Source organism: Dromaius novaehollandiae, chromosome 4 (genome assembly GCF_036370855.1).
Source record: "Dromaius novaehollandiae isolate bDroNov1 chromosome 4, bDroNov1.hap1, whole genome shotgun sequence".
Lineage (NCBI taxonomy): Eukaryota > Metazoa > Chordata > Aves > Casuariiformes > Dromaiidae > Dromaius > Dromaius novaehollandiae.
This window is the reverse complement of record NC_088101.1, coordinates 68,126,113-68,198,201: the sequence shown is the minus strand read 5'-3', so window position 1 is coordinate 68,198,201 and position 72,089 is coordinate 68,126,113. Positions and strand designations below refer to the sequence as shown.

At 41.6% G+C, this 72,089-nt stretch overlaps 2 protein-coding genes across 5 annotated transcripts; both read right to left on the bottom strand.

The window, feature by feature from the left end:
* Positions 1-2,197: 2,197 nt before the first annotated feature.
* On the bottom strand, positions 2,198-22,127 carry LGI2 (leucine rich repeat LGI family member 2). Of its 2 annotated transcripts, XM_064511347.1 has the most exons (8): positions 21,865-22,127; positions 21,725-21,796; positions 18,978-19,049; positions 15,479-15,550; positions 14,815-14,886; positions 13,512-13,681; positions 8,969-9,133; positions 2,198-6,283 (listed from the first exon to the last, which is right to left on the bottom strand). In XM_064511347.1, exons 1-8 carry the CDS (start codon positions 22,080-22,082, stop codon positions 5,466-5,468), a joined length of 1,659 nt encoding a protein of 552 aa, XP_064367417.1. In that variant the 5' UTR covers positions 22,083-22,127; the 3' UTR covers positions 2,198-5,465. The 2 variants fall into 2 exon arrangements, with proteins under 2 accessions (XP_064367417.1, XP_064367418.1); XM_064511348.1 differs by lacking the exon at positions 8,969-9,133.
* An 8,963-nt stretch (positions 22,128-31,090) lies between these two features.
* Positions 31,091-71,415, bottom strand: SEPSECS (Sep (O-phosphoserine) tRNA:Sec (selenocysteine) tRNA synthase). 3 transcript variants are annotated; one of them, XM_026120499.2, is made up of 11 exons: positions 71,118-71,415; positions 69,621-69,775; positions 67,202-67,320; positions 66,956-67,114; positions 63,942-64,095; positions 60,140-60,242; positions 57,770-57,899; positions 57,544-57,635; positions 50,047-50,140; positions 49,297-49,387; positions 31,091-32,226 (listed from the first exon to the last, which is right to left on the bottom strand). In XM_026120499.2, exons 1-11 carry the CDS (start codon positions 71,229-71,231, stop codon positions 32,163-32,165), a joined length of 1,275 nt encoding a protein of 424 aa, XP_025976284.1. In that variant the 5' UTR covers positions 71,232-71,415; the 3' UTR covers positions 31,091-32,162. The 3 variants fall into 3 exon arrangements, with proteins under 3 accessions (XP_025976284.1, XP_064367416.1, XP_025976285.2); XM_064511346.1 differs by lacking the exon at positions 31,091-32,226 and adding an exon at positions 43,209-47,165 and having other exon boundaries at positions 71,118-71,414; XM_026120500.2 differs by lacking the exons at positions 31,091-32,226; positions 71,118-71,415 and adding exons at positions 43,209-47,165; positions 70,708-70,825.
* Between the last annotated feature and the right edge of the window lie 674 nt (positions 71,416-72,089).

Below are 72,089 nucleotides of genomic sequence, written 5' to 3'. Positions count from 1 at the left end.
TTGCTTTACCCCAAGCCGTAGCGTCAGGTTCAATTTGCCTTTGACTTTTCTGTGCGTGGTTTTGTAGGGAACCATGTCCAACTCCCAATGTATGCAGCTACTGCATGAGTGGTGCATTGGTACCTTGGGACTTGGACATGATTCTGCTCAGAAGAGACCTAAAAGTAACAGGACTTTTCTAGCACTTCATAATGTGGATCTCATCTTCCAGCAACTTTTCTCATGTTTGAGATTTTGCAGAACACCTCTGCAGATCAGCACTTGGCTCTGTGTCCAGGAACAGCAATTGCATATAGGGGAAAGTAGTACCAGAGGTGGATTAAGTTTTTGTAGCTATTTGAAATGCTTTAACAGTACCAGCCTCTTATTTTGTGGAGGATCAAGCACCATGTGGCCAGCCAGCTCTGTTAGAGTTTGATGGTCAAAAAGCCTGGCAAATCATTGACCTTGGAGTTTCTCAAAAAGCAGGCTGTGACTGCACAGGCAAAGCAAGAGGGGCTGAGAAGCTGGTTTCCAGACACTGCAAGAAAAAAAGAAAAAAAAAAGGAGCATTAGCAGCTGTTGCTCCACTTCTCCTGGGTTAGGGTGTGAAAAACAGGATCTGTAATTGCTGGCCGCAGGCACTGCTACCAAGAGAGAGCTGCGGTAGCAGCTCAGTCCGTAGGACAGGAGATGAGTGGGACCATGTACAGCTGTTCCTTGTGCAATTGCCTTGGGCTTGAATTTTCAAAATGACTCTGGCCTGCCTTGCCCTCGAAATCTGCAGAGGACTAGCAGTCCCTGCTTTGCTCTTTGGGAATGCTTTTCTCTTGGTGTCTCGCTGTGACTTTCAAGGAGGAATAGGAACTTTCAGAGGAAGATTTGAAAAAGGTGATAAAGGATGGGGAAAAAATTAACTTGCAAGGGCAAAGAAATGGGGAGAGCAGGTGGGGCAATGGTGCTGATTCGAAGCTGATGTTTGAACTATGATGTAGTTTCAGTGAACCACACCACAAGGCTGCTGACTCATAAAAAGGTGGAATACCCAAAAAGAAAGCAGTGATCCCAGAGCAATTGCATCCCATTACGATATGCCAGAGATGCCTTTGATTGCACAAACCTGTAATTAGTTACAGGCAATTTTGCTATTTTTGAAGAAAGAGGAGGAAACAAAAAGAATTATTTGTCATATTAGTGAATAGCCTGATCACTGAATAATGCTCAAGCCTTGATTTAAATAAAATTTGTCCACTGATGATACATTTATATTTATTCTTGTGATTTCAGAGTAAATGTCAGTGATCCAGTAAAATTTAGAAAATCTTAAGAGACCACAGTTAAAGATCTGAAAGTCAATGGAGTTATGCTAGGGTTTGGTTCCTATCCCCTCTGCATTTAAGAAGCCTGATTAATTACCTTACAGTTTAAGAAGGAAGATCTCTTGGTTTTGTTGTAAGAAAAAAAGAAAGAAAACAAATGCATTTAATACGAACTGAAAAATCATACGGGAGCTGCATTGCATGCTTGGTAACGCTAGAGGGGGTATAAGGAAAGCAAGGGAACAGCAGCACCTCGGAAGTCCGAGTTACCCCAGCAGAGAAACTAGCCCGCGGCAGGGCTGTTTTCAAGCTCAGGTTTCCAAAAACCGCAACAGATCGTAAATGGACAAGATCTTGCTCACCTTGTCCATCCCTCTGGCAGTGTGAAAGGGCTTCCAGCAGTATACTGCCTTCTCTACTCTCATTCGAAGTATTTTAAGTGCTAGTTTTTGCAATTACTTTTGGGAACCGTGCCTCTTCCTAATGAGGAGAACATGCTTTAACAGGGTTTTTTTTTACCCCGGGCCACTTAAGTATGTCTCAGCACCGTACAGGCAAAACAAGAGCTGTAGTTCAGGAACTCTGGCTAGAAGCTGCTACCAGTCTGACAGCAAATCCGTATGAGGTCTTCTGGCATATGGTCAATCCACCACCCTCCAGGTGAGTCACAGATGCGCCCAGGAGCACAGTGCATAGTTTGTCTTCTGATTTTCTCTAGTATACGACAGGAGCAGGAAATAATTTGTCACTTTGTGGCTGGTGTGCAGAGAGCTCACAACCCTGAACCACACACTAGCTCCATTTCCAAGGAACCCGAGAAACCCAGCGTTCCTCTGAATTCATGCGGGAACACACTTACTTCACAGTATGGATATTTTAACACACACAATGCACGACTATTAGTCTCAGTTACTACATTTTATTCATATACTGAAAGAGTACACACATCAGTCAGTAGCATAGATTACATCATCTCCTTTTTACTAAAAAAAGCTAAATGTATATGCAGCCTTTAAATGTTCCCACTGTAGCTACCATACTGTATTAAATGTATTTTTATATAAACTACTGCTCTTTACATAATTGTACGTATTTGAAAATACATTAAAAATTACCAAGGGGCATGTTCTGTTATCCGCTCTCACTGCCCTACACTTTCCTGATGTTCTGACAGCTGCAGTAAATTATGGATATGCATAGTTTATTTACTACTCAAAACAATTTATATTACAGAATACAGGCCAGGGAGACAATACTATTGTTGCATTTGGAAAGGCAGAAAGAAACAGTATTTTAGGCACGTAGTAACTGCTGTTATTTTGGCTGTAATCTGGAGCTCTTCCTTGGGAACAGGGAGAGCAGAACAAGGCTCTTTTTGAGACACTGCCTTACTTAGCTCTGTAAAATGCATGGTGACCCCTTTTCTTCACCAGCTGGTGCTTCTGTGCCCCCCTCCCTGCTGCTTTGATCCCAGGACAGCCCCGTGTGCTAACTCGGCAGAAAGCGGGGCGGGTGCCGAGCCGGCGCTCCGGCCGGGGTTGGTGCTCGGCTCCGGGGCCGGCGGCTGTGCAGCAGAGACGCTGCTGGCCTGCAACATCCACTCTCCGCACTCGCTCCTTCTGGTCCCACGCGAATGAGCTACACTCCCGTTGATCACTTTATCCTCTTTATTAAGCCCGTCTCTGCAGAGACTGTTTTAATTTAATTCAACTTGATAGCCGAGTCTCAAAGCCCCTTGGCTCTCGAATAGTGCAATCGTTTGCTACTGGATACAAAAGCCCTTTTCCACCATCCTCTTGCGTTCCTTCGGATCAAAAATATCAAGATCCAGTTCCTTTAAACTAGCTTTTTACTTTTTGGACTTATGTCCCTTGCTGAGTTAAGCGTACTAGCAGTGAGCCCGAAAAGAAAGTGCTAGCGCACTGAGAAATGCCCCTCCTTTGCAGAAAAAATGACCGTAGCTAAACAGGCACAACGGACAGAAAAGCAACGAAAAACGCCTCTGACAATGCAGTTTAAAGAAACTGCTTGCCAGCCATATCCACTGCATAAGGAGAGGCTTTAAAAAGTAAACCGGGAAAACAGTAAGAAATTTCATTCACTGTCAGACATGCTAATCATATCTTAGTTTTGTGGGACTTGCTGGCTTAATCCTAGGAGAGCTATTGCCAAAACTTTCTGCAGACGGTTGGTTTGCGAGATGAAGACAGAGAGTATCTACTAGCCTGAATCACGGGAACTGACACCGCATTCGGATTCAGAGGCAGAGCTCAATACTTCAGAGAGCTGAACTGTACTTAAAAATAAACCCAGGATGAGCACCTACCTAGGAGAAAAATTAACACGGAATTTAAAAACACAATAAAATGAGTATCTCTGTCAGGCCAGGAATAATTTTATTTCAGAGCAGCTAGACAAAAGTTGGTGAAGACTGGGATACTCCGGGTCACTGGTAGCTTATGACTCCTCATGGGAGTCCTTGAGCATCATCTGCTTCTGCGGCACCGTTCACATCTTGGATGTCGCAAAGCCTGTGAGGAACATCTCTATTTGTGATAATAGATCTTGTTTCTGCATGTTCAAGGCAAAAAAGTGAAGCTCCGGCAGCGCTGCGATAGCCTTTGTTAACGAAGAATAAAGGGCAGCTTCATTTGCTCTGCTTGCTTTACACAAAGCCTTGTTATTCCCCAAGTCAGGAGTGCAGCAGAAACAGGCTCATGATAAAACAGGCTAATATGCTAATTAGTAGGAAAGTTTAAAGAAACATATTGCATAAGTGAAACAAAAGAAGGCTCTGATATGCAGCTTTTATGGATAAGGGTGTAGACAGCCTGGCAGAGGCTCTATGCATGCCATGACTACCCTGCTGAGGATGAGGGAATGTCTTTGTCTGCAGCCACCCAAAATATTTTTAAGAGTACCCAATATAGCATGGTCTGTTCACATCCTGCTGTTCAATCTGACTTTTTGGCTGGCATCCTGACAAAAGCCTGGAACGATCAAGAGGAAAATTCCTATTTTGGAGCCAGGGTTAGGCTTAGCTTGAAACAGCTCTGGCTGCCTTGATTTCAAAAGATTTGGTGATACCAAAGTAGCATTTAGATCTCAGCCAGAAGAACGACTCCCCAAATACATCTTGTGATGACCTACATTTGAATTTACGGCTTGGGAGCTGTGCTGGAGTGAGAACTTTGGAGAATAAATCAGCTCACTGTGTGCAGGAGACCTACGGCTTGGAGAACATGAACACAGATGTATCTTTCAAACTAAATTTAAGCTGTGCTTTCTAGAAGAACGGGAGATCATGACAGATTCCTTGTTAAAATGCCCCAGAAGCTACGGGGATCATCAGGAAGAGTGTGACTGAGGGCCAAATGGGGTGTATTTTTGGAAAAGCTATTAATACATTATAAATTGGACTGAGCTTGCAGTTGATTCACTCATGCCACCAAGCAGCTCTCTGACTTTCTGTCAGTATTAACCTAACACTGTTAAGATCCCACAGTCCAGAAGTGACAGACCCTTCTTTTCCTGGCTACCCAGCCATTTTGGGCTGGGTATTTGTAATGCACAATTTGTTACTGAAATACCGATTAAGGGAAGAAAAATAGCAGTGGATTATGACTTTCCCTTTGATCTGCAATGAATTAAAGTGATGCCTTAGGCTTATTATAAACAACAAAGATTCTGAAGACGGACCTCAAGAACCCAACAGATAGTGCATTTTGGAAAGTTTCTGTTCACTTTTACAGTCTATCAGCAACTATGCACAACTGCTTCCCATCTTAAATATCACTACTGAGATGTTAGTTTAGGAATCAAGGCCATTTCTATGCTTTGTATGGTTTCCTCTTTGCTTTTTTAATGAGATATTCAATTTAAGGCAGTTTTCTAGGTAAAATTCAGATCAGTCCTTGATGTCAGAATTAATCCTAATGCACTGCACTCCCCTCTGAATGACTGCAGATTGTAAAGTGTCTTTGAAAAACGCTAAAATGGACATGTCATGCAGTAACCAAGTAGATGCAATCCCTGATTAATAGGCAAGTTTTAGAAGTCCAGAAAATGCTGTCGCACTCCACAGGTGCACCCTATTTTTGGATGGGTCTCTCTTTGTTTTGCTTGTGTATAAATGCCATTCTAAATGAATTTCACTTCAGCAGCTTTTCATAAACTCAGGTCAATGATTATATGTTCAAATATTTGTGTGTTCCCTTTAAAACTAGAAGCAAAGAAAAAATCTCTTCGATCCGTTGACACAGCTGTGAAAGAACGCGGTGCTTGCACATAGATTTCTTTAAACAACCTGAAGAGCTTCTTCTCACCATCCCACTGGTATATCTGGGAGAAGGTATAGTCACTTCCCAAGGCTAGGTAGTAATTATTCTTAAAGGAGAAAGGCTGCAGCGTCATGGCTCCTCGGGATGGAAGAGCCTGTATCTCCACAAACTGTTTGCTATTCCATTTCATGACTCTGGAGTCACCAATGAATCTTGTGAGTGTGATGAACAGGCTATTTTCCATCCTAAAACTCTTCACGGCCAAGACATCCTCCATGTTAGGGATTTCACTGTGTGGGACAAACTTTTTTGAAACTTTGTTCCACTGGAGTATGATGGGAACCTGTGAGCGGCTAGAGAGGATTAAATGTGATTTCCCATCTATATCCAGAAACTCGGCATCGGTGTCCCTGAACCACTCGTGAAGTGACTGGTAGGAGTAGAAACCTTTGTTATTCCACTTGTACACTGTTGACAAACCTGCTTTAGAGCTATCTGCTATAACAAAAAACATCTCACTGTCTATCTCAAAAAGCTCTATATCATTTGGCTTGGAAATGCGAGATACTTCAATATCTTGGAATTTAACAAACTTTGTCCAGCTTTCGTCATACTTGTAAATGTGTGAGCCACCAAAGAGCTGTGCCACCACCACAAAGACTTGGTCACCAACAAGAATGGCTTTACATCCCACTATGGACTGACCTATTGCCCAAAGAAAAAAAGCACATATATTAGCACAGTACTGTTTACAACACAAACAGAGATTTGCAAAATCACCCCATTCCTTTTTTTTTTTTTTTTTTTTAAATCTTCACCATGCCATCACTGTTTTTGTCTTTTACTGCATGCCACCAGAGCTTCTTTTCATGCTGTATCACACGTCATTTTTATTTTCCACCCAACAACCGGAAAGATGACTTCAGATGTTGGAACTATCACAGCTGCTGAGGTGTGCAAATTTGATGCACCCTAAAACACTCACCCCTTTTTATCCAGAATACTTTTTCTTTCTCTGTTCAAGCACCTGTCCCCTAATATCCAAAACAATTATTTGAGCCAAGTTTTACTACTCCAAAATAATAAGACTTGTTATTTCATGACTCAGCAGGAATTTGGAATTCTCTTACTCTTGGATTGTCTGCCTTTCCAGTTTTTTCTTGCTCCAAGAAGGCAGACCCTCATTTTCATTACTGTAAATGGAAATATTGATGTATCCTATGGATACATCACCTGACAACAAGATGAAAAGATAAACCTAACTTTGTTGTTTGTTAAAGTTTTCCAAGCATTCTTGAAATTCCAGATGTATGTTCAACTCAAAATATTTAGGAATAATGCAGTTGCCAGACTAGATCAGATCAGGTTAAGGTCCATTTTGATAAATGTCAAGTCACTATAGAAGATCCGCATCTAAAAGGGTAACAACCAGACTATGAAAGCACCTATTGCAAGAAAAGAGGAATTCCTCTTGTAAACATACAGTTGAAATAGAGGTGTATCTGCACAGACTCTTCTATGCTTGCTCTGTCAAAGTCATTTCAGGAGACTTGCACTGGCATCTTAGGTGGCCTGCTATCCATGGTTGTTTCAGATCTGACCTGTGATAACTTATCATCCTTCCAGGGCTAGTATTGGAGGAGGGGTGAGACTTATCCGGAATACCACTAGGTATCTGCAGTGTAGACATCCATACTTGAGCTGATCATCCAAGCTCCTTCCGGCCTAATCTAGTCAAAAAAAATGCTTCTAGAAAAGAATTCATCTGGCCTATTGCAGATATCTCCTTTTGGAGAGGGCAACAATGCCTATTTCTCTGCGTATCGACTATAAAGGCAATCCTGACAACTAGTTCAGGTCCATTTGCCCATGTCGTAAAGAGCAAAATTTGGACATCTGAATGCCAAACATACAGTTAGTAATGAAACTCTCCATGGAGTGTGCAGCTGGATCCTGAGCCCTACAAAATGCTCTTTAGGCTCTGCAAAAGGCTCTTACCTTTGTGTACTCTGACAGAAGTCTCTAGCTCACTTATATCTGGAGTCCAGAGCTTAAGCTCCGGCCTTCCAAAAACCCAGGTGTGTCATTTCAGAAATGAGTCTTGGCACACATGCTGGGTGTGCAAAGGAGCCAGACACAAGTCCTGAGTGGAAGTGTCTCCTAATCATGCCATTCAGATGAAGGTGAAATACGTCTGGAAGACAAACTCACACAAATGAACTATTTCACCAGTTGTTTTGTCCAGCCTTGCAAGTGACCTAAGCTCCCAACTTCATTTCCAGAGCTTCTCTAGAGCTCTGCTAGTTCTCTTTGTTCCATCTGTTTCTAATTTTACATCCACTGACATATATTTTTCCCTCATCTACCAACACATAACAGAACCTAAAATGCAAAATTCTCCATTAGCATCTTGTAAACTTTTGGTAGTGACGCAAAGCTGAGCTGAGGAGGTAGGTCTTTGCTCTCTTTGTAAACTTCCCAGAACACCTGCTGAAGACACAACATGCTCTTTGTTACCAAGACTGCAAGGTAAGAAGTAATCTATCGCATGTCACAAGGAACAGGAGGAAAGGATGCTTCATGGATAAATTTAGCTCCAAAGTCTTCAGTACTAATAGCTTGAAGTGGCTGGGAAACCTGACAGTGTATAACAGCTCTGAAGACTCCCTCCCTGCTGTCAGCAGACACAGTGCTGATTGACTGAGCTTTGTATAGCACCACAAATGTCAGCTCGGGACCGAACGGTTCCTAGCATTAGAAAATCACCTGATATGCACATGGGCTATTATTTGGTAAGGAATCTGGCCAGGATGCAAATTTAGCACTTTTGTAAATGGAAAGTAAACATGGAGGCTTTATAGGACACCTATTTAGGTAACAGCCATGGCTTAAATATTTTAACATTATCTTCAGCTGTGGGACAAGCTTTCCTGACCTGCCCACCCTAGACGCACCATCTGTATCTATTTCTTTCTACACGCAGGAGATTATTTTTATATTTAGTTTTGCAGGCACTTGGGCAACAGTAAGTGCTTCTTTAACATGTACTTTAACCTATAGCATAACATAGGCAGTGTCGAAGCTGGGCCACAGTGTGACATGCACAGCGAGCATAGGTGCCTTCAGACCTGTCTACAAGACCAGAACTCTCATACAGACAAGAAAAAGCCTAACTTGTCTGCTACAGCGAGGTTAAAAGTGCATGTATTAAAAAGATGCGCTACTCCATAAAATCATTCTTGTCCAAACCTTACACACTTCGAACTGCTGATTTCAGAGACTCAGGACAAAAAGCATCAACTGGTTCCCATCTATGAATCTCCTCTTCACAATTTCTCCTTGTGAAATGCCAGTAGTCCATCAACAGCTGGAATCCCAGTGTTCATATACCTGTGATATTGTCATAACTCCTGAAATTCATTTCAATGTGATCCCACTCCAGGACCATGCAGTTCTCCATGCTAGGCTGTGCAATGGCTACGAACACATCGTTCTTAGAGTTGAATGTATCCACTGAAACTGACTGGTAGGGCAAAATCTGGTGAACAACAAAATCTAGAAACATACATTGATAACAATTAGGATACATCCTAGGATACAAAATAAGTGGTTGCTGATTACAATCGTTAAGACTGGAAAATGCTTTCAAGTGAAATACTCTGGATTTTGTATAACATGGAATTGTCAGTGCTCACGTGTCAGGCATGCAGCAATCAGGAAAGAGAGTCTCCTGCTTTAGGCATCATAAACTGTCCTCTAGAAAAACTTTTTCCAAGGAGACAAAGATAGGTAAATAGCACCAGAATTCTGATTTTGCACCTAGTTTGGCTGACACCAGTGAAATCAAGATATGTTCACATGGTCGCATGCCATCGAGAGAGAAGTCTCTTTCCCCTCAGCTGGAAGTTGCTTTCCCGTCAAGTGAAATGGCCTTGCTAAAATCGCTTTCAAGCTGAGAGGCAGCAACTTCTAGCTCAAGTCCAATAACTTGTTAAAGACATGCAAATTTAATCACTTGCAATTTGTGTTATGCTAAACCAGGCAGAAAGTGAAATTATATCTGAAGTTTGCCTGGGGACAACCCCATTTTGGCTAGACCATAGACAAAGCGGTGTAATCAAAAACTCAGTTAACATAATGCTTTATGGGACATTGTAAAGTACTTTAGGCATAAAATATGACCAACCTGCAAATTACTATCTAGTGGAAAATGTGTTCTACATTCTAAGACTGAGGATTTGAAGCAACCCATTAAGATTAGGAACTTAACTCCCAAGTGCAAGATTTCTTCTCAAAAACCAAGCATTTTTTTAGACTTAATTCTAAAATTCACCTTGCGCCAAGTCAGTAGTCAGCTTACAGCCCATTTGGGGCAAAATGAGGAAACTTGGGTCTGAATTTGATACTTGGACTGACACCTGGGCTAGGTCATTAATTTTCAGAAAAAGAAATCAATATAGCAGAGTTGATACAGGAAAAACAACATTTATAACATGCTTCATTGTAGAATGTAGCAGAAGACCTGGACTGAAGTTATATACAGCTATAGTTATACAGAAAAGGAAATGAAACTTCCAGTAAGATCAAGTTTCTTTGCAGAATCAGACATGCCTCTGTATTAAGCTCCATTTGCTTCATGCTTCACTATTCATTCCTGCTCCGGAAGGGCCTGAGCATCCAGGAATTTTGGTGAAACGTTAATTAAGTCCTCACTCTGATCCTTCATTTTGGTCTGTTATAAAATAATTGCTTTCAAGTGAAGAACTTTACGCCTACGCATGCTTGAAAGCCCTACCCTTGAGGAGTTATACTTCTGGAAAATAAAGATAGACAACTACAACTGAACAAATACTCCAGACTCCACAGCTGCAAAAGAAATGACAGTCTCCATTCTTTGGGCTACTACTATAAATAGACCATGGGCTTGATTCATAAATGCCAGTGTGAAAACAAGGAATTTATCTTCATTCTCACTGGGAAAATAGCAGGACTGGAGAGAGCTGACAGCAAGGTAGGCAGAGAGTAAAAAAGTAAGTGATAATCATAAAATGCAACTAAGGATGCAACAATAACTGATACAGTCACAGAAAATCAAAATATACTTAAAATCTTGGGAAAAGCAAAAAAAGCACCAACCCAAACCCAGATCCAACACCAAAAGAGACATCTTTTTTAACATCTGAACAGTTCTGAAACACTTTGAGGGCAGGTGTATGGCATCTGCGAATTAAAGCAAGCCAGTTTGTATGTTTAAACCCACCTTGTTCCAAAATGATACAATATTAAGAAAGCTGTTTCTACTTGTACCTGTCATTGGGCTCATTACATCACTGGATGCATACGAGTGGCTAACTAAAGTAGTAATCAGTAAAAAACAGTACACGCCACTTTTAGGAACAGTTGGAAATCCCAGACTCTAACACAGCCCAGAGTTACACGGTAAAGAGCCGCTGCCACCGCAGGCTTGACATGAAATTCGGGCTGTGGGGCTTGAACTGCTTTTACCCGCAGGTCCACCCACCCTGCTTTAATGCTAGGAAGAGACCATAGAGTAAATATTGGGTAAGGGCGGCAGGATGTTTTTCAAGATCTTTGTCTTTTGGCCTGGATGAGCCTGGGTGGGAGAGGAAGGAGGACGCTGCTCTCCGCTCTTCCCTCCCTTCGCCGGCCTCGGTCGGCACCGCCTCCCTCGTGCCGCGGCTGCCCTTCTGTGCGGGTTCCCGCTGCCCCTCTGGCCCCTCTTCCTCGGGCGCTCCCTTTGGTGGAGATGGTTACTCTATACCGGAGATGCGCGCCGTCCTTCCCCGCGGCACGAGGGAGGCCGTCCCACCACGGTGGTGCTGGGGACCTCTGGCTTGCTCTTTGCAAAGGGTGAACGTGCAGGGAGAGAATATGGAGTAGCGGGCTCTTAATTCACAATCTGCCTTATTTCCAGCAACTTCCCCTGTGCAAAAAGCCTTAAATAATGCACTTTGCCTAATATACCTAGTACTCTAGATATCTAGTCCAGATAACCTTAGGTATCTAGTCTAGTCCCCTGTGGCTGGTGGGGAGAGAGCAGCCCCTCCAGAAGACATCCCAGCTGGGTGAATACAGAAGGAGCCAAACTTTTAAAACACTACCGCTCAGGGAGACGGTCCCTCCCTGCCCGGCAGCCCGTGTGAAGCAGGTCCAACGTAAGCATGAGGCCTGTTTCCAGCGACTATGGAAGCGCAAAGCCTGTTTTCGAGCCTCCTGAAAGCAAGTATACATTCCCCTGCAGTGCTGATAAGCACCACGCAGCAGCCTCCCCCGCTCTTGCGTCCAGCCTGCCCCCTCAACCACTTTGTGAGGATGCCAGAGCTCCTCCCTTCCACCCCACCGCCTCTCACCACCGCTCCGAAGCCCCCAGGCACTTGCTCTTTGCTCAGAGCACTTAGCAAACGACTGGTCTGAAAACACCCTATACTACCTGAAGTAGTATCTATACATCTATATACATCACATCTATGCAGCGTGCAGCCAGATGGCTTCTCTGATAGCATTTGAACAAATACTCAGCTGGGCAATCCTTGCACCACATAATACCTGAGTTTCCAAGCAAACGCTATAGCATGTGCAATTAGATTTACACTTGGTAAAACTTCACTTACAGCAGGGCAAGGGAGTGACATTAAGGATGATTTTTGCCTGCAGCAACTTTATAGTTACATATGCAGATATAAAGATGTGACAGAGGGCCAGTAGGTCAGCAGAGCTCTGAGGATCAGGCAGATAAGGTTTATTTTTGCACATGGTTAGTACAGTGTAATTTTTTAAATCAGACTGAAGTAAAATAAAGTTCACTTTTACTTGGTACTTTTGCATCTCTGTGGATTGGCAGACACAGTAATGTAACCTCAGTATAGTCATAGCATAGTTCCAAGTTACATCACTCCTGGGTTTTTGACATCGTTTCAGAGAGCTGATTATCACCCTTTACCTCTGCTGCTTTTCTAAAATATTTTGAACTGAGTTGACTGACTCTCTTTCCCTCTCACATATTGCCCTTGGATTGACTTTCGTACCTTGTCCTGAAACTTTACCTTACGATACTAATAATCAACTTTTCTGTTGTTTCTTTAAAAAAAAAAAAAAAAAAGATTACAGGTGCTCTATCTCATTCTTGATGACTGACTTGATGACAGATGAGAACTTGAATGCCTCTGATATTACTGTACAGAAAATAAAGGCAACGTGTTCTCATCAGATACATGAAAAGCAATACTATTGCAGGTAATATTCTCAATTGTATGATGTAGCTACATTTAAACATAGGTAACTGCAGTTATATTTGTTCATAAAATAAAAGCATAAACACATGCAAGTTTCTCTCCATTCCCCTCAGCATGCTTTACATCACCTAAAATAGAAATCAAGATCCTAAACAAGACAGTACTTGGAATATTATTGGAAATCTCTCTCCAGTGTAATGGAGTTCCATAAAGGAGTGCTGGCAGTATTGCTGCCACATTTGATGCTATTAAATTGTGGCCTATTGAATAAAGATGACTGATATAGCCACATTATCTAACTTCTTTTCATTGCTCTCTGTGAAATACAGAGATTTTGGGAAGCTCATCTGACATAACTATAGGGCTTTATTCCAGACAATAGAAAACATTCTGTGATGAAAATTAAGACACAAAGTGAGTCATAATCAAGCGTTTTGGAATAGGAACAGTCACAGCTCTTCTCCCATTATCACTTAATCCAAATAGAAACTCTACTTACTTTGGCTTTAAAATGTAATTTTCGCATTTGATGCCTGTTCTAGTACTCTAAAGTGCTTTGTATATAACCCTTTCTTCCCTTCCCTCCCCCCAGATCATGCTTGTAGAAGCAAAACGGGCACAGACTAAACTTCTGATATTTAACCACATTTAGTGTGCTTAGAAATACACATTCTTAATACCTGTAGTGGTGCATTCATAATCAAAACTTGTCACATCATTTAACTTCTTATCCTGATATTCTGCTGGACCAATACACAGGACATCAGAAACAGTGGAATTTGTCATCTTTAACCACAAAAACAGCCACTTAGCTTTGCAGTCACATTCAAATTTATTTCCCCTTAAATCTCTAAAAAACACACAGAAATAAACATATTTGAAAAGGTTGACAGCAATATGAATACTACATAACATATACCTTGACATACTGAATTTAAAGATACCTGAGTAGTTTTGAACTGAGAACAGGAAAGACTTCTTGTTTGATTCTGACTCTCTTAGTATATACACACCTCCATTCAAGGGTTGTCCTTGGAAAACAGTTTCAACTCAGGAAATATGCCCATGTATAATCTTAAGCATGAAGAATTGTGATTCATGTGTAAAGTCACTTTTATCTGTAAGTTTTCAAAGGATTAGGACTGTAATATAATAAATGCTCACAGTGTGGATGTCTGCTGCAAGCCTGCCTCCCATCATCTGCTGATGACATAGATAAATCCCATTGCTTAAATAAACCACTCCAGTACCACTGGTTGACAGAGTAGTCTTGTCAGTACAATTTCTGTGTTACAGAATTATTTCAAATAGCTCTGTATTTGAAATAATTCTGTGAGGGACTTATATTTTTAATGAGTCTCTGCTGATGTGAAGTCTAGTCAGTGTAATATCCTCGCACCTGTGCATGTGAGATTTCACACACTGTACCTGCTCTTCAATCCCTTGGCAATCCTTGTGGCTTACAATCATACTTTCCTATTTGGGAGAGCCAGGCCAAAAACAGGAGAAGCTGACTAGCTGCTTAGTTATACAAGAAAACACTGACATTAAGTCAGCAACGTGCTACCCATTGCACAAAAACAAAAGGAAAAAGGTAATTTTTTAAATTAATGCCTTTTGCTAAAATAATATCAGGAAATACTGGCAGAAATAACAGGAGAAAATGTTCAGAGAAATTGTAATCTTAAAATTTAACCTCCCTTTCACTAAACAAAACTGATGTGCAAGATCAGAAAAAGTACAATAATGCAAACTATGTGCAGTATCATGAAAAATAACAGTGATTTAAGAAACAGCAGTTATTTAGGAGAGTCTACTAAGTAAATAACTTTTAAATGAAAAAAGACAGAACAACAAAATGCACATTTATTTTTGGTGTGGATATCAGATACAGCACCACACAAAAAACAGAACTTAAAACTCAGACTAGTAGTAATAGAGTCACAAAAACAGGCAGTCAATAGAATGATTTTCATTACTTACAGTTCGATTAATGAATCTAAATCACTGAACACATCCCTTGGCAGAGCTTTAAGATGGTTATTGGCCAAAGAACTAGAGAAGAAAGTTGGAACTTAATATCATTGTTATCTTGACTCTTACTAAGTCTAACTTTACCTACATAATGTTAATTATCTGATAGTAGTAGATACAACTACTAGCACTGGTAATACCTACTAGGAACATGCACTTATTAATTATTCTCATTTGGGAATGGTGATTGCTTTGAGAGAGAAAAATGAAGCTGACGTTAAAAAAAAAGAAAAGAAAAGAAAAAAGAGTAAAATACACATTCCACCCAGAAAAAGCTTTGTAACACACACAGTAATCACTGAACATGCTGAAAAGAAGCAGGAATGTTAATCACAAGCATACGACATCAAGGTGGTATCAGTGGCAGCATCCACTGGTAAGGGCTGCACCCCAACGTAAGTGTGCACTGGCACCTGAACATGCTGTAGTGCTGCCAGAGCAGGAGTTTTTTAAAGGATGCTTTTTAAATTTGTGGAAAGCACATTATTAACAGTCTGAGGTAGCTAATACACAGAGATAAAGGGAAATGTTCTATGTGGCATGAAAACCAGTTATCTGCACCAAAGAGTTTTGTTCAAGTACAAATTATTCTACTAAGTGTTAAATAACTTACAGGTGAGTCAGGTCTCGAAGGCCACGAAACGCATTTCTTGAAATGGTTTGAATTTTGTTTCCTTCAATGAATCTAGGCAAAAAAATAAGTATTTTTTAAAAAGATTTTAATTAGTACTATTATTAGCATCAATGGTATTTTAACCTATGGCCTTCAAGCTCAGCAGGTTCCTGGGTAGCCCCTTCAGAGTTAAAACTGAGGAAGTCTTGGTGGAGTCACTCACATTCCCTTTTCCCCTTTCCTCTGGTAAAATGATGGAGGTACCAGGCAGGGCAAGAAAGAGCACATGACAGAAAGATCTACCAGAATATGAACAAAATGAGCAAACAAAAAAAATATTATTCCTCTATTACTTAATCCTCCTCTACAGTTTGGTGTGTGAGGAAAGAGACCTGGGGAGGAGAAGCTTCTGAGACGAACTTTAGATGGACCTAACATCCTACCTTCCTTTCACAAATTGCCCAAATTTTAAAATCACAGGGCAGCAGAGAGGTACAAGTGCTTCACAGGCTGCGGACGCCAGATAACTCTGCTCAGGGGAGCTCGTGCTTAAGGGCAGCGCCGAGGGCGCCCGGGCTGCTGCACGCAGAGTGCTGTCTCCATACCCATAAAGCCAGCGGGCTCTCAGGCCACTGTCACTGCAGTGATGTGGACTGCAGGTACGCACTAGTATCCCATCTATACAGAAGCGTGGATAGATGGCAGGACTGCCGCCAAAAGCTTTGCTTTTTTCCCATGTTGCCACATGTCACGTCTCTCCAGCAGGGACATCACCTTTGCAGGACACGCACAAGTCACGGCCCCAGCCTCCGTGGAGATAACAAGTCACCTATAGATTGCAGGAGGGTGCTGCTAGTTCTGACTGCACGTCTGCATTTAAAGAAAGAGCTGACATTTAAGCATCTTGTCCCCAGAGCAGCTGAGGACACATCTGTAAATACATCATCAGCCCAGCCAAGCAGGTTGGCACGGCAGCCTGCTGACCATCAAGACATTGCATGGTACAGGTGTACCTGGATGCAGAAAACCACACACTGACTTCAAAAAGTTTCAGGGGATGAAAGTGTCTCCCTTCTTCCTATGCACCCTTGTTTGCCTTCCAGGGAAATAGAGATAAAATAGAGGTCTCTTCTTGAGAGAGCCAAGTGGGGGCTGCAGCCCTCACAGGGATGCAGGAGATGAAGTGCCCTGGGTTCAGGTGGAGCCAAACCCTTCGTGAAGTGTCGCGGCCCCTCCCTGCACACAATGGGTGCAGATGACATGTGTCCACCTGGAGGATGCCTGGAAAGGGTCAGCCGTCCTCTGTTACAAGGCCACCTCGGGACACAAATTCAATCGGCACAGCAGACAGCCAGATCGCTTCCCGACACGGCACCCAGGCAGCGGCCATCGGCCGCTCCTCCTCGTCCAGCCCAGCGTCCTGGCACACCACCAGCTTGCCAGCCATGCAAATAAACACGGCTCTGCTGGACACGCTGCAGACAAACGACAGACATCGGCACTGGGACTCAACAATTTGGTGGATTTGTGTCACTGAAGCTGACCTCGAAGGGAGGCTGCCCTGGGCACGCACCTGCCAGCACGCTGCTGCAATCTCTAGCAAAGGTCTGAACTTTATCAGAGCTCCGTTACCCCAGCTCCGTAAATGTAACCAGATGGTCTTAAGGGTATCCCGAATGCTGCTATTACCACCCTAACTGCGGCGTGATGCCGCACCAGCGGCTGCCGCTACGGGTGTGCTGTATGGGTATATGCTGTGGACGCTGCCCAGCTGCTCTTCGCCTGGAGTCTGTGCTTTGTGCACAAAGAAACTTCTTGTTCTTGTTTGTCAGCAGGGTTTCCTTTTTCTCTGTAACAGCTAATCACTGATAACTGCGAGGCATGAGTTACTGAAGCTCTAATGGTGTTACCCTCCCTATGGGGAGGGGGAAAAAAGAAGGAAAGAAAGAAAAAAGGCTGCTCGCTCTGAGTTCCCAAAAGGCAGAGGTTGGATTTGCTGGCAGGAGGAAGTACCTGAGGCATTGGCAGGGAGAATGACAACAACCATGGACTGAGAGCACTTGTTCAGCTGTTACCAAAGGAGATTGAAACTGTAAGGTTTTAATCAGCCTTAACTCTGTTCCCCAGTTTGCAATTAGCTACCAGGGGCAGAAATTTTCCCTGTGATCAGTTGAGAAGGGGCAGGATGTTTTTCTTGCAGATATGGGTCTGGCTACCGTCACCAGTGCATCTGTCAGTAGAGCACACACTACTGTAACAAGCTCCATTTTAGGCTCATGAGCACCTGAAAGCTTAAGCAAGTCAATATTGAAACAATGTAAGAATATTTGCAGGGTGTTTTCCTTTTTCAAACATTTGGCAAATTACTGTTTTTACAGGTAGACACATGGAAAAAAGAATGATCAGATAACTCTGGCTAGCACTGAAAAATCCAGATACAGCTGAATCCTGTATTTCAGCATATACCATTTACCCTAAGCCACTTCTTCTTGGTCTGTTAATCCTATCGTTGGCTACTCCTCACAGAGCATTAGTCTTGAATATACCCCATCTTAATACCCACTTTCCTGTAAGTCTTTAGCAAGAGTCAGTTTTATGAACATTACTCTTCCAAGAGAAGACAGAATTTTCCACAGTTACCTTTCAGCACAGAAAGATGGGTGGAAAGATTAATCTCTTGTAGATCACATTCAGAGTTTAAAAACATACCAGCTCATTTCCGGTAACACAGAGAAATGGCAGTCCTTTGGAGTATGAAGTGAGGACAACCTGGTACCAGGGCTAATACTTTTTTTAAAAGAAAAAAGGGTGACCTAAAAAAAAAAAAATTGGGAAATGAAAGTAATGTAAAAAACAATGAAGAAGCGAACTAAGTTAAGAAGAGGAAAGTTAAATAAATTTAAATAAGAATATAAATAATAATATAAATAATTACAATATTTTACATTATATGAAATATATGTTTATATATTCATATATTCATAATTATTTATACTATAAAGATAAATGCCATGGGCATTAAATGGGATATTAGAACAAAGGGGAAGCTGGAGGGGAAAGGTGGGGAAAGAGAACCAGTCTGGCGACCAGGGTCGTTCTAGGCAGTACAGACACTCTGCAACTCCTCTTCAGGGTGACGACAGGCAGAAGAGGTTTCAACAACTCTTTCCTGAGACTCAAAACTCCTTGACCATGATGGCACTGTTCTGTAAATCGAGGACAAGTTCTTGCTCAGCAGGACTTTTTCAGTGTACTGTAATTACACAGAGCCACCTTGCATTCATGGCATATTTAAAAAAAATCCTCTGCAACCTCTAAAAAAAGAAAAAATGGTAGGCAACCATAAAGGACATTTGCACAGAACTGGAATATAAATCCTCTCTTGCTGCTGCTCCTGGTAATCCCAGTAAGGACTATTTCTCCAAGGCAGGAGTCTAGGCAACTTATCAAAACATCTTGATTTATAAAGGACAGGGGAATCATAAAATACCAAACTTACAGGTATTCCAGATGGAAGAGACCAGCGAAGGCATCATCTCGGATAACAGTGAAGGAGTTAGAGTTCAGCAAGCTGAAAATGGAGAGCAGGGGTTAGGAAAGTATATTAAAACTTGACACCCTGGATTACGCCAGTTGTGTTTATTGACCATGACCAGACTAATCTTATTGACTCAAGCCCATATCGTCCCATCGATGCAGCGCACATAAAATACTATGGGACTACTGGTGTCTGCTCCAGGTGCTGCTTTGCCCCCCTCTACATCTTCAGGGACAAAATGCAGCTGCACGGGAGCAGCTGTCATCGGAGCCTCGACAACGAGGTCCAGGAGAAAGAAGCTACAGAGAAGCTCTGCCAGCAGAGCTCCTTCTCTGCTCCCTCAAAGCACAAAGGTAAGCGATCTCCAATATTTATATTCAAAGGCAAAAACTGCTACCTTGTTTTAAGAAAATTGCAAAGCTTCTTATTCAGCCTGAAAACCAAACCTTATTCAACAGAAATCACTTCTGTGCAATCTCACCAGAATTTTCAGCTGCAAGTGAACATGTCGCATTAATCGCTCCACTGTAGCCACTTATTAATCTTCTTTTTGTATGGCTTTAGGCATTTTACTGAAATTAATTTAGAAGACTAATGAACATGAAATGCAAACTTTCTCTGTGATCCTAGTTATTATGCTAATACTAGACAAATGCTCCCTAAATTATCCCAAAGAAATCTGAGAAAGATTCAGACTACAATCAAAAACAAATCCTTGCGTTACTACTTCACCATGGCTGCTGCCACAGCAGATAGATGCATGAAAGTGCTCAGCTCAGCATTCATTTCTTTTGTAATTTAATCATTCCTTGTCTCATGCAAACTTACAAATTATGCTAACAAACAAAACCTGTCAGGGCCCAAGCTGGTGGTGGCGGTTACAACCCCACCTCACTCCCACATCTGATCTAGCACATAAAATGAAATGGGCAGCGTCTGCCTTTCTCAACAACTGCCTTTCCCCACTCCCTCCCCAAACAACCCAACATTTCTTCCTGGAAATCCAGTACATCCAATGAAAATGAATAACCTTCTGCAACTCTTCCTACTACCACTATCCAAAAGAATTCCCTAATTTCCAATTTTCCACCCACGCTTTCCCTCGGACCACTCTGGGATTCGTCGAGATGGCATAGGTCTGCTGTTCCCCTCACTCCTGCGTGGGAAAAGTCCTCCTTTCCTCTGCCCAGGGCACTGCGCTGGCCTGAGCTCCAGCAAAAACTTTGGTTTGGGACTTAATTTACGCTCAAACACTCTGGGGAAATCCTCTATTTCCCCGAGGAGACCAGAGCAGGCATCCTAGGAACATGCTCTGATCTCAGTCTTGACCCATACTTCCAACGAAAGGGGGCTGCAGACCACCAGTCTCTCCTTCCCCAGGTAAGCTCTTTACCTACGAAAGGTTAGAGAACGCATCTCACATCAGAAAACGCATTAACACAGTGGTAAAGATAATTTTCCCACTTGCTACATCAGCACAGCGTATTTAGAAATGAGGTGCTCAATGATTTGGTTATCTCGCCTAACACATCTTCTCATCCTAAAAACAGCCGTAGTTCATCAACCTTCTCTGCCCAGACTGCGTTGCCTGGCGCTCCATGAAAGCGGGTGAAAGCCTCCAGCCTGGCTTTGCTCACTTTTCCCCATGTTTCCCAGGGGATGCTGCCCCCCACCCCCAAAAGCGAGAAACACGGGCCTCTGAGAACGAAGCAGGGGTGCGGGCCCTGCAGGGAGGCTGCCCGTCACACCACCACGTGCCTTCAGCACGCTTGTCTGAGGCTCGGTTTAATTCACAGATCTGTGGAACTTGGCCTGGATTTCTGGTGGCCTCAGATGTTTTTGACATAGTTTCCTCACCGCCCGCCTTTAAGCTGCCGGTAAGCCAGGCGGGCTGCTCGGGGCAGCTGGGGCCGAGCGCACAGCGGCACGGTCTCTCTGCAGAGCAGCGCGCAGGGAAGCGGCCGAGATCCCCAGCGGCTTGGCGTGGCCTGTGCCGAGCCCCACATCTCCGTGCCGCCCTCCCTCCCCCAGGGCAGCCAAATTAAAGCTTGGGTACACTGCTCGAGCTGCGGGCACACACCCGACGGCAACATGCACGCAACTGAGTGACCGGCCCAAGGTCGCGATGGGCTGCAGCGGGCGGTCCTGCGCTCCATCTCTCGGCTGCCCTCCTAGGCCCACCCTGCGCGTGGATGGACCTGCCGCTCGGCCATCCCGAAACACCCCGTGGGCTGCCCTCGGGTCGGGTCCCGCACACACGGCACGCGGCCCCCAGCGCAGGTGCTTCCCTTGGACCTCCACGGACGTCCGTCCTTCCCACCGCCCGGTCTCGCCCGCGAGCCGAGCCTCCCCTAATGCCACCAAAGCCACAAGGCGAACGCGAGATGCGCTAGCACAAGAGGAGCGTGAGCGAGGACGGCGCGCGGCTCGAGGGGGAGAAGTCCGCCGGGAACTTTGGAAACCTGAGCCTCAAAACAGAACTTGCAAAATCGGAAAACAGCCCGTCCTGCTTTAGTAAATAAACACACGTTTTGCCAGCTGTTTGATGCTACTATAGGAACGCAGAAAATCCATCCCTCAGCCATGAAAGGCAGCTGCAGCGGTGGAGTTGCCGGAGCTGCGGCTATGGGTAGGGGGCCGCCCGTAACCGCGCCGGGGGAAGGGGCAGAGCGCCGGGGGAGCCGCGCTGCGCCGGGCGCGGTACTCACAGCAGCTGCAGGGAGGGCAGGTGGGAGAACATCCTGTCCTTCACCTCGGAGAAGGTCCCGTTCACCAGGCTCCTGCGGAAGGAGAGGTAAGGGCGCGCCCCGGCAGAGGCGCCCCCGCCGCCGCCCCCGCCCGCACTCACAGGGAGCCGAGGTCGGCGGGCAGGCTGCGCGGCGGCCCCGCCGCCCCCACGCACAGCGCCGACTCCCGCCAGCAGCTGCAGGGCGGCGCGCAGCGCGGCGGCGGCCTCCGCGCGGCGGCGGGCGGCAGCAGCGCGGCGGCGGCCGCCAGCGCCAGCAGCCGCAGCGGCCCCGCCGCCGCCATGCGGCCCGCGGGCGGCGCGCTCCCGGCCGCTGCCATCCGCGCCGACTGTGCGGGGCCGCCGCCCGCGGGGCTCCGCCCGGCGCGGCCGGGGGCGGGAGCACTGCCCGCGCCCGCGGCGGGGCGGCGCTCGGCGCCGGCTGCCGCGCGGCCTCCGCGCCCGCGGGGGGAGCGGCGCCGCGGCCGGCGGGGGTCGCGGCCCGGCCGCAGGTCCCCGCGGCGGGTCCCCGCTTCCGCGCCCCTGCCCGCGCCCGGCGCACTGCGGCAGCGCCGAGGGGCGGCTGCGGCTCCCGGCCCTCGCCGGCGGCACCGGGCCGCCTGCAACCCCCCGGCCCGGCCCGCGCCCCCCATCCTGCCCCACGGGCCTCATCCTGCCCCCTCCCATCCTGCCCCACGGGCCTCAGCCCGGCCCGGCCTGCCCCACACGCCCCGGCCTGCCCCAGGGGCCTCGTCGCGGCCCAGCCCGGCCCATGCACCCCGTCCTGCCTGCCCCATCCTGCCCCACAGGCCTCAGCCCACCCTGCCTGCCCCATCCCATCCTGCCCCACACACCTCATCACGGCCCATCCTGCCCCACGCACCCCACCCTGCCCCACCCCATCCTGCCCCATGCTCCCCATGCCAACCCAGCCCAGCCCAGCCCACCCCACACACCACATCCGAAACCATCCTAGCCCATCCCGCCTCGTGCACCCCATCCCAATCCAAGCACCCCATCATGCCTCATCCCAGCACATCCAACCCCACATGCCCGATCCCCTCATACTCCATCCCAATCCATTCTAGCCCATCCCACCCCATAGACCATATCCCAACCCATGCACCCCCTCTTGCCTTGTCCCATCCCAGCTCATCCTGCCCCACGCACCCTATCCCACCCAATGCACTCCATTCCCTCCCAAGCACCCCATCCCGCCTCATCCCATCCCAGCCCATCCTGCCCAATGTGCTCCATCCCAACCCATGCACCTCATCCTGCCTCATCCAATCCCAACCCATTCCACCCAACACACCCCGTCTCAGCCCATCCCAGCCCCCGTGCCTCATCCCACCCCACGCACCCCATCCCAACACAGTCCAGCCCATCTTACCTCATGCACCCCATCCCAGCCCATCTCAGTCCATCCCATCCCACCCCAAGTGTCCCATCCCACCCCAGACACCCCATCCCGATGCATCTCAAAGCATCCCAGCCCATCCTCCCCATGCACCCCATCCAACCCCACGTGTCCCAACACTCATTGTGGGGGTGTCTCATTCTCTGACAGCACTTTTTTGTCAGGAGGAAAGAACGAAATTATAGACTTGAAACTTAACCAAGCTCTTAATTGCAGAATTAAGACTGGATCCTTATCTGAACTGGAATCTTGCAGTTTTTTTAATCTAGTTATTCTCCAACTTGGGAAGAGGTGGTTTTTCCTCATGATGGTGAGACTTGTGTAAACATAGGCTTCTGTTCACCAGAACTGAGAAAGAAAAAAAAAAGTGTGAAGAATTCATTTATTGCTGACCTAGAAGTTGTTTGTTTTCTTGAACTTTTTACAGAATCAAAAAATCATTTGGGTGCAGAAGACTAGTTTGATACACATTTATACTTTAGTTTAGGATCTGAGTATTTGTCAGGGGGTTTCCCTGAATAACAGCAAAGTTGTGATGCTTCCATGAACCAGAAGAAATGTCTCCATGAAACAAAGCTGCTGCAGCCACCCAAGGTGGCCAGTTTAGACAGCTACTTGTCAGGTTCACCCTGTGCAAGCATCCCGGTGGCACTAGACATGGCGTCCAGGATTTGGTGGTGCGACAAAGTTTTAAATGTCTGCCTATTCCATATTGGTATGTAAAGCACCTTCTGTAAAAGATGTGCACCTTTTCCCTGCCAAAGACTTTATGATCCAAAAGCTCAATTCTGCGACTTTTACTCACGCTGAGCTGTTTCGTGCAGACCTTTAAAAATCCCAGGATGCTTTTCAGAAGGGAACGCTGTTTGTCTGGTGTCACTGACCACAGCTAATTTTGCAGACAAGGTGTTTTCTGCTTTAACTACAATTTATCTGGTGATCCTCTCCCCTTCCATGGGCAAGAGGAAGAAGGGTTTTCAGTCGTTTTTTGCCCCGGAGGAGTTTCACGCAGCTTCACCAGTACCATTTCTGCACCACTGAGCGAGGGGGTGCGGGCCACCCTCTCCACGGAGGCACAGGCACAGCAGGAGCCTCTGCCTGGGAACGGGAGGAAGGTGATGTGGAAGGAGAGGCAGGCGCTGTGTGGCAGGGAGCCTGTACGCGGCCTGGGGGGTCCTGGGGCTGAGGAGGAAGCCTGGAGTGCCAGCAGGACACAGCAGACAGCCCTGGCTTGCTGGAATTAAAAATGAATAATTGCTTCTGAAAGCTGAAAGCACAGAAAGCAGGTGTGTGTAGGTTTAGAAATACAAATATGCATATACACATGCACATATATATATATATATAAAATTGCTTAATGGAACATTCGAAAGCTACTCGTTTTAAAAAGTTATGCCTGTTGCATTCATACAGTAGCCTTGCATAAAAATGAATTTCTCTCTCTTCTTTGGAAAGGAAAAAGGCATTGAATAGCACTCTAAAGAGCTAGAAATAACACTATAATGTGCATTCCGTCGCTTTCCTTCAAATTTCAGTTCATAGGTGATTTTTTACATAGACTTGCAGGTGCATCCATTTAAGTCATGACACAAATAAATGCAGTCAAGTGCATATGAATGATCGTGCTATCAAATACCCATAGACATGTGCATTTAAAATGGGTGACACAATCAAAGAAGCACTCAGATAGCATGACAATGAGCGCGATACAAAAATCTGAACAGATACCTGAGGTGGAAAGGATATACCATGTTTCTAGTCACCATAATCAAGTGTCCAAGTGCAGACAAATACAACTGTACACATGATCCTCCAAGTGGACGTTAAATGGAAAATGTTCTGATTCCTGGTTGATTGGGGCTCAGACATCTTGTCATTTTGATGTATTAGGTTATCATCACCGTTCCTGCTAACAGGATGACTCTTTCTCTTTTCCAAAATCTCTGATATTTGTCTTGACCTGTGGGGAGAAATGGAATCGCACAAACATTCAGGAGCACATAAATATTAAAATTGGTATCTTGATGCAAAAGTTGTGAACTCTGTTTTTTCAGGACGAGGAAGGTGTTTCTAGCACAATCTAATTTCTGCTGTCAACCTCCTTTTCATAAAACCTCTGCTTTGTTTAGGGTAATATTAATATGAATGATTTCACAGTATTTTTCCAGTAGCTTGACAGTGGACAGAAAGCTGCTGATCGGCTCATCCCATACAAGATGTAAAATATAGGAGGGAAGAACACCTCAACCTTTTTTGTGAGAAAATTTCTCGGTTATTTTGCAAATAAAGTGAGTTTTGTTGGATCACAAGCGGTCACCTGTCAAAATTAAGAAATCTGAAAAAATGTGGGTGAGAGGAAAGTATGTTGATAAAAGCGTTCCCACAATGAGGACTCTTAATTGTTTGTGACCCTGCTGTGGAAGAAGGTAGGGGAAAACCAATGCTCTGAGCAATATTCATCTTGCTGAGTGTTTTCCTTCCTTCACTCGTGGTTGATATGACCCTTTTGGACTCCAACTGCTAGAGGAGCTGTACAGCAACGTGCAGAGTGCGTTATTACTATCTTGAATATTCTCCAGCTTTTGTACCAAATGTTTAATCTGCTTGGTCAGGATTAAATGTCCTTTGCTTTTGACTTCTGAACATTTCTATTCCAGATCATGCACCTGGTATGTTACTGCAGTTTTCTTTTAACGAAGAACAAAAGCAATTTTCTTTGCTGAAATGCAGCACTATGTGATATGCATTTGTGGGCTATTTTTAATTTTTTTCTCAGAAATCAAACAAAATAACAGCTCGCAAAATCCTACCGTGGGCAAGCTGGCTAAGAGCGCGAGCCTTCTGCGCTCACAGCCTGCTCGGCAGCCCCCACCGCTCGCGCCGGACACAGTGTGCCGCAGTGGCGGAGCTGCCGGGCCACGCTACGCACTGCCGGAGGAAGAACAGCCACTTACACACATCGTCAGCCTGCTTCCACCTTTTCTGTCCCTGTGTCAAAACTGGTCGAAACCAAAGGGTTCAAAAGTTAGCACAGGGTTTTGGCAAATAGACCCAAATGCAAACAGACTGCACAGTAGCAAAAGCCTCATTTCTTCGGGAAACCAGGCAAAAAAAATCTAATAAAAAGCGTAACACTTCTAGAAGAAAAAGAGATTTCCATACTGGCAGGATGACTGTATTTCACGTGCTGTGTGAAATTTGGTATACCATTTGACCACCCACTGCCCACCCCCCAAATGAATGAGGAATTTTTATTTTTCTCTATCTACCTTAAAGTTGATGAAATATTTCTAAATTATACTTGCAAATGAAAGTAAAATTAATCCCTTATATTCATAAGGAGAGAATATCTATAGCATTGGTTACAGAAAAAGTGAAGCACTTGTAGAGAGATTAAGTCCTTTGAAATCAGTGAAAAAAAATTACTGTATTTTTTCATGTGTGGCCAAAGCTCAGATAACCTGCACTGTGTCAAAAGTATAGGCCCTTGAAAATAAAGCCTTAGATAACTTGTAATTTCAGATAACCCACATGAAAACCAGAGGCAGAGACAGGGAGGCTGTGGGAGAAAGAAAGCAGGCTTCATGGGAATCAGGGCAGGGGACTATTAAGATAAAGAAGGCTAAATTTTGCCTTGTATATACCTGCTTACTGACAAATTGTACAATCACGTAATAAATTTTAATGCCATGTGATTAACTGCAGTTCTCTTGACCGTTTCACCCAACTCCACCTATTGATTTCACCTGCACTGAACTACTCCAAGCTTTGCCATTCAAACCAGGACTGCCAGGAACATCGCCCTTACAGGAAAAAATAGTCAGTACGTTTTAGAAGAGGGCGAATTCTCTGCATTCTCAGTTTCCTTGAAAATAATCCCAAACTGTTCAAATTGCTTTGGCTTTTGCACATTTGAGATGAGGACAGAGATAGATATGTTTGTCATGCAGCCTACTGGGGGGGGGGTGTCACTTAGCTTGTAAGTTGTAAAATATTCTCACAATATTAAGACAATACAGAAAAAACAAGTTTACAAGAGAGGTTTGAAACTGTAAGTATTAAATAGGTAGAAATCCTGATATGGAGACCATTAGCTAACAATAATCACAACATCACTTTGCTTAACTTGGCAAGCTAAAACACAGACGAAAGTGTAATTAACTATAACACAGACTAGAGTTTAATTTAAGCAGTGCCTAAAGTTGTTAAGTCCATCTATATTATGTATGTTAACCAACTGAACTAGATTCATTTAAATTGATTTGACTCAGTACAAAGGCTATAATATAACAAGATCACGCATATCCATATATATACTTAGGCAACTAAAGCGTCACATTTATCAAAAACACCAAAGACCTCAGTGATTACATTGCCATCCCTCTCTGAGGGCAATGCAAAGTCCTTGGTTAGGCTTGGGCCTTGGGTGAGCAAAAGCTAAAACTGACTCAGGTGTGTAACTCCAAGTGCATTTTTTTTCCTCTGTTGTCCACAGCTAATTGCCCAACTCATGAAAGTTTCCTCCTGTTGTTTAGAAAGCTGCCCTATTTTTTCATCCAAAATATTCTTGTCAAAATTTGAATTTTTCCTTTTGACTCTACTAGCTTGTTCACTTGTCGGCAACACGAGCCTGTCCTGTCTTTTCGCCCCACAATCAAAATGGGCCCAGAGTTACCTCAATGTGGCCACTCCTCCATGTGCCCCCACAAACCCCAGTCAAACTAGCCCTGACACTTGCCAGCTGGGCTACTCCCACTGTGCCCTCAGCCCCATGCTTAGAGGCTCGCGGAGGAGGAGAGCGACCAGCCGTGGACGAGGGTCAAGTCAGGCATCACGAGAGAACTGAGCCCGTGCGTCTCCATGGGACTGGGCAGGCTGCCTCCGAGGGTGCCGAGAGAGCTGATGGGTGGCCTCTGAGGGCCACCCTCTGTCACCTTCGAAAGGCTGTGGAGATCAGGGGAGGTCCCCAACAAACGGAGCAAGGCAAATCTTGCACCCATCTTCAAAAATGGCCAAAAGGCTGATCCGGGGAACTACAAGCCAGTCAGCCTCACTTTGGTCCCTGGAAAAGCCATGGAGCGAGTCCTCCTGGAACACATTTCTTCAATGGATGACACTCACCCCAACTTTAGCAAGACTTTTGACACTGTCTCCTACAATATTCTTGTGTCCAAGTCAGGACATTATGGTCTGGATGCATGGACAACTAGCCAGCAAAAAGCTGCTCGGGTGGCTGGGCTCAGAGTAGTGGTTAATGGGCCTCCTCTGCCTGGAGGCCGGCAACAAGCGGAGTACTGCAGGCCTCTGTCCTGGGAGCTGCCCTGCTTCACATCTTTGTCAGTGACCCAGAGGAGGCAACGGACTGCACTTGCATCAGGTTTGAGGATGACACCAAACTGGGAGGAACAGTCGATATGCCTGAGGGCAGGGCTGCTATCCAGAGGGACCCAGACAGGCTGGAGGAATGGGCCGGCAGGAACCTCCTGAAAGGAAAAAAAGCCAAGTCTTGAGCCTGGGAAGAAGAGTCCCCTGCAACAACGCAGGTGGGGGCCTGGCTGGCTGGGGAGCAGCTCTGCTGAGGAAGCCCTGGGGGTGTTGGTGGACAGCAAGCTGGGCACGAGCCAGCAGTGTGCCCTGGCAGCAAGGAAGGCCAAGGGTCTCCTGGGCTGTGCTAACAGGAGCAGGGCCAGGAGGTCGAGGAGGCTGATTACCCCCTTGTCCTCTGTGTTTGCTCTGTTTTTCCCATGGAAGAAAGAGGCTGATCAAATTGAGTGGGTTCAGTGGACGGCCCCCAAGGTGGTTGGAGTGGGAGCACTTGCCCTGTGAGGAAAGGCTGAGGGAGCCGGGCTTGTTCAGCCTGGAGAAGAGATGGCTTTCGAGCATCTAACAGCAGCCCCCCAGTACAGGGACATTATCAAGAAGACAGAGCCAGGCTCTTCCCAGTGGTACATGGCGGGTGGATGAGAGACAACGAAAACTGAAACGAGAGAAGTTCGGACTGGATGGTTTTCCTCATGAGGACAGCCAGGCACTGAGAGCCAGAGAGGCTGGGCAGTCTCCACCCTTGGAGGTTTTCAAGATTGGACTTGATCAAGCCCTGAGCAGCCAGGTCTGACCTCACAGCTGGCCCTGCTTTGGACTGGAGACCTCCTGAGGACCCTTCCAACCTGAACTACCCTATGATCCTATGAATCTCTTCTAATGAAGCCTTGTTTATACACTCCAAAACAAGGAGCCTGGTTGTAGGTGGTGTCACTGAGAATAAGAAATGCAACTTTGAATTTCTTGCCTTCCCTCTATTTTAACTCTAATTAAAAAGATGATTTTTTTCAGAGCTTTTTTTAACAGCACCCAGATATTTTCATATACACTCACATGCATATATATAGAAACAGAGAGTGCCTGTGCATTTTCCTCTGTGTATTTATCCACCTAATGTATATTCTATAAACCTCAGTGTTTTGCAAGGCTACAGTATAATCTGCTTCATTCAGTAGTTGCTCTCAGGAAATGCACGGCAGTCACAAATGCTCTGCAGATTGGTTGCTGGATAAACGGGGGCTCATTTGTATTCAGCACCCTGTGTAAAAGTGATAAGAAGCCAAATACTCCTAGGAAACAGCACAAATGAAATACAGCACGCAGGAGGCGAGTTATTTATAGAAACAAAATATCAGCATTTTGCACGCATTTACACAAAGCAATTTCAGTCTTTTCATAGGAAAAAAAAGAACATCTCTTGCATTCATTTACTTATTTCCCTGCAGTCATATATTTTGGCCAAAAAGCACTGACTATATGGAAAACCTTCAGGTCACAGCAAATTAAAGATCAATGACAACTTAAAATAGATGCTGTCATATTTTCACTCCTAACATGTCTTTGCAATAAGAACATTGTTTCAGTAAGTAAATAACATGACATTTCTGCTTGAATGGGATCTTCCCGTTGTGGCCGAGCTCTGCCCGCAGATCCCCAGCCTGCTCTGACAGACTGAATTATATCTGCATTTGAGTCATTGGGATCTCTGGGACGACTAGCTAAAGCCTGTAAGCACAATACAGAGGCTTGTTTATCGGAAAGCCACCTTACATGCACACGGAGGAAGGTCGGCGCTCAGCCTTGGCGCTGTGCGGGCTGTAAAAGCGTGCTCTGTTCAGCGCCGATGCCTTCGAGCACCCTTGAAGACAAGCTCTGCTCCCAGAGCACTCGCCAGACGTGTCCCGCTAAACACCCTCCACGCAACTTGGCCAAACCACTGCTGCTTTGGTCAAGGAAAGCAGGGAAAGGAGGGTGGCATCTTTTAAAGGACTAAATATTTGCATCCCCAGTATGTCGAACCGGCTACACAGGCAAAGGGAGAAGCAGGTCAGGCCACAAGCCCACTGCCTGCCGGTGTCGGGGTTTGCTGCCCACAGCCCCGACGCGTGCCGGTCCCAGGGCACGGCACACACTGCTGCTTCCACCACCTGCCTCGGAGCCGCCTCTCCCACTTCTCTAGCCAACTGATAGAGAGAGAGAACTGTTTTTAAAATGCAGGTGGTTCTTAAGTCTAACGGTGACATTTTAAGACTCCAATTTTGTTACATCTTCTTGGCCCTCCTTGTGTGTGTGGCTCACACAGGTGTCATATGAGTAACATTAAGCCTGTGCAGTAACACTTACAGACTGGAGCAAAAATACTTTTATTTAGTCATGCCACAGCTAAGTAAAACAATTTATGAGGGGAGATTACAAAATAAACACCTGTTCAGCTAATTCCAAGTATCGTTCCCGCTTGGCTAATGATGTGAGTAAGGGCTGAGAGATACTGTCAGCCGTATCTTCTGCTATGATCCCTTGACTTAAATAACGAGTTGCTCTTCAACAGCTTTTTGGGGGGCAAGGGGAGTGGAAGAATGCATGGAAAACAAGTGATAAAATCCCAGATGAACTGTGAACTTATCTTTTATTGCTCTTTTATTGCTGGACATGACAACATGACAATAGGTTGCAGTTGATCCATAACCTTCTAATACAAAGCAAATACCAGTGAACGAAGAAAAGCATCTAAACTGGGAAACAGAGGAAAGACATGAACAAAGTCTCTTCTTTTGCTGCCATAGCCTACAACTGAGTCAAAAATGCTTTAGACAGAAAATTCTTATCTGTAGTAGAAAAGAGGTTAGATTTAATGGTACTAAATAATCTTGTGCAAATCTCTATTTTGACCCTAATTCCCTTCGATCTCTACCAAGGTTAAATAAGAGAATAAACAAGTAGTAGTCCGTACATGTAAATGATTTACAAATGGCAGAAGGAAGGCTCAGACACCACTAGGGACTGCATGGAGGAACCAGGTGGTGCCAGTAGTTACACACGGTTTGACAAGATACTTTCTTGAATCTGTTTTCTGTCTGTATGTACGTATACCATGTGTGTAAGGAAAAAAAATTTTTTTTTAATTTAATTCTACAGCACAGAGTTCTTGATCAACAGGATACCAATGTGCAAAGCTTCAGACTTCTTCCTGCTTGGCAGAGGAGTGGCAATATGTACAAGTCTTAGACAAGCCTAATTAAATGGAACAAACCTGGGGAAAAAAAAGATGCAGTTATAAAAGCTTTAAAAACCTGATCCTAAAGCAGCTGCAGAAGATCAAATTCAAGATTTTTTTCCGGTCAAAAATATAGGGGCACTACAAGCAAGTTACTCTGCTTAGGAGAAATTGATGCCAGTCTGTTATTTACAAAATTTCTGAGCCCTGTTCCTCTGGGCATTGCAGGGATTGAGTAAGCGAAGACAGTTTCTCTGCTTTTAGCAAGTCTCTTCCAGATAGCTTATTTCAGAAACTGCCTCTGTAGGCTTTTTCTCAGCATCATGCTTATTTAGGCTACGTCCGACTTTCTGCTCACTTCTGTATTTTTCTCTTCCCTTGCATCCTTAGTCAGGCAGCAGCAGAGTTCCTCTTTGCAGATCATTCAGTCCTTTCAGTGAATTTACATATGCCTTATACTGTGCCTTATGGTGGTGTTAAGTGAAGGATGGTTGCTTCATTCACCTCCACGACACAGATTAGTATAAACCTGTGGGAGACAAAAAGTGAATTTTCAAGCTCAGGACATCTGTCTCACCCTTCAAAACAGCTACTGATTTACTAAGGTCATTAAAATTCATGCAAACACTCCATTATGCTTTGGATCAGGTTGTTAACTTGATCTGGTTTCTGTCTGTAACACGGAAGCCAATGTTTCCAATTTGTGTACCCAAACAGCACCTCTTTTCCTCATATCAGGTTTCTATTTCCTTTGCTGGGATTCTTGTCAACATTTCAATACACATAAATCATACCAATGCAGCAAATTAATTTATTGTGAGGCCTTTAGAGGGTCAGCAAGATCTTAGCCATAGCAGTACACACGTGTGAGAAGCTGCAGGTTAGGCATTATTATTGCCGCACCTTTCCGTTAAGGTAAAAAAGACAGGCGAGGAAAGTAAGCTAATAGCTCTCTGCCCAAGGACTCGGTGCAGAACACTGAAACCTCAGCAAAGTATCAGAAGGACCTTGAAGGCCGTGCTAGAGAGGGCACAAGACTCTTCCCTCCCACAGCCAGGAGGGAGGATTGGTAACAACAGCTAACTCAGGGTAGGAAGCGGGGGGGAAAGAGAGAAAACCTGATGCGGAAGCCCTTCCCACACTGTGAGCTTTCAGAGCGGACAGGTTATGTCTGAAGCGAAGCAGGTTGCATAGCTGGTGAATTCGGGCATCACCCAGAGAGTGGGGTTTCCAGCAGAGAGGTGGCCACCTCTCAGACCACTTGGCCTGACTCTGGTGGTTCTCGCCCATGCCCAGAACTGCCCTGGACTTAAGCCCCCAGACCAGATGTACTTAAATTCAAAGGAAATTCAGAAACTGGACATTTCTTTGTCTGTGTCCCAATAAGATTCTTGATCCACTAAGTTTTCTGAGAGCACCTTAACATACCACACGATCAAGGCCTTCATGAAATGCAGTTCCAGCCATTGCTTCTTTTAAAATGTCATTGTAAGTGCCAATTTCCCTATTCCCCAACAGCTTTCTGATCATCATTCACCAGGAAAATACTGAGTCTATTCCCAGCTTTGCCCCTGAGGACTCTAGTTCTGGAGGGAAGTGTCTTAGCCAGGGGGTTAGAGTCTAGTCTGGAGGAAGGATGGGGAGGGAGGTGCTTCATCCCTCTAGGTGTGCTACGGGGGGGGGGGGGGGGGGGGGATACCACACAGCCCTCAATGTTCATTAAATTAAGCAGGAAGAACAAATGACTATGACTAGGGAAGCAATTAGAAGTGTTCAGTCCATGCTCCAAAAATGCCACAGCTGTTTACCAGAGCGGTGCAGGTGTCCCGGCAGAGATCCTCTCTGGACATTCCCGCAGTCCTGAGTAAGGCTCTCTGGTCCTTTTGACATGCCATATGGCTCAGAGTTTCTATACTTTATAGGTCAAAAGGACTTTTGGCATCTTTTACATAAAGATTTGAATGTTTTGGATGCCATTTGAAGTGGTTTAGGAAGTGCAGCATCCCTCTTTGAGGTACCCACTTTTTTTTTTTTTTTTTTTCCCACCTGATCTTTAAGAAATAAGACTCCAGAGAGGCAGCATTTTATCAGAAGTATTGTAGCCTAGGCATACATCCTAGCAGAAATCTAGAGGGAGCTGAGGACCATGCACTGGCCATATTGTACCACGGGGGTGCCCGAGATGGCAGCTTTCCTCCTCGTCCAGGTTATATCCCACTCCAGACCTGGCTCTTAGAAACAGTACAGGTGAAATACAACAATTAGCATATGCTCAGTGTGAAGTCTAATGCTTTTTATAGACAGCAGTGGAAAAAGAGGCTTAGTAAAGCTCTTACAAATGCAAATACGCGCCCCGAGTATTACAGCTGCACAAGGTTTGCTGGTCTCTGGGGTGGGGACTTGGCTCCTGCAGTCCCTCTCTGATTCAGCAGTCGCTGGCGCTTCTTGGCTACTGCCCAGGACCCAGGACAACCTGATCTGCAGTGCTGACAGCTCAGTAGGGACAAGCCTAGTTCTCCCCAGCTATGCAAATCTAATGCCATGACTTTCATTAAGAAGATATAGCACTGCAGTATCTGCTAGCTGCAGTAATAGGATATTGCTCTGAACTAGAGAGACACTGAAAACATAGAAAATACCTGATAGTTTGAATTCTGAATGAAAGAACTTTAAGGAAATTCTTGCATAAGACAAAAGATTGAAGTCAGAGTTATTCTGTACCTTGAGACTGACATTGCTTTATATTTATATGACCTTTTGCTTTCTTTACATTTTCCCTTTTGCTTTCAGAAGCAGTATTTTTAAAAAGTTGTATTGGAGATGAGTTTGAGTGAAAATGATTTGTTCTGCAGTAATGTTAAGACCCATTTCCAGAAAGGATCGAAAAATACAGTCAGGATTACTGGACTTTGAATAAAGATGAAGGTAGGATCTTTGGGAGCGCAGCCAAAGCTACGGACACAGGAATCACATTCCCGGAAGCTATGGCCCGACAGTTGGCCACAACCAGCTGGAGCACGGGGAAAGCCCAAAGACCAGCATGCAAGAACAACTAAAGGTCGCAGGAGCAAATGAGGAATAAGAAAAGAATAGCCTGTTATCAAGAACAGGCTTTGAGGAAGATCTGCCAGAAAGGTGAGGTGGGCAGGAGAATTCGCTGCAGGAACAAAGGGGAAGAACCTCGCATTGAATTTGGAAATTGTTAGCACCACCTATTGGTGACAATTTTAAATGGAAAAAGCTGGCCTTTTCCCAAGTATATTTACACAGACAGAAGAGAAAAGCCATTGCTACTACGATGTTTGTTTTAACAAACAATAGGCAGTCAAAGTATTTATAAAGATGGGATACTTAGTTGCCCTTTTTGTGACGTAGTTTAGGTTGATTCTCAATAACACACTAAATGCTTGGAAAATACATATGTTTGAGCTTAATAAGATATAATTAGGTCAGCATTAGATCTGACCTTACCTCAATTAAAATAAGAGAAAATCCACTGAAAAGCCCTTTCTATGTCTTTCACACTCATTAGTATTTAAAAATACATGCAAAAAACTCCATGCACTCTAACAAGCAGCACAGTGGAAAAGACTAAAATATAAATGTCTATAATAAAAAACTTGCGCATTCTCTCCAAAGTTGGTCTAATCAATCAAAATGTATTTTGCTCTGCATATTTGCTTATTGCACTACATTTGCTGACCTGTGTGAGTAAAGCTTACAAATATTGTTGATCTTGTGCTTTTGGGGAAAGGAAATTTCAAGTAAGGCTCCTCCCATCATACAATTATTGCTCTTAAGAGTCACTTAGCAATAAGGTAGGACTTCTTGGATTTAGAGTTATGGATGCTTTCAGTTTACAATTGCCGTTGTTATAAGGGTGATTATTGGCCAAGAAAAAAATGGTGTTTTACAATGGTAAACATGACTTGGACGTGGAGCAATACAGTTGCTGCCCTAGTAAACCTACAGTCTGAATACATCAATTTGTCTACTCCCTGCCCACATCTTTTTATTTAGATTGCTAGCCTGTTTGCTAGCAAAACTCCACTCAGAGGAAAGGGACCGATTTGCAGTTCAGACAGGTTAAACATCAGGGGGAAAAGCCTTTGTGGAGAGGCTTGGTTAACATCCATTAGCAATGGCAGTCCTTGTGCAGGATGGTGCTGAGCACCCACGAGAGCCTTAGCTTCCCCTGAAGTTAATTTGCCAGTTTTCAACAACGTGTAGGATCAGGCCCCATTTCTGCAAGATCTATTAATAAATAATTGAATTTGTTCAAAGGTGTTCCTGAAGAGCCGTGTTTTATCTCATGCATTTGTTATCTTTCTTTCATTTAAGAGTCAGTTAATAAAGTTAATAAAGGCAACAGTGAACAATTCTGCTGGGATCTGGTTGTTCTTGGCCCGGCCAAGTGGTAGCAATCAATATCCTGCTAATGTGCCAGGGCATTGCAAACCAAAGTCTGCCCCAGAGGCAGAGTGCACAGTTTGTGCCTCTGTCTATAGTACATGTGTATATTACTTAGAAGTGACTTAATTTTTTAATGTTTGGCCTCTGTTGTGCATTTTTGTTGTTATTTCTATAAACAATTAAAAATATCAGGAATCCACAAAAATCTTGTAAAGGTATTTGTGTGCTGAAAGGGTTCATTTAAAAAAGTGAAATACTGAAAATTTTGTGTAGGTATGGAATAAGTGTGGCTTGGATATTCTGGGTTTATGTCACAAATTTTACTAAGGGAAAAATTCAAATTAAACAAATTATTAGGATTTTTAAGTATAGCTCAGAAATTTCTTTTTTTTGCCTTTTATTTTAGGAATTCTTGTAGTGCCTCTATTTATTTTATCATTAAGACTATGCAGAAAAATTGGAAGTGGAGCTCAGCAATGCCCTAAGTTTGGAAAGAAATTATAACCACTGTGTTTGAAAACAGATTAAATCTCTAACTGAGTAAAGCATGTTGCTGCTTTGCACTGTCTACCTGTTAAACTTTCAAGAGAAAGATCTGCTTTGAGATAGAACCAGAAAGAAAATGAACGGTTTTTGACTAACGGATAGTGCTGAAGTTTTCACTGTTAAAACGATATTTTAGATAGGTTGTTTTCTGGGAAGCTACATTTAGAACCTAAAAAATGTTTTGTAATATGACCACACTCCATTACATTTGGATAAGTTATTCGCTTAACTTCAACCACGCTGTATTTAGCTTTCCTAAAACCATACACTTCAAAAGTGGCACTGCCAGTGGGCAAGGGGCTATTTAAATAACATTCCTGAGGCACTTCAGATACTTAAGAAAAATATCTGTTGACAGGCCTGAAAACTGGCATCTTCTGGCAGTTCCTATTCCGTGAACTGGGAACTACAGAAATGTTGATCATTAAGCATTACTTCCCCGCTCCTCCACTGTGCCTCTGGAAGCAGATCAGTCTTTATATTTGCTAAAGCTCCTTTTATCTTAGGCCCTTTGAAATTATCAAAGGAGTTAGTTAGGCAAAAACACCAGCCTGGAAAACGAGAGCTGATTTTACTGCTATAGCTGCCATAATGTTCTATTTAGTCTTGTGAATCCTCTGGCAAAACTTACTCAGGCAGAGGTGTATTTATTGTTTGTTTGTTTGTTTGTTTTTAATAGAAAACAGCTAAGAAAGCAAGAGTTTAAGTAATCTGTGCCTTAAAGCCACGAATGCAAGTGCAGGGATACCAGGTGCCCAGTGCATCAGACCGCGGCACTGCTTCGGGTTCTCAAAGGCAGAGCCCTAAATCAGCACAGCTGCACTAAAGCCAATCGACACTGGCAGATGATCCTTTTGTCTTTACTCTCTTATCTGTATGTTTGGAAATATACTTATTTAGTTCTCTCTCAAAGAATGATGAAGAAATTCATGCTTTTAATTTCAGGTTTTATAGACCTCAAGGAAAACCAAAAAATACAGGCAAGTGTTGTACAACCAAGATTATAAAATAAAATAATGAAATGAAATCCTTAAGTGAAGTGATTTACATTTTTCTGAGTGTGTAAAACCATTTCCGAGATCAGCTTTCCCCTTTTTATGCCAGCTAGTAGTTTCTACTGGTCTTTTTGGAAGACCTCTAAACAAATCCCTAAGGACCTGCTAGTCCTTAGGACCCCCTAGTCTGGGCCAATGACAAAATCAACCTTCTGAGACACTGTGGTCCCCTGCACATGACACAACCATTACATTGTTATATTTTCTCATGAGGAAGCTGGGTCACCGAAGACTCTCACACTCCTAAACGCAAATACCTGCTATTGTAGAGTAAGGCAGAACAACAGGAGCAACCTCAACCCCAACACAACGGGACAGCAAAGAAGCCTGAACACCGCTGTCCCCACCGGATATACGGATATATCCCCCAGGGAATCACATGGCCAGGGCAAGCCCGTAGCATGGGACGTCAGCCCAAGAGAGCAGTTCCTGTACATAGAGTAGAGAAGGGAGGAAGAGAGGGAAGAGCTGCAGGAGTGCATCAAGCATGCAAATAACATCAGCATCGCTGTAGCAGAACAACAGAAATAGAGGAAACAGCAGGGAGGGGGAACATTAAAGCCACCTCATCACTCACTCGATCCATAACCAATCAATAAACATGAAAAATCAAACATAAAAACCCTGGAGCCTTGCCTGCACAAGACTGGAGCGAAGCTTGAATTAGTGTTAACACCTCCAGAGAGCCCTCACGGAACATCTCAACCAGTTTGCACCTAGAAACCTCCTGCTTAAACCTTTTCTGAGAAGCTCCAACCAACTCGGTACTGACAGCAGCTGCAGCCCTGGGGCTCCTGCTTTCTGAAGGCTGCTGGCACTGCTCAGGGTGGCCACGCTGCCTGGGAGACAGCAGGGCACAGGTCCCCTCCCGTCACCCACCGTGACGGAGCACGGGCCCGCGGCCACTCCAGTGCGGCCCCAGCAGCCTGCAGAAAAAGAAAATCATGAGGTAAAAGGCAGAAGGAGAGCACACAGCCACCGAGGGGGAGAAGAAGAAGAGAGGGGAATAACAGCAACCAGGTAAGCTGACAGAGAAGGAGGAAAGAGGAACTGTTAGCGGGATGAGAACATTTATCATTAAAAAATACACTGTTCTTCCCAATGTGTTTGGATGGGGAACACGTTTATTGTGCAGGTGCAGCTTATCTCCGTAGCTCAGAGAACAGTATAGATCAGGTCTCCGCTGTCATCTTGACTGACAGACAGATGCTGCTGTGGCAGAGCAACAGCTGAAAGCTGCAGTGATTGATTCCAATAGTGTCTTGCTCCATTTCAACTAATGGGAAGCTTGTGCTCATTTCACTTTTACTGAAGTGATTTCTTCTAATTGGCTATTTAATGCCTTAAAAAAAAATACCAGGAGATACAGGTCAGTGCTCCAGTAAGCTGAGGTTTGGGCAATGTTTTTCAGATACAAATGAAGATTTGCTTACACTCAACACAAAGGCTGCAGAGAAAAATTAATGATCTTATCAGGTAAAGCAGGTGTTGTGGTCACACCATCAAGGTCACTAGCATTAACAAAACACTCAGAAAACAGAATAGTGGCATGTTCCCAGCAATGTGCTGGAGTGTGGTAGAGTTAATGTGCTCAGCCTCAAGGGGAAAAAATGTGATGCGCTAACACTCACTAACAGCTGTTAATGGCAGAGTATCATGGACACAGAGAAGCATGTTTGACCTCCTAGTCCTTTGGAGGAAGATGTAAACAACTGGCTTGATCCCCCACTGTCTTGCCCCTGCTATGGCCTCCTACAGTTGTGCCAAGTAAATGCAGCATATATGTTAAATGCTATCACATCAAAAGAGTTGAGCTTTACCATCACTTGCACAGGTGTAAAAGCCTGCAGAAAGTGCAACGTACGGGATAATTAGAGCCTGTAAGTGCAGGATGAGGGGCTTATGCAAGAATGACACAGACAGAGAAATTTAGTTACAGTGACTAAATGAAAACAGCATTTTTTTAAGTCAGCTGAGCAGGAGCACTGTGGGTCACAACTACTTGCCTCCATGACAAAAACAAATTTTCATTACTTTTTCCTGGGAGCATAGCAGAGCCATCATACCTAGACGAGGCAGAACTCCTTCTTGGCTCAGCAGACCGAAGTGCTTTTAAGGCCAGCTGCGCAGTCCACTTCTGCCTTACTTATACTTGTAGAATGGCCTCCCCAGCCTCTCTCACTCGGCCACTGCAATGACACATCACTATTAGGAGCTCAAAGCACACCATCACTGCTAATATGGCAGCTAAAACATCCTTAGCCCAACGCCCCTCCATTAGCAAATCCACACCTTTTCTAAAGTCTTAATGAAGAAGATAGTAGTGTTTCACTCACCAGAAATTACCTAGCTTTTATTACTGATTATGGTGTGTGAGCAATAAAGAACAGTGTGTCCTGCCAATCTCAATATGAAAAAAGATCAAAAACTATTTGCCGTGACAGAATATATGGATCCACAAGTCATTGTGTACAGTCCTCACAGGCACTCTGAAGGGTCTATGCAGCCTGCAAACGTCTTTGGTAGCCACAACAGATTCCTTCTGAAGACAGCGAGTCTCTGAGACATTTGTCACTTCAAAAGGCCTTCGAGCAAATGAGGCTGAAATACCTAAGTGCTCCTTCGGAGACACAAGAGAAACTATGGGGGGCCAGACTGGGCCATCCAGAAGATCAACATGGTGTGCATCTTTTTCTGAAGCCGGAGGCGCTGCCTCGATCCAGCTTGTAGATTTTACATTCAGCTGAAATTCTTCTTACATAAAAACAAACACAAACCCAGAGCATGACAGTTTGTGCCATCTGCATGGAATATGAGCTGGAGTTTTAATAGCATTAGTTATATCATTATTAAAAAGCATTTTTATATTCAAATCCATTTACTGATTATAAACCCTGTGACAACAGAGCTAGTGGCATGTGCACACGCACCTGCTGCCTTTGTGTGTTCCAGTTCATTTCGCGCCTGTGAAGTTCTGCATCAACGCGGACGGTAATATGTTGGGAAGCTTTCCCCAATCTTTTTTCTTACACAGCAGTACAGCAAAGTCTGCTCAAAACCCCCTAAATACCGGGTGCGTAAAGGTGATTCTGTTATCTGAGCATCTTAAAGGAAGATACACAAGTACTGGAAATTAATAAAATTAAGGGGTGAGCTACTATTTTGGTGAAATAAGAGATGCATTTTGATAGCACTCTCTGGTACCACACAAGGTTGATTTTATCGCTGTGCAGCAGGTCAAGACTTTACCACGCACACTCAGATCCTGCTGGACTTACCCTCTCCTCGGTTGCACAGCAAACATTTCAGACTATTAGAATTTCTGTTTCTGTAAACTTTCTACACGTTCTTCATCTCACTTTAAAAATGTAGCCCTAGCTCCTCATCCACTGAGCCATTTCCAATTCCTTTACCACCATTGAGTGGGATGCTGTATAAAACCAGAGGCCAGAATCTGCACTGCCACTTCATTACAGAATAACCTAGAACAAAAGATGAGATTAGTAGGATGATTTGTATTTATGAAGAGTTTATAAAATATGTTGCTGATTTTTTTTTTAATGCTGCTATGTAGCTTTGTTTGACAGGTCCTTCTTCCCCAGCAGCTGCGTTCCTTGCTTGATAAATTAGAGACCACAGTGAGAGCTCTTTCCATCGGCAGTTCCACAGCCTCCAAAGAGACGAGGTATAGGATTAACTAACTGTGCAATAGGGTTCAGGTTTGCAAACTAGTTTTAATAGTCACACATGCTTGGCAGTCCACTGTCAAAGCAAAATGTGACTGGTTTCCTCAGCTCAGGCACTGAGTTCCCCTTCCACAGCCAGGCCTTGCCTCTGCGCTGGGACGTGAGCCAGCAGCTGCAGCGCGGAGTAGCATGTCCTGCTCAGCTCCTGCGGAGGTGCCACTTCACTCAATCCAGTCCCCAGAGCGAAACAATTTAGGTAAGGGATGAAGATTGCTGCAAGTGTTTTTTAACAGCTTACGTAGCAGGAAGAGTTTTATGCATAGTAAAAGCCAAATGCTGTAAACCAGTGAAGAAACCTTCCAAAATATAGGAGGGCCCTGTTCCTTTTTCTCTTGTATATTGACCACGTGTTTCTGTGATAACTGTAGACCACAAAAAAATGCACATGAGAAACAGCTTTTGGAGGAACCAGATCAGTAGAAACACTACACGTCTGTCTTGGATTCCTATGTGGGATGACTAGAGAAAGATAAATAATGCACACACTTGCTATAATTTTATTTGTGCAAGATCCCAACTTCTTTTCTCTAATCAGCAGAAGACTAGTAGTGAATGTAAGATGGTAGCTTAATGTTTTTAGCTCTTTGAGAAAGAGTACTAGGGAAAGGAGCACTCAGTTGTAACCATTCTAATGCTATTCACAATAGGTTAAAAAACAGAAAGTGGTTATAATTTTGCTATAGCTGACTCAAGCTGAATTCGAATCCAGGATCTGAAGGCAAATTTGACTTTAACATCTACATTAAAAAAAGCAATTCAGCTTCTGAACTGGATCATCTCTGATGCCTTGCTAAAAAGTTTAGTTGAATTGTAGTAAGATGAAAAGACTACTGTTCAGCAGCAAAGGAGATGCATTTATCTTGATGGGTAAGTTTCAGCATTCTGGACCAGAGTCAGTGTAACTGGACCAAGGTTTCAACATTCCTTTTGGGATCCTAAGATTAAGTCCACGATCTAATTAAGATTGGTTTGATAACTATTACCAGTACTTTGATACAACAGATGCTCGATGAGGGACTATGACAGAGCAAATGCCTTTTTAACTGTAATTTTTAAACAGTTATTAAACTGCACTATAGCATATGTTGTTATCTTTGAGGGGGGAAAAGCATAGGACATGAAAAACAATTATTACAGAACACATAAGCACAATTTTTCAAGCACTGGTTTCAAAATTAAAAACATCTGAACAAAGGTTTTCTCTGAGGAGAGTCACTTTGTAACCAATTCAAGTCTTCAAATAGCTATTTTTTAAAAAAACCTGTCAGCTACATAAATTGTTTTTCCTTCAGACTCCAAATCCTCTCAAGCCAGGTTGATTAAAATGTTGCATTAAGCAAAAAAAGAAAAAAGGGGCAATCTAATCACCCCTTATAAAAAAGTGAAAGCAGCAACTCAATTTTTAAAGCATCACGAACAAAAAGCTATAGCCCATCTATCATTCACATATGGATTCATGTAATGATTCTTCAATTAGAATTATTATCTATACAGCAGCTGAAGACTGAGAACTGCTGACACACTGCAGATGAGAACATTTGCTAGTCTCTGGGCTCCAGCCTTTCTCAAAAAATGATGATCTCACAATATAGATTGCTCGGTTTATGTGTATTAAGCTGCAATGCCAGCATTTACATTTGCAACATTACAATTTTGCTTTCTTAGGCTCAAGAGAATTTGCTGCATCTGGTAGATTTTATTTGCTTTGTATCTTAGGCAATTGTTTCAAACAAAGTGTGAATAGGCAATACTATTGGTTAAATAGTCCTCAGATTTATTCATTATGTTAGATATACAAAAGATGTAAAATAAGAGCAAGTTTTTGAGACAGATGATTCATTGTCAGTTTGCTTGCACTGTGTCCCAGTGCCATCTACTCCTTCATTTCTTTCACCTATATAGATCCAGATAGTAGAAGATGTAACACCAGAGGGAAGGGAAAGAAAAGCAGCTCATGGAACAGTTACAGACATTGTAGGGGATGAAATTCACTTTGGCAATTCAAACAGCAGCAGTCCGAGATGTTCCTGCCTACCTGTGCGCCCTGCCCCACGGGCAAAGGTTACTATCCTTGTCTCTCCGGAAGCAGAACAGGCAGCATGTGCTTACTCCATAGCCTCTACTGTTTCAGGGCTTTCCCTTTCCTATTTCACTGCTGATAACCACATGCTGCAACCTAGATCACAGAAGACAGAGACTGACAGCTGCAAAAACAGTATCTGTGAGATAGCCTTAATAAATGTCCATCTGTTCATGGTGTTTCTACTATGCATTCTTGCTACATGAGTATGTGAGCTGAACCTCAAGTTGTTATCCTAGATGTCTCACTAGTAATATGGATGCTGAAGAGAACAGGTTGGTTCTAGCAGGTTTTTGAGTTATCTGGAAGCCTTCAGTGACAAGCGCCTATACAGAAGTGAAGAATAAGGCTGCACAATTAATTTTTAGCTCAGGAGCTTCTTACCTCACTGTATGATCTTAGAAGAGATCTTCACAGAAGGCAACCATTGTTAATAAGTTTGTTTTACTCTGCTTATTTTGACAGAGCTATTGTCCATGCTATTACCATCTTTCATGAATACTGCTTTTAGTGGGTAAGGCCTGCCACAACCATGAAGTCTCCCAACATCTGCTACACAAAGGAAGTATGAAAACTCTGCTAATACCTGTATGTTTCAATATTATTTCACTGCTTTATTATAGATATTGGCGAACAGAAAGTGCATTATATCATTCCTTTAAAGATATTCTGTTTATCTACCAAATCTCCTTTTTCAAATACGTGTCGTAAATAACAATTCTTCTCCATTTACTTTAATGTAAGCTGCAGTTTGAACTACTTAAATAAAATTTTAAACTGTCTGCTTATAATGATGTTATACAGTGCCTTTGCCTCTAAAAATGTAATATTAAGATCTAACAAATACAGGTCACAAAGCAAGCAAACAACAGTGGGAACTGGTACAACAACTTAGCAAAGTAACCTAACACAAATGTTTAGTTCAAGAATCTATACATCATGATGGGGCACTCTTTTAAAAATATTTTAAATTGCCCCACCTTGACTGGCATCACTGAGATTTGTAAAGTGCTTTAATGACATACATAGACCCCAAAATACTTTGATTTTCTTTGTAACCAAAATCATTACCTTAAAATGATTTTTAATTAAAAAAAACTAAAAGGTTTAAAAGGTTGAACTCAGAACAGAATACTTGCTTTTTTTTTTTTCCCCCTCTTCAAATACTTGTTTAGAGAGAGCTGTTGAATTTTTCATCTTTCATTTGAATTTGGAAATATTTTGAAGACAGGAAAATCACTACCTGAGAAAGCATGTCAATCTAGAGTTGAAGTGAGTGACTTACTTTCAACAGACAATTTACTAAAAGAACATAAAAGGTAGGGATTTCTTCCTCTCAGAAAAGCCAACTGCTGTTTTTTTTCTGTCCAGTTTCAGGATATTATTCATCAAACACTTACTTGAGCTGCTATCATGCACCTCCCTAAAACTACTGCTATGAGATTTTAAAATTTGCATTCTATGACTAGTCATCTAAATCAATAATTTATGCTCATCCAGGCATGGATCGGCAATATCCAAAAACAGGAAGAAAGGTATCACTACAGCCTTGTGTTTTTTCACTGGCTGCTCCAATATACAGAATATAGAGGCAGTGAGATGCAGAGTTTTGGCTCCTAAGCTTGTGGGAGAGCTTTACAGAGTGGCAGAACTAAAGGATAGCATGCTCTCAACAGTAAAAAAGCAAAAATTTACATCTACTTACAATCACATGGACTAAATGGTCAAGTAAGATTACATTTCTCCTAGGACATATTTGTATAGCAAATAAGTGTGACTGTAGCCCAGGTAGCCATACCTTCACAAGCTTTAATTAATCTATTGTGTAACAGAAACAATGTAGAAGTAGCAGCGTCAATTTAAGCTTAAGATACAATGGACTTGACTTCTAAGTAAGAGCACCCTCATGATGATTAGCATACTATTAACTTTCACATATTAACACCATATTTTATAACAATTAATTGAACATGTTGGGGAGATAATCCTCTGAAAAGCATCACTATTTTGACTAAGCAATTTACAGAGGGCTTGATTCCACCAAACAAAGCAACTAGAATATTTTGTGAGGTTAGAACTGATTAACTGTGGTATCCTAAGTGTTAATACATTACAGACAGACAAAGAAAAATGTCTTTGAACATTAGGCTCGCTTTGGCCAGTAAATGACATCAAACCTACATACAGTGTAGTAGCTGCATATAATAACAATTAGCTAAAAATTTTGAAACCTACAGCAATGTCTCTCCAGTGATGTGGAACCTTTGTTCAAAGAACAGACTCTAAATCTATTGTTAACTTAGTGAATTCTCATCAGTAACTGAACACAGCTACAGAAGCAACAGGGCCAATGACAGGCAACAGCTGAGAAGTGGAAGTCAATGCATTTTAAAAACGACAGGATAAGAAAATGCCAAGACACCCTCAAGTCTCACTAGCTCTTGAGATTGCTGGACTCATCCCACAGACTTCCTCCCTTTCTGTGAATCTCCTGCTTCTGTTCTAGAGCAGCTACCAAAGAGAAGAAATGCATTAAAAAAAAGGGGTGGTGGTGGTGATGGTGGAGAGACTTTCTTCACTCCATACTCCACAGCCCCTTGCTTTTATAACTGCACTCCCTTAAAAAATTCCTTTGGGTTGCTGAAGCCTGCAAATATTTCCAAGAGTTAAGAACTGACAGGATATGAGGCATTCTGGTTTTTCCTTGGCCACTGGGAGTTGCTTTGTTTGAGGCAGTTCATAGCCAAAAATGTACCCAAAAGCAGCAGTTCTAGTCCTGAGGTGGTGTGAGGCCCTGAAAAGACTGTTACTTCAACTCTCATTTCTTCATGCAGTTTTATCATTATGTTTATTAAGTGCTATCCCAAAACTTTTATATAAATCTTTGAGAAGACATGAAAAGTGACAAGTATGCTGAGGAGAAACAATTAACAGACATTTAGGAAGCAATGAAACATTTCTTGCTGGATATGTGCCTATACCTGAAAGGTCTGCAATCATTGCCACAGAAAATTTTGTTAGTCAAGAATAAAGGAATAAGCATTCTGTGATTTGTCAAACACCAGTCACAATAGGTCAAAATCACCCTCAGACCAAAAGGCTAGCTCAACATCTTTATGAACGTAAGCTTTACTTTGGCAGATGTTAAGTACATTTAAGTGGTGCAAAAAGTTTGTGACTGGCCCTCTGTTTCAGAGAGAACATCACCTAAAGTTTTCTTTAAAGCTGAATTTCACCTGAGTTTTGTTGGTTTTCTTCCTTCCTCTCAGATGAGGAATAATTTGTTTTCTGCACTGCAGATTTTCAAGGCTAACCCAATACAAACCTGACATACTTCAGACAAAAGCGTATTTTCCTGTGTTACAAAATCTGTATCTTCTAGTCTTCAAGTTGTTCTGTGCCTGCATTAGAATTACTTATTTCATCCACACTTTTTTCATTCTTTACTTCTTTCCTAGAAGTCTTCAAACACTTGTCAAGTCTTTTTAGGAATATGTCTACATCTTGTTTTTTAATTCCAATTGCTGACGCAGCATTGAGGTAAGCACAGGGATAGTCATTTGTATGTGACATAAAGCCTTTAAAAGTGTAGTTATTCACAGTTTGTACAGACCCACAGGGAACCACCCTGAAACACACAAACAAAATTGTGATTCAATTAAAGATGCCTTGGATGTTTTTATGTGATACCCCATGATGAACACATTTACCTAAGTTCCTATACAGTGCAGTATTTATTAGCTCTAAAGAATTTCACATAAGCAGGTTTAGATCAGGCATTCTCCAAGTTAGTGCTCAGGAACCACTATTAGTGCCAGCAGCAGCAGCTCCTAAAGTAACTCTAGCCTACGTGCATATGCACATTTTCCTTCCCCTCTTCAGTTAAATTTATAAGAACATCACTACTGGTATTTATGAACTCCCTAACGTGGGGGAAGAGACATCTGCAGCAAACTTCTATTCCACAGCAAGGCCTAAATGTTTGACCTGCTCTGTTTCCGACCTGAGCTGGTTCACCCCTCCTCAGGTAACCTGAGCTCCCTGGGATGACCTTACTGATGCCAGCCCTCAAGCAGACACCTGCCTGGCATAGCACATTGCAGCCCAGAATACCTGGGCTCAGCTGGTCCAGAGGGCTCAGCCTCCTGAATAGCTGGGACTACAGGTGTGCACCACCGCTTACCTATCCTTCTACCACATTTCCCAATTTCCCAGACCAGGTCCCTAATCTCTCACTGCTTCTACCCTCCTACTGCAGTCTGCCTCCTCAAATCAGGATCCCAAATGCCTCCTATCCATCCCTCTGTACTGCATCCTCCTTTTCCCCGCTGTATGATGCTAACCCCATATTCATTTTCTCCTTGCAGTGGATACTTGTCACTGCTGCTTTTACCTCGTCCTCATACTAAGAGCCACTACCTGTTACATCCTATTTCTCAGCACTTGCAGTGCATATCCATTTCCTAATAAATCAAGATCTTAATCCACATAAAGGAACAACTCACCTTGTGGCTATAGTTAAAGCCTACACAAGCATTTACCACCAATCAGTTGATCAGAATTTGTTACCTCTACAGAGATATTCCCTGCAGTTCATACAAGAAAACGCATTTGGGCAAATACCACTAGGATTGGCAGATCTTCCCTATATGGAAATGCTCAAACCACAGGTTATGCAAATGCCTGTATGCAAGTGAAGTGGGGAACTGTTATTACTAATATCAACATTCAGCACAGGCATAACATTTAAAACCTGCTGATATACCAGGTGAAACGGTATATATACACACTGTAGTTAAAGAACCACTTGCTTACATAAAAATAGAAAAAACTGAAACCTTTGAATCACACAAAATTGGAAAGTTACAACTTTTAAAAAAGGAATCTTTTGAATCATTTCAGACAAAGATGACTGAAATTGCAGGACAAGCCAAGGTTAGGACAGGCAAATTAAAAAGAGCATCTAACTACATACAGTACATATAGATTTACTGTCGTTCATCTGTGCAGGAAGTGGAATAATCCAAGCTAATGAAGCATATCTTCTGATGTTGAAACATTCAGCTCTGCTAGAGAAAATGACATTAACTCTATGGCAGAAGCCAGCATGGCAGCAGTAATATTCGGATAAAGGAATTCTGCCAAAACAAATTTTAAATCATTTTCTTCTTCTAAAAGGTTTAAAACAAAATCATTTAAAATGATTTGGCTTGCATTTTCATGTACCAGTGTCACTAAAAATAAATTCAGCTCAGACTGGCTCAGGTTGTAGATTTTTTTTTTTTAGCACAGTTAGTTTCAGAAAGCAGGATTTTCTTCCTTATGACAAAAGCAATGCAGGATATTAAAAGCTTATTCCCCTGATATCCAGCACAACCATATTTATGCTGCATAAACAAAACAAAAAAATAAAGATCCTCCCTAAGTAGCTTGCAACTTAACCATATGATCAGACAAGAGCTGGAAACTAACTGAAACCAAGGGGCTTTACGGAATAATGACACTAAGTTCTATGGGGACAGATTAACTATTCAGTCTACCAAAGCTAAGAAAGAGGCCCTCATCACTATATCAGGCAAGTAGACATGTTGTTAGTAGATAACAGTGATAGAGAAAGGTATATTACTCTCTGACTCTTAATTGCTAGGCTGAAATATGTAATCATGAGATACTGCGCATGAAACACAAATATTATAGTATACATTTTGTAAAACCCTAATACAAATGCCAACATTTTTCAAAGTTCAGAGCATTCTCACCTTGCTCCAGAAACTTGTCTTGTGAAAAGCATAGAACCCAGCTGGGTAACAGCAGCATCCTTATTTTCATCTAGATTCTTCAGTGACATGGCTGAAGTAACAAAAGGGCAGATTAAAACTATTACAAAGTTTCTCTTTTTTCCAAAAAATAACCAGAGGACAAGCTGCCATCTAACAATAAAAATATGGTGAAGTATTTATGCTCAGATACAATGAAAAGATGAATACTAATATTACATTTAATTGTTTTTAGTTTTTCCACAAACTATCATTGATTACTTCCTTGGTTGGATCGTATGTAAGGCAGAGATACTGCACAGAGGAAAAATACTACTTTTTGGTGCTCAGCAGAATTTTTGGTTAGAACAAACATCTTGAATAGGAATTCCATGATCTACTTCACAGCATTAAAAGATAATGACTGAAGCAACTATATCATCATTTATTTTTAAAAAATCTATTTATTTATAAAGTATTACTACAGGCTAACATCTGCCTGTCTTGATTACAATAAATGAATATTTTGGACAGGAGCAATTTTGTATAAAAATAAAGGGCCTGGGTCACAGCTCTATCAGTCTGATTTTATAACAAGTTACCTTATTGGATTCAATGGCTTCATCTTGGCCTAAGAATAATTAATGGAGTGTAGTGAACAATGTCTAATATTTAAGAACTGTATGTGAAAGTGCACTACAAATGCACAGTGTATTAGAAATTTTTTTAAGATTAAAAAAAAACAATGATTACCTAGGGAAATGGGATTATGTGGTGTGTCCAACAGTCTCTCATTGTGGACATCCGCCAACTTCTTCAGTTCACTTGAAAGATAGGAAAACATTTCCTGAAAAAAAAAAAAAAGGCAGTATTTTTGTTATTAGCTATCAAACAGAGAAAATAGTATAAATTTCACAAAACCGTTAAGTTTCCATTCCATCTGACAGGTGCCCAACTGCTCTGTTTTTATGTGAGCCAAATAACGGGGCCAGACAGTTCTCTGAAATCATTCTATAAAGGAACGGCTCCATTTCCTGAACAACACTGCTCTTCCTCTCGAGCTGGTCAAAAGCTCTCTATCTGGCCTAATATATGTGCTTGGGACGTGAGTCATTCTCTCTGTGACCCTGAAACTTAGAGAGGTAAAGTCTTGAAGAGATTTCCAAATTTTCCCCTATGTTCGTACCCTGCCGAATGAGCTGAGCTTCTTTCCCACCATGGCCTCGTAAGCCACAGAGAATGAACTATCACAGATGGCCATGTCATGGCAAATTGCTCCTTGTATTGTTTTAATCTGGACCAGTATTAATAGAGAGAAAAGTAATGCATTTTGCTACCGCTTAAACGGAGTCACAATTACCACCAGTTCATACACTTCCCTTTCTGTATGAGAAGGACGATATGGTCTTAAGGAGAAAGGTATGAATGAGCACACATTTGAAGGTATTTTGTTTCACACAGTACACTGTCCTGAATGCACAGCCATATTGTGTAAGCAGCCATCCTCCCTGTCCTCTCTCTAGGACTAACCCTTCCTGCTCAAGCCTACTAACCAACAGAGACTGCAGAAATTCAGGTATCACTTTATTAGGTTGTTCCTTTATTGTGGAAAATGTCATAAAATTGAGATGCTTAAATGTTGGCTAAGGTACAAGTCACATTGTACGTAATTTGTTGCTCCCCTTTCTTTATCCCTATTTTTTTTCCTTCCCCCTTTCCCAATAATAATCTAGAGTAATTTATCCTAATCTCCCTTAAACATCTTTCTTGTCACGTCTCAACTCAAAATACTACTTGGCAGAGCAAGAATAAACACCATTCTTCTTAACATGTTCTTTGGCTTCTCCTCAGTCCTTCTAAATGCTTAGTCTTTCATAAATATTAGCAAAAGATCTAGATGTTGGGTAGTCTTCTAAAAGATACTAAACATCAGATTTTCCCCTCATTCTAGCCATAAAGATTGTGCTTCTCATCTACTTCAATGTGACTGCCTGTTTCAGTACCCTGATCAATTTCTGGACATGACAAATGATTTTTCACTCTTTAGAGTTGGTTCCCCTGTTTGTAGATCAGTATCCTGCTCTGACCTGTACATTGACAAGTACAAATTATGCTTTGTGATCAAAATTATGTTTTTGAGCAGCATCCCCACCTCCCCCCCAAAGGTCATATGAAACCAAATGAGTTTTGTGGTGGCTAAGTTTGAAGAATGTAACAGCTGCTTTTCTTTAGCTACTGCAGTGAACCCAGTCTTGTTTCATGAGAGATCAAATGAACGTAGCTCCTGACCTACCCTTCCTAATACAATAGCATGGATTCAGCCAGAGAGAAAAAGTACCATGTTACTGGCATAACTGAATTAGGCAATAGATTCATTGTCAACAACAGCATAAAGCTTTTGTAATACTCAGAGCAATAACAAAAAATTATGGGAGACATCTATGGTTAATTATCAGGACTATAAATTTGTGACAAATTATTGATATTTTTGCAGAGGTGTTTTGAAATCATATCAAGTACTTCTGTGGTTTCAATTCAGCAGAGTTTATTTACAGTACACTCACAGAAATTGAGAAACGTTTACTCAAACGTTCAGACACTTCTCCCTTCCTTCTGGTTCAACATGGAATATAAACACATTACTCATTTGTTATTTGCTTTGCCACAATGAGCATCGCTAATGCGTTTAGCCATTATATCAGTACTTTTCGGAATCCAATTTGTTAATTAATTTGTGCTACCTCTGCTGGCTATCTACAATTGAAGCGAAATACTACATAACTACACATTAACTGTGTCTACTATGGATATATTTATTGTTGAAATTACTCCTGAGAAAAATCTATATTCAAACAGTAAGAAATTCCCAAATAATTCATTTTCGTGTGTGTCACACCTAAGGAATCCTCTGTTGCATCTTTCACAGCATTCTATTAGTGAAAGGACTGCAAGTTGGTATAACCACTTTGCTACCCACTGTATAAATGTATAAAATTAAATTAAAATTAAATACTTAAGTTACTAGGTCAGCCTTCACATACATAGGGTTTTGGTAGAACAAGGGAGAATGGAGAGATGGCAATGAAAAGGAAAAAGGATCCAAGGATGCATTTTCATTAATTGGACTCAAGCTACCTGAACACAAATTCAAAGCTACTATTTTTGTAAGCTATAATATCTTGCATCTTTCCATTGGAAAGCCTCTAGATATTTTATAAATAGTTTCAGCAGTTAAGCAGTTTGTTGTACAATAGATGAATGGCCTTTCCAAAAAAAGAAAAAAAGGCAGTATTTTTGTGAGGTCAAATCTATAACAAACCTCTATTATAAAATATTTCTGTTATGTGGAAAATTTATAAGCACCCTAAGTAATTATATTCAATGAGCTCTTATATAATTTATTTTCTGTGGTAGGCACCCTAGTTTTCTCAAATGGAGCTGTTATGCTAAAGTTGTATTGAACAACCCATGCACTAAATGTCAGTTATGTTTTATTTTTTAATCTACTCTTTCCCCTTAGAAAGGTTTCACAAAACCTCAGCAGGCTAGCAGAATGAATGCTAAACCATGTGAAAATGTCTTGCACTTTTTCTGGTCTTCCAAAAAAGCATCTAAAACAATAAAATACCTCAAAAAAAGAGAAGAAACTGACAAGTCAGCAATCACGTATATACCCACCACACCAAATGACAATTATTTGGACAAAATGGCCAACTTCCACAAAAGTATATACAAGTATTATCAAGAAGGTTTGTAATGATTCACTATTAGAAGTACTTGAATCATACTGTATCTACATTATAAAACTATACAACTTTGTTTTGTTTTAGAACCTAAATACGGCTGACTCTTCATTTCTTGCTCCAGTGCAATAGGTCCTGCACAGATAGTTCTTGTCCCAAATGAAAATAGCTAAAGGGAGAAAAATAAGTGAAAAGCCAATAACTCCAGAGAAAAAGCACAAGATGGTGATACTAAATATTCCATCAGCTCCATACCAGCTTAGAGACAACTGATGAAGGCGATAAAACCTTTTCTGTCTGGTTGAAACCATTCCAGCTGGTTCAAGCTGCCCTGCTTGCTTATGCTCTGGAATAGTCTGTAATACGCCTCCCTTGCCTTCCTCCCTGTTTTACCCATATTTGAAAAAAATCAAAGTCATCCAGAGAGCAGCCATATGCTTATGCTGCTGAAGAGGACACTGCAGAAGAGTAATTTTACAACCTCTTTGCACTGGATACGGACTGCCAACTCTCATATGCTGTATACGAGACTGATTTGGTCCCGTCTTAGGTATTTTGCAGCAGCAGCAGCTGTTTATAACACAACTGTCACGGCCTCTTCTGCTTTCTGTATCAGACTGACCAGCTGCATCTGATCTGCAATCGGATCGGACCACCTGGCACACTGCTTCATGCACACAAAAGGAGGCTGCAATGCTGAGCAGAGAGGTCTGTTAGCACATGCCCCAAAGAGCCCCATTAGAAGGCCTACTTTCTTGAAAGGCAGCCAAATGTGTGACAGAAGCTCAGCATGTGCGTGCGTGCGTGCAATATCCACACATATCATGTAACCTCATATACAGATGCTCTTGCATTGCAGGATAAAGAATTTTGTTCTGAAAATACAGTATACTATAAAGTTTTAAAACTATAAAAGTAATTACAGAACATTTGTTTTTATTCCACATAAAACTAAACTAACAAATTGTTCAGTAAATCTTACCAACCTTCTATGAAGAAGAAACACTAGTCATAATCATCATTTTATATATTTTAAAAAGTTCTTTTGTAACAACACTGGTCAGCACATACTGTCTTCAGTACTTTCAGGATCTTGAGATCTGACTGCTTGTGGACCATACCTCTCTAATACACGCTCTACACAAGCATACTGCTTTGAAGCTACCATTCAAACCTGGCACTTGTTTAACTACGTAACACCATTAAAGATAATGATTACGTTCAGTTAAACTACATCTGCCTGCACCCAGACAATAAACTGAATATGGTTCTACATATTTCACACAAGAGGAATATCCTGCAACATTCCCACAGGTTTGACAAACTACAATGTAGCAAACTGACTATACAAAAAAGGAGAAACACATGTCTTTCATCTTGAAAGAATATTTGAATTTTGACATTTTTAATATCCAGCATTAAGTGTCTTTCTCTTATTCTTGAATTTGATCACAAGTAGAGCAACAACATAATGTCACACTGAACTGTACAAATAATTCATTCATATCAGAATAATCCACATTTTCTTACACCAATGGTAAAACACAAAATGTAAAACTAGTATTTTACCGAACTGTTAAAAAAAAAAATCCTCCCACTTGATGTGGTTTTAAATATTTTAGATTGATATGCCATAAAGACATAACAATCACCCCAGCTGATCACTCTTAGAAATACATATATAGACAGACAGATACAGATATAAAAAGCTCTGTTGCATCCCAAGTAACACAATTATACTTAAGGTAATCAGAGTACCTTCATCATCAGATTGTTAAGGAAAGATTACTGAGGAAGTCTATAACTGCTGAAAACAAAATTAAGCCATTACCTCTTTGATAACATCAGTATACTAACTTGTTAAATGGACCAGCTGCCTACATGTTGGAAAATAGTTAACAGGTATTAAACCTGATATGGAGTTTTGGTTCCTTGCTCTCCATCAATTTTGAGATGATAATTAATTGAAGTCTACTGTTCATGATATCAAGTAGTGTTGCCACTATATTTGTTACATGTGGCCTAGCTCAGCCAACAAAATATGTACCTGAAAATAAAGATGTAGGTTTCAGACCTGGTAATACAGAATTTGAAACATAACATATCGAGGAAATCAAAGGAGTCATTACAAAAATCTAACCTTTACATAATATTAAGAGCTCTCTGAAAAGAAGAGCTATTAATGATAATGGATCTGTAGTCAAATCTGTTATCTGCATTACAAAAGGACCTAGACCCCCAAATGAAATCAGGAGCCCACTATTCTAAACACTACATAAAAAGGCCATACTGACAATCTAGAACAAGTGAGAAAAAAGTTAGTGCTGGTAGTCTTTTCCATTCTTTGTCTGGAGACATTGGGCTATAAAAGATCATTGAGAACATTCCTTATTAAGCTTTCACATATGGCCTCCTTTAGCCAGATGCTTGGACAGCATGTGTGCATTACTCTTTTGCTCTTCCATTCTTCCTTTCAGAGTCACTGCACCATTTCATTCCTCCATGTAAGAACATATAGTCTCATACTCTTGGATAACTGCAGACTCCATGAATGTCAGCCCATTGCAAAACCCCTCAGATATTCTTTCTCCTCCCCACTTTAAACAGTTCATCCATGTAAAAGAAAACTGGACATATTTATCTTCCTGGTTGCAAGAGATTAATCTCTTCTCAGTAATACTCTGGGCTTTCTGGCTTGAGTTCAAATAACCTGAAATAACACTGATATGAATAAGAATAAGGTAAAAGGAGAAAAAAAAAAAAAAACTTTTTTTTTAATAGCTGACTTTTTGTGTGAGTAGGTGTAGCTGCACCAATATAGAAAGGAGTACTCAATGTCAAGCTATAAATATGCTCTCAGCAGGAGCTAATAGCTCTGCCTCTGCTTTCACAGACAATAAACTATCACTATTACATTTTAACAGTTTGGAAGCAAAAACATTTAAGCAAAAAAGGTTTCTATTTCTACAGCAAATCCAATAAAAGAAACATATTTATGCCATATATAAGGCTGTGTTTATGGAGCATACTCACACTTGAATTATAAAGACTTGAAGTTGTGAAAATGTAATGTTTTATTCACGCTAGAATCCTATTTCCAAGAAAATTATATAATTTTAAAGACAAAGCTATTCATTAAGACATTGTATTTACTAAAGAATTATTATTCATGACTTGGCAATATTTATACTGCCTATTATGTATCTGCATCCAGTGTAAATCTAAAAATCAAAAATCAGCTTTGCAGAAGACACAATAAATTCACTTGAGATTCTTTGGAGATAAAGAAAAAAGAAAAGACAATTTGCTTTCAATGAAGATACAAACCATGCATGGCAGCAAACACAACTCTCCAGCATACAGTAAGGTTAGAAAATTTATTCCAACAGCAGCAAAACTGACGACTACTTTCGGTGTTCCACAAGCCATGTCTTCACATGTTAATTGCGCAGAACACTTTTTTTAGCCTTTATAAAGCAACTAAGCTGTTTTTCTATATTCTAGCTACTCCCATAGAATCCCAGTTCCAGTACAGAATTTCTGGATGCCTGTATGAGCAGCTAGAGACAAGTCACAGCATACAGTACTATTGCCCTGCCAGATAATCAGAGGCACCAGCAAGCCATCATCAGGAAACAACCGGAATGTATTTCCTAAGTAAAATAATGGAACAGATCATGCATGATTTAAAGCTATTAAGTTATGGCACTTAATCCACAGCTTCTCCTTACCTAAAGTGCTCTACAGAAAGAATACTTTATGTTAAAATGTACAGCTAGTAAAATCAGGCCTCTTAATATAAGGAAAAATACCAGAATTAAGGGCAACTCAGGATGCACAGGTTCCAGCCCTAAGTCAACTTCAATGTTTGTGCAATGCAGTTATAGCCAACATAGCAGGGAGCCTGAGAGAGGCAGGGAAGAAACCTAGCTCTGTATCTAGATTAATGCCTTAAAGGACAGCACCTTTCTCTCTTTGTAGGCATGTACATTACTTAACCAGAAGCTGTGATTCTCCAGAGAAAGTGATACATGAACATATAATTAAACACTATCATACTACCAAGCACAGTAGGGCCATATGAAGCAGCACAGAGATCCCCAAGTTAGCCCTGAATGTGCTGGACATGCACTTAGTACAGTCCAGTGTCATGCTTTAGTCCTGCAAGCAGTGTGACCACAGCACTTAGTTTCTACTTCTTAGATTAAGCCTCTCTGGGCAAAATTCTATTGTCTCAAGTCATACAGAAAAACAATAAACACAAGCACTGTACAAGATAGTACAGGACTCTAGTTTAATTTTCTGGTTTGGAATAAAACGTGTAAACCATGCTTTACGAACACCATTTGGCCAACAAGTGATTACATCACACTAGCTTTCCAGATTAAGAGCTGTGAGCTCAGAAGAAATTCAACAGCTTTCTAGAGAGAAACTGGATTTACAACACAAAACAGGTTCACAACAGGAAGACTTTGTTAACTGATGACTTCAAGAAAGTGCTGCTTACCTTTCTCTCTTTCAGTAACTGCTTGTAGCCACTAGTACCTAGAGACAGAAGTGTAATGAGGACATCTAAAGAAGGAGATGCAGATGCTCTTCCTGAAAAACAGCAGACATTAAATTCATACACACACACACACAAAAAAAAAAAATGTATGAAAGAAAGCTAACAGTCAAGTTCTTTACGGTTATTTTGTATGGATGGATTTAAAAAGTCAGTTTGAACTATTTACCTGGGTACATTTTGCTGATCTCCTGAACGAAGGACTCACTGAAGCCAGCAATGATAGCACCACCTACTGGAACCATAAAATTTTTGTCCAAGCTCTGAACAAAAGCATCTATTCTGCCTACTCGAGCGCCCTTTACCAAAACAAAAAACAAACAAACAAAACCCACAGCATACATTAGGAAAAAGCATTCGATAGCATCATAATTACACAGCAATGTAACTGAAATAAATTTAATTCCTAAAACACTTTCAAACATTGTATTGTGATGAAAAACTAAAAACTGTAGGATTACTTTTTCTTAGCATTGCTATTTAATATCATTATTACTGTTCATTTTCCGACTACATAATGCCCTAAAAATTCCTATTTTGCTGTGATTTAAAATAATTACTTTAGTTCTTGCAAGTCTATAGACTGTAATTCATGAAAAAAAATGCACATGGAATTTAATGGGAATTATATAGTTAAAACTCCATAATCCAAAACATTTCACAGACGCTTACAGTAAAAGGGCTACAGGTTAATGCTTCATCAGAAAAGAAAAAGATTTATCTTGCTACATATGTATAATTTGCATTAAAACAAGTGGGCTGTGACAGCACTCCTTCATATCAAGCTACTTGCAATATGAAGATCCAGATAATTTCTTGACAGCAGATTTTCCCATTTCCCAGAAAACAAAACATCACTATATATCTAGTTCATCAGATATTCTCAAAGAAACAAATGTAAATTCTGCAGTACAGCTTGCATTTGAGTAATATGCTGCTGTGAACTGAGCAATTAAGTATGCAGCATAACAGAACCTGAAAAGTATATTCAAGTACATCCCTATTACATATTAAAATCAAGAAATAGAAATAGAGCTAATACCTATGACAAAAAAGTGAAAAAAACAGATCTAGCTAAAATATAGTTATTATTTCTATGTTTAAATAGCTTATTGAGTGGGAGAAGGGAAGAAGCATTCAAAAGTGCGTTGGCTTTTGGGTGGGAAGATGAATGCCAGCAGTCATCATTTGATTTAGCTGAGAAGAGAACAACAGAGGAGAAGCGTGGCAAATGAAATGGTCTCAAAAACTCCTTCCTCTTACACTCCCGCAAATTCTGTTCATGCTGCGCCTATCATGTCCATATTCCTGACTATTCATTAATAACTATTTCCTCATAGACTGTGTATTTCCTATTGGAGGAAATGCCTTTTTATAGATCAATGTGAAACAAACCATTAGCTCAAACGTATAAATTTCCATAGCCAAAAAACAAACAAAGAAAACCCAAACCACCTATCAAAGCTGCCAGGGGAATAAAAAACCCAAAACACAGAAACCAACACACTAACAACTCTATTTGTAGCTTTATAGTCTGGAAAAATTATCATTAGATATGATATTATATATGATAAAACTCAGCAATTCCACTGCCTCTTCATGCCAGAATTTCGCTAAACTTGTGCAAGGTAAATACAGTAAACATGTACTAAGTACATGACAAATACAGTATATACAATTTTCTATTCTACATAACATTTATAGTTTTGCCAAATTCCTACAATCTCTCAAGACTGTACAAAAACTGTAACATCACATTCCTGTGGTAATTTTATTCTAATTAAAAATACAGTATGTTGTTAAATGGGTACAGACTAACTTGATATATAGTTACTAACATGTTTTAAATCCATAATAGTTCTGGATCTCTTGGATCCTATTAAAAAATATTCCCCTATTTTTTTTTGATATGGGCAACAGAGAAAAGAGAAATGCTAAAGAAACAGCACACACAGATTGCAATGAGCAAAAATGCAAGAATGGTAAGTTTCATGGCTGATCTTAAGTGTTAAGCAACCTCCTTTTCAAACTGAAAAAGCAACAGAAATTAAACTTCTTTGAACAAAACACTGAAGGTAACCCAGTATCCTCAGCTATTCTCTGTGGCAACATCATCTGTAACAGTGACAACACCTATATAGTGTTGTTGTACAATCTTGTTCCTCAAATGAAAATCTGTAACTCACATTCTGATGAAGACTAAATTCCCACTCAATTATGGCACCTTATTTTCACTAGGTTAATACATTTATGAAACATTTTTAAAAAGCTTGGGAAAGATATCTTTCCATTAGGAAAGATGCTTTGAAGGAAATGAAAACTAAAAAAATTTCTGTTTTAGTACATAAAGATAACATTTATTATTTTTATTATTTGTCTTCTGAAGTTCTACCTCCCTCTGCTCCATGTTCTCAAATATCAGACTTGCGTGAGATTAGTCTCAAAGCTGTGAAACAGCTGATAAAACATAGTAGTGTTGTCTATAATCAGAGATTTACTCAAACTTTTTTAATTATGTTGGTTGAAATACGTCTCCTACCTGCTGGATAAGATGCATACACTTTGAAGACTGAACTCCATATGCATTGTTGACAATATGGGGAATGTCATAATTAGCACAAATCACAGCCAGTTCCTCCAGTCTATGAACATAAAATTATAATTTAGAGAAATATTTATAACCGTAAGTTATGTTACAAATCAGAGCATTAAAAGACTAAAAGGTCTACAAGGTCAGAATGAGAAAAGAAACTTCTTTAATTAGTACATTAAGGTAGCAGTGGTCACCTTAACCTATAAAGTTTAAGAAGAAAATTCTACTAGCTCTTATATATACTAAAAATGGCTGTTCAGGGCTGAAAGTTTTCATGCTTCGCTAAACATTTTGTCTAGAACACAGCAAACAGATCCCAAATCATTTTGCTTTGAATGTAAATGTTTTTTTCCATACTACTCTAATGATTATTAACAGCTTCAGGTATTTCTATTTTTTTTCCCCTTCTCTTCTTAATATTCAACCTGAAAACGCTCCTCTTCCCCCACCAAAAGAACTAGTTTCAACCCTTTGGATTGAAACAACATAACCTGATAACAGAAAAGATATTCTTTAAAGGAATAGGTAGCCCTAAAACATCTGAATACAGAGATCAGCAAATTAAAACTTTGTTCAATTGTTTGCTCAGAAATAAAAATAATTTTTCACCTATCTTTAGAAATCCCCGAAATCACAATGAGCTCAACCTAGATTGACTTCTCAGCAAATTAGGATTTATGTGGGTGCAGAGGACATTTTGGGGTAAGGGATTTCATCATCATCATCAACATACATGTACTTATTACCCTCTCCTCTTTTTTCTTAAAGCATTCTAGTCGTGCTCTGTTTTCTGAATCCCTTGATTTCTACCAAACTTTTGAATATCATCTTTAAAAAGTTGATTTGAAAAAGTATGATAATAAAGTAATATATAAAAACGATAAAGATAATATTTTTTAAAAGTCTGGAAACTTTCTATCTTCAGTGCATTTTTACTCTCTTTCCATAGAGTCTATCACTGTAGCTTATTTACATTCATATAAAAGGTGACAGAGTATGAAAACGTTTTCTAAGAGGTGACATTCCCTTGCATTGTATTTCTATTATATTGCCCAGCATTGTTTGCTTAATGGAAGATTCAACTGCAAAACCTCAGATTAAATTTTCTGAACTACAATCCCTTGGAAAACAACATCATTACAGTATTATCCCTAAAGAAATGAGAAATATTAATGACTAGGAAACATCAGTAGTATAGTCCAGTAATTTTTCTTTTTTTATTTATCAACACCCTGAATCCTGAACTATGTAACATATTAGCAGAATATTTCAAGAAACATGACAGTACATAAGGCAAAGGTTTTGCCTTCTGATCTGCTGATCCTACCGAGACTTATTCCTCACCTTTCACAGAGACTCAAAGGAGAACAGTTCACCCCTAACAGGCTTCTTTTGACACGTAGGTGGGGAGGATTTTGCCTAAACTGGAAGCATAGATGGTATACTACTACATAAATTTGTCTTTCTCACCTCTTGAGACTCAAAGGAGCAATAAGCTAGCTTCTACCAAGTACTGAGAACAGAAACGGCACTTGACTTCTTCCTTAAAACTATTCTATTGAATAATTAGATACATGTTACAATACAGGACCACACTGGTAAAAGTTGAAAGAGAATATGGGATTATGCAGGAGAAGCAAACAATTAAGCGTACCACTTGACTAGCTGCTCTTTTAAATTTAAGCCATGGAAGCAGACATTTCAGAAAAATAACATATTAATATAAGTTTGGCTGTTGCTCAAGTTCCTAAAAGTCACGAACAGGACTTACAGAAATATTTTCCAATTTATTCTTGTTTTCCTCTCCTGCTTGTGAAAGTTCATAAACAAAGAAAACTGCTCTATTTTCTAAAAAACAAAGGAAAGTAACAACATATACAGTTCTACTAAGTAAACAAAACAAACAAACTGAAAAAAAAGACTTTTTTCCTTCAGGTCTCTTTTAAATATAGTAGCTTTAGGGATAACTCACAGCAACAGCAGGTAAAAGACTGTTAGAGAAGCAGTGTCTCTCTAAGGAAGGGGATTTGTACAATAGTGTCTTATTCCAATAAAGATACGTAATATTTTAAAGGAAAGCTATAGTTATGCAGACATAAACCTCCTTCTCTGGAACAACCCTAAGCTCCCTAAAGTTAAAAACAAAAAACAAAAAAACCCAACAACATAACTAACCAAAGCCTTAAGAATGTAGAGACGTTTAAAACAGACATAGAAAATGGTACTCTCCAGAAACACTGTATAGGATTTACCTTCCTACAGGAAGATGAATATTATGGCTTTCAATAGTTGATGGTATCCCTTAAATAGAAAGGGCATTCAAATCCTCCAGTATCTGTGCTGTACCATAACTCAGTGCCACTACCTAATATTTCAGTTCTTAGTTGCAGAGGACAAAAAAATCGCATGTCAGAAAGAAGCGGCAGATAAGGAAAAGATTCATTTACCCAAGCTAACGAATAGACTATTCGATTTTGATAGCTTTGATTTAAGTTAGCTAATAAATTTGCAACTCAGCTTCAAGCAGTGTTCATCATTTTCTGACAGAAATTCTTGTTTGTTTTTACTTTCCATCTGGCAACAGCGTTAACCCATATTAAACACTTTTTTGTTGGTCTTTTTTTAAAGGCAGAAAAACAGAAGGAAACATTTTTACTGAACATGTTTCAGATTCAATAATGTTTCTTTTCTATACTTGCAAATGTTCAATTACATTTTCCAGATAACAAAGTAGTTAATAACAAAAAATATACTGCAGAGGAACTTTAAACGTAAGTCTTTTAAATTTTGTGATGAATTCAAAAGACAGTGATGCTCATTTTGGAAAACTGACTCAACATAAACAAGTGCTTCAGCCACCCCTACTTCAACATTTCATTTTCAGTTTGAAAGGTTTTTCAAATAAGCTACATAGCAATAAAGTCTTAAATACTCTATTTCCTGTTAATGACTGTATTGCTCATCTCTGTTTCAGCTCGTGCTTGAAAGACATGTTTGTTGCAACTACAAAAGTTATGTACATGGACACATAATATTAGGAAAGAATGCAATGTATTTTCAGCTTCTTTTAATGGTGATTTAACAGCTGGAAATTATAAGAAGCAGCATCATGCAATCAGGCAACAAATGTTCAAACCAGGGTAAGTTACACCAGGGCAAATTGTCTGTTATACTTGCACAGCACACCTGCCCTGGATGTTTCCAAGAGTTTATTTGTATCAGTATATCTTAATTAGCACTAAGAACACCAGTGCAATACAGGAAAAGGGTAACTCCAAAAGAGACTTTTGTTGGCTGTAGCATTTTGAACTGTTTTAATGCATAGCCTAACATTAAAAAGAACAAGGAAAATTTATCAGTGGGCTAAAGCAGAAAAGACAACAGTAATATTAAATTGTAGCATTAACTGTGTAACTACATTTTTCGGATTATGTTTCTGTGAAAACTTACTTTTACCACTTCTGCAAAATTACAAGACAAACCACTGCAACAGTAACATTCATTTCATCCCAGGAGACCATTACTAATCTCTCAGTCATACAGCAGAATTCTGTATTATTCTCAGTTTTCTAATAAACTTTTCTATGAGCGGAACATCATTTCAACCTACCATTTCCCTTAAACTATGGGATAAATGTCTCTTTGCTCTACTAATTGTTGATAATAATTAAGCAATTTAGGGAGACGGACCTAAAACATGCAGGCTTTTATAACAGCAAGAACTACCACACTTATGAAGACTACTTACCTATCAGGTACCCTTGGAGCAAAGCAAGAGGTTGTAGAATGAACACACAGAATATTTTCAGCACCAAGAGCTCTGATTTTAGCCTCCACTGCTTTGATGTCTGTCCGTAGCTCATCACCTTCCAATACATTTTCTATCACCACCGGTTCAAAACCTAGCCAACACAGACAAGACCCAGAAGTATGTATCGCAGTAATCTCAAATCTCAGACTAACTGTGGGCTTTTTGGTTCCAATATAAATTTGAAAAACCAATCAGCTTCATAATCATCAGGTTCTCTTAAGAAAAAAAGAGAAATGGATGTGATAATGTCTAGCAATGATCATGATGAATTGGCTTTCATCATAAGCCTCTGCCTTATTCATTTAATGAATTTTCAAATAACTTCTTGTAAAATAAAGATTCCTCTGTTTGACCTCATTTTGAGAGTGAAATTTTTCATATATAAAAAAAAAGTTTAGACTTTAACATTTCCAGAAGTCTATATACAACAGTTGAATTTCATAGGGTTATTTCTCAAGCACATATATGAGAAAAGCTTGAAAAAAAAAAAGGGGGGTGCGGTTGTCCCCTTTTGCTAAATGCTGGTGAAGGCACATCTGGAACCTGGCTCCAGTTCTGGAACCTGCAGCTCAAAAGGGATGTTGAGACATCGAAAAGGATCCATCAGAGGGCCACCAAGATGACTGGGATACAGTGAACACAGCCACAACTTAGAAAGAGAGGCTGGGACTTGTTCAACCTGCAGAGGCTAAAAGGAAGATCTAGTAGCGCCTCCAGCCATATGAAGAGGAATTACAAAGATGACAAAGCCAAATCTTCTTGATAGGATATAATAAGACGCAACAGCCACAAAACTGAGCTTGAGAGGTCCAGAACGGACAGTAAGAAAACCTTTTTCATTACAAGGATAGTGCAGCACTGGAGCAAGCTAGCCAGAGAGATTGTGGAATCTTCATCCTCAAAGATTTTTAAGATTCAGCTAGACAAAGCCACGGCTGACCTGTTCTAGTGCTGGTGACAAGCCCACTTCAAGTGAGAGCTTGGACGAGAGATCTCCAGAGATCCCTTCCAACCAACACTTCTGCGATTCTATGAGTTCTTAAACATATCTAATTTATCAGTCAGTAATGGCAGATCTTTCTAATGAAAGTAATTTGGCAAATAATTTTCTAAATACTTAGCCCTCAAACATTAGGTATCAAATACTTAGAAACAGGAAAAGCTCTCCAATTGCGTGCGTCTTCCTTGAGTTTTTACTGACACTCAGCATACTAAATAAATTACATTACTTAAGCAACTGTTCTGAAACAGAGCAATAATTAAAACAATTATCTTTACATGGCAGGGTATCTCTGCATAAGACCACTCATTTATGTAACTTCTGTACTGGTGTTTTTGTTAGTCTCTTGTTAACTTTTTCACGTATCTCATTCCCCATTCTGAATTGTTGCAGGAAAGAATTTTCACGTAAAAGCTTGTCCACTCCTGCTTTTTGTGCAATGACTCAGAATTTTATTACTGATTCCTTAAAGAGCAGAGTGGAGCCTGTCATGGAAGTTGCTCAAATTTCTAGTTTCTTAAAAAAATAAAAATCATAAAACCATATATTCCCTTCCCCAAACAGGTGTGGTTTGGCAGCATCATCATGCTAGTTGAACTGATTTTTTATTTTCTCAAAAATCTGAGAGATGCTTAATTTACTGAATGAAAGTAAAGGGGAAGAGCGGGATGGATAAATTCCAAAGCTGTGTAAAATGGCAGCAGCTATGTGCTTTTATGCTTCATGGCTCAAAAACATGCCTTAACACTAGCATACAGGGATCAAATTATATGGAAGAACTTCAACTAGAATGATTTGACATTGTTAGCCTGGACTGTTTTTTGGCTAGTGTTCTAGAAGCAGGAGATTGCTTTTGATAATTGTTAGACATCTGTAACTGCTTCTCTCTTCTTCTTAGCTGACAATTCTTTAATTAATTTTGTAATAGCTATCTTTTTAAAGTATTCAAAAATTATAACAGATCAATCTTATTTCCTCATAACTTTCTCCACTATAAATCCAATTTCCTTAACTTGATGTTTTAAATTGAGCATAATCTGAAAACACTCTCACCTTTCTCATATACATGGTCTACATCTTCTGATCTGATTCCTTTCAAACATGCCTGTATGTTACCTGGACATAACGCAGTCCCTGCTTCCAACCTTTTAGTCATTTGTATCTAACAAGTCTTTCCTGCAAAAAATAAACGTGTCCTAGGAATTAAGACCAGAATCTATGTCACAACTTGCCCAAGGTAAGTGCATTGAGCTGCAGAATTATGGTCTCCCTTATTTGTCCTTTCCTTGATCCCATGAATCTTCCTGCAGGAGAGGAGAGCTTCAGTGTGAGGGTAGATTTCTACCCATATCTTACAGCCTGGTAGACAAAGAATTCCATTTAAGAGAAATCTAGTTTTAAATGTCCCATACCTAAGAAAGACATCAAATTCATTTCCTGAGTGAGCACTGCCACTACAGATGGACAGCTTGTCACCTTTTGATCCTAGTTCCTAGGACATCTTTGGTTTTTGCACAAAGCTAAGAGAAGGATTTGAACCATGAGCCCCGCCCTGCCCCTGCCCCTGCCCCTCTCCTCCCCCCCCACCCCCACCCCCCGTTTTTAAATAATTCTCAGACTGTAATTCTGCATCCAATTCTGTGAGTGTACTGGAACCTCCTCACTGTTGTGTTCCCTGTTGACTACTTTATGCACCTCCCTAACTCTGCATACTCCCTAAAAAAATCATGTTCTTCAGGACTCCTGTTCATTTTACAAAGATTTAAGATGGTAACTACATTTGTGATTCCAGGTTAGAAATCAAGTGCATAGAAGTAAAGCATTTAGAATTACTATGTATCAGGTCTTTTCTGGATCTTACTTGCACGCATGTGGATTCAGGATCACTCTGATAGCTTAGTTTTAGATTTGTGAGAACAACATGCTGCATAATCAGTCAACTCCTTCTTACCTGCAGTTATCATAGATTTAAAGCAAGATTTCTGGTCTATACGTGGCCAAATAATGTATTTTGCCTTTGGTCTCTTGTGCCGCAGTGTCAAAAAACACAGAGTTAGACTCATTCCAGTTGCCATAGGAACCACAAAGCAATTGGTCACTGTCCGGACACCTGCACATAAAAAGCAGGTCAGAAATTAACATGAAGAGCACATGACATGCCCCCACAGAAGAGAAATACTTTTAGCTTTACACCTACCAGCTAGCTTTATAATATCCAGAACTACTGAATTAGTAAGTTTGTTCAGAAGGCTAGACCCTGCAGCTTTAGGCTGGACAGCCGAAATATCACCTGACCTTCCAATTCCATGGATCAACCTAAACAGAAAAAGTTGAAAACATCCATCAAGATTTTTCATGTCCTAAAGCAATATTTCTTCCTGATTGAAGAAAATTTAGTTTGATGAACAATTCTGGAAAACACTATATCCAATGTAACATCAAAATCTGCCATAATGAGTTCCATTATAACAAATTACATATATTAGTATGAAAGTGTTAATCTACTCTTCAAAAAAAAAAAAAAATTCCATTAAGCAAATAAAAACCAGGAGAAGGTCCACAGTAGCAACACCTCTAGCGTCTGGCAGACTTGTTTTCAAGAACAGTTTGAAGCTTTAGCTCTTCTCAATGTCCATTGAATTAGCATTACAAATGATGTCACATTTGTACACACAACTCCCAAGAAAAGAAAAATCAGTTGCCTATAGTGCAGTTTACACAAATGCTGTTGGAAATACTCCTCTGACAAATGCTTCACCTTCACAGGGCAGTGAAATGGTCACATATATTGTAACAAAATGTCCTGAAAAACATTTAGGTTAGTGTATCACTTTGCCCATCTTTTTCTACATCTTCATGCCACCTACCTTGTTCTATTATTCAACATTATGTATTGCACAGTACCACCTCTTTCTACATTCTGCCTTTATAAACTACATTTAAAAATGTTGGATATTATTTAGCACCTTTCAGGACTGAAGGATTGTAATAATCCTTTATAAAATATAAGCTTACAGAAATAACTTTACTCATTGCTGAAATGCAGCAGCTGCTCAAGTAAGCTAGTAACAACACACATCTATTTATGGCTTTAATTTCGTTTTTGTTTTGGGAACAGAGTGAAATGCAGTCTGATGCATGGATGGAATTCAAAACTCCTAGGAGCACAGTTTTACAATTTAAATGCTTTTCTCACATTTCAAGCTAATTACAATAAATTGATAATTAACTGAAACTTGCACCAAATTCTCACTCCTCACTTCCCTTGTTCCTGCTATGTTCTTAATAGCCTTCTCATACTACTACTTTTTCTTTTCTGTACATACATACACACACTCCTTTCTAAGGAATCTTCCTCCCTAATACTGGTCCCTGGCATTTATAAAGCTAAAAGGAAAGAGTGCTTGAGAACTATCTCCTAGTATTCCAAAACTTCCAAATTTACCAGTAAAAGTTGCTGCACAAGTAAGTGGAGTGGCAGACAGCCCCTTAGAAAATCCTTCCTTGCTACTGCTGACACTTCAGGTGAAGGTGAGATGCCAGGTGAGTTGTCCCAGAGCAGCAGCTAAATGATAGCCCAGGGTCTCTCTGCCAAGAAATTGAACACGACTTCTCCAGTGCTATCAGAAAGCAATACTTACTCAGATTACCCCCCCCCCCCCGGTGTGACCTCTACCTCTCTTACCACACATATCTCAGTCAAACTACAGAGCAGTACAGAAAATGAAAAAGCCAAACTTGTGTATTAGTGGTTTTCTGCATTAGTTTTTCATGGTACTGTGAAGCTTTTGAAAGCTGTTTAGCCTAAAGTAATTCAGCTTCCATATGGTAAAGCTTACTAAAATTCTGATCTCTGATATGCTTTGGTGCAAATATTTCAGGGAGAAACATTTGAGGAAATTTTAGTTTGTTTCATTCATGTTAGATGAAACGTCAGCAAAAATACTCAGCACAGAACACTACTGCAAAAAAAACCCCAAAAAACAAAAAAACCCCAACCTACAAGTCTTGATAAACAAATTAATCCAGAGCCTCTAGAATTATAGCATCCAAAGTACCCATCAAGTATTAGTAGAGCTTCAAGCTTTTAAAATCTTCTTGTCTTTACAGGTCTGCATACTTCAAATAAAATCCATTTCAATGGACTGTGTTTATACGGACATCAACTAATCACCATCACAAAAATATTAAAGAATGTAACAATCAAAACACAAAGAGCTGTTCACTAGAATTTTCAATATGTTAAAACTATAATTTTCAGTACTTTTGAATAGCATACAGACGCTGAGCTGTATATGGTTAAAAAAGGCAAGTAATGCATAAATTATTCTAAAACAGGGAGATCTCTGCTTCCCTTGCAGGCAATCAACTCAACATCTTAGATTTCTACCAGCTGAGCATACAGGAGATAATCTTGACAAAAGATTTTCATTACATTCAAGACTTTCCAATGAGTTATTAATGAAAATTCAATACAGAAAGTTGTATCAATTCAATATTGCATTACATGGTTTCTGAGAAATGGCCAAAGTTTCAGCTAACAAGATGTAATAAAATAAGCACTTTGAAAACATTAATAATAAAACAGAATAATTCAAACTGCCAATAAGTCGTACCTGTAATGCCTTCGGGCAACCAGTCCTGATGCCACTCTTCCTTCCCTCTCACCCACACCACAGTTGCCCAGAAAGTTGTTGCTATCCATTATGGCAAGTTCATGAAGAAACAGTTCAATGGTACTTTCATCCCATCCATCTTCAGGACACTTTCCCTTAATAAAAAGAAATATAATAATATAAAGCTAATTCCTAAACTTGGGTAATTAAAAATTAATACATCTTTATATAACCTGTTTTATTAATATTACCCTTCTCTGTACTGAAGAGTATTTTTACAGTATTTTGATGCTTTTTCCTGTTTTTTATTATCTGATGTTATTCTGCTGTATTCAGAGAAGAGTTAAATAAACTTTCCATATATTCTATGCCATTGCATTAGCATATCCTGATATTAAAATAGTCAGGATATTTTTCACTTTCAAGTACTCTTTAAGGTACACACAAAACCCCCGCAGCACATACTAGTTAATTACTTCCTAGAAGAGTGTAGGTTATTTGATGTATACATGAACATCTAGCACTAAAGGTCTACAACTGAGAAAGCTGGAGAAAAAGGAGATAATTGGGATATTAAAGAACCAAACACATTAATTATGAACAGAACTGAAATACAGTTTCAGTTGTAACATATCTTCCCATCTCTACATTTTTTTCTTTCTAGTTATTGCCTAAAGCCTAAGGAAACCACCTACAGAGACTCATCTGTCAAAGACTGCAACCAGATACATGTTCTTACACTCATCTCCTTCTGTACCGTGCCCAAAACTGCACTCATCTTTGCAGAAACGATGCTCAGGAGAGGTACTCCAAACCCATAAAGCGTTACTGGAGCACCTCAAAGGTTCCGAGGTTTTTTACTTGTCACAACATGAGTAAAAATAATTCAAATGGCAGATGAGGTGACTACGAAGACTTTTGAGAACAAAAACATTAAAACTCATTGGTAATGATTTCAGCATACTTGAGACAAAAAAACCCTACTTTTTTTGCCTTTGCCACTGTACAAGTACCACTTATTTTATATCTCCTGTAACAACAGCGTATTAGCAACACGTTGCCTTGAAAAATTCCTTCAAGGATTTACCGGGCCTTCCTCAGCCAACGCACAGCCCAAGGGAGCCCTTCTCCCCCAGCTGCGGCCGTTCCGCTTCAGGCTCCGCAGGGTCTCCACCGTGACGGCGGAGCCGGGCAGCCCGCCGCGCCCCCCCGCGCCCCGCGGGGCTGCCGCCGCACACCGGAGCGAGGGCAGCCCACAACGCGGGAGTGGCCAGAGCCCTCGCAAGCCCCAGCCCTGCAGGGAAGCGACTGCCGGGAGGGGGCGGCCCTCCAGCAGGGCCCTCGGCCGCTAGCGCTCAGACCGAGCCAGCCCCGCGATCGTCCGGGCCAGGCCAGGCCCGCCGCGGTGCCCGGGGGCGGGCGCGGAGGCAGCTGGGGGTGGGCGACGGCGCCGCCAGGGCGAGGCGGGGCGGGGCGGAGCGGAGCGGCCACGGTTACCTGCTCCAGCAGCGCCCGCAGGCGCAGCTCGTGCGCGCGGCGGCCTTGCGCCCCCTGGCGCACGTAGGCCGCCGTCACCAGGCGCTCGCTGCAGCCGAAGTTCTCGGCGTTCATTGCCGCTGGCGACGGCAGCGGCAGCCCGGCTCCCGCCGGCAGCGGCGGCCGCTCCGCGCAGGCGCGGCTGTCTCAGCGCACGGGGTGGTCGCGCGACCCGCCCGCGATCTGCTCTGTTCCCGCTGCAGGAGCTGGAGGAGCTGCGCATGCGCCGCCGAGGAGCGGCGGCAGCCCCGCCCCGCGCTCCCTGCGCGCCCGCCCAGCGCAGCCGCCTCGCGACAGGCTGAGCGCTGCGGGTGCTGCTGCAGCCGCGCGCTGCGCCAGGCCGTCCGCTCCCGAGGTACGGAGGCCGGCAGGGCCCGCGCCCAGCGCCGCCCTGCGAAGTGCCTCCATTTTCCCCTGCGCTGGCGCGTTCTGTCTCGTGGGGGCGAAACGCTTGTGGACGGGGGCAGTGGGGAAGGGGGGGGGGGACCCAAGAAACCAGATTTCCCCCAAGAAACCAGATTTGTTGGCTATGAAGAACCTGTGCGTGTTCGTTTTTTTCTTTCCAGAGTGTGGCATTAAGCTGTTATGAGCAGCCACATAACTTCTCATAAGGTTCTCATTCTGGATAAGAGCGTTTTTCCCTGTGCAACGTTTAGCAAACAAAGCTGGTTCTGGGGCTGCCCGCGGTGAATAAAAGCAATTCGCTCACGTGGTGAAGCTGTGGGCCAAGTTACCCTACAGGGGTAGGTCTCGCAGGCCTTGGCAGTACAAAAAATCCAGTGCAGGTAGAGACATGCTGGGAGGAGAGATTGTATTTGTTTTCCTTTGATGTTAGCTGGAAACTATGCAGTTATGCCAACAGGAAACCTCTTACAGGCTTTGCAGCTTTACTAGAAATCACCAGTGAAGCCTTTGTGGGGGAAGCTCTCCTAG

What these genes read in the sequence shown, in the direction of transcription:
- LGI2 (XM_064511347.1), bottom strand. Translation starts at nt 22,082, where the DNA reads ATGGCAGCGGCCGGGAGCGCGCCGCCCGCGGGCCGCATGGCGGCGGCG. An exon ending in CTTCGAGACCTGACTCACCT is followed by an intron (nt 14,887 to 15,478) that starts GTAAGTTATTTA and finishes TTTCTTCTCTAG; the next exon opens with TTCTTTGGCCAATAACCATC. An exon ending in TTAGATTCATTAATCGAACT is followed by an intron (nt 13,682 to 14,814) that starts GTAAGTAATGAA and finishes TGTGTTTTTTAG; the next exon opens with AGATTTAAGGGGAAATAAAT.
- SEPSECS (XM_064511346.1), bottom strand. Translation starts at nt 71,231, where the DNA reads ATGAACGCCGAGAACTTCGGCTGCAGCGAGCGCCTGGTGACGGCGGCC. An exon ending in AGTTACTGAAAGAGAGAAAG is followed by an intron (nt 50,141 to 57,543) that starts GTAAGCAGCACT and finishes TTTTTTTTTCAG; the next exon opens with GAAATGTTTTCCTATCTTTC. An exon ending in ACATAATCCCATTTCCCTAG is followed by an intron (nt 49,388 to 50,046) that starts GTAATCATTGTT and finishes TTGTTACTTCAG; the next exon opens with CCATGTCACTGAAGAATCTA.